Source organism: Triticum aestivum, chromosome 4D, assembly GCF_018294505.1.
Source record: "Triticum aestivum cultivar Chinese Spring chromosome 4D, IWGSC CS RefSeq v2.1, whole genome shotgun sequence".
In the NCBI taxonomy this organism is placed as follows: Eukaryota; Viridiplantae; Streptophyta; class Magnoliopsida; order Poales; family Poaceae; genus Triticum; species Triticum aestivum.
In genome coordinates, this window is record NC_057805.1 from 116,491,584 (window position 1) to 116,552,561 (window position 60,978).

The following is a 60,978-nucleotide window of genomic DNA, read 5'->3' on the forward strand; positions in this document are numbered from 1 at the left end:
GAACTGCCACTAATGTGTTTAGCATGGAAGATATTGATAACCGATGGTCACGAAGTAAACAAGAATGGTGCATTTCTCAAAATATCATTTACCTCTGTTTTAAAATTTTGAGCTCTGGCACCGCTGCAAATCACTGATTCCGTCTGCGAAGGGACTATCTATTTACTTTTATGTTGCGTCATCACCTTCTAAAATAAGCGCTAGAACCTAAGAGCACTATTGTCATGCTTATGCATTGTGTGTAGCTAATGTTGGGTGCATCATGACTGGATCTTTTCTACCATGAATTACAATATTTAGTCGCTCCTTGAACTTTGGGGGTGCTCTGCATTTATGTTTTGCGGTCTCGGAAAGGGCTTGCGAGATACCACTATTGTCATATTATATCATGGTTGTTTTGACAACGTGTTGCTGTTTGAGATATCTTATTATTGCTCGCTAGCTGATTATGTCATTTATATGAGTTAATATAATTTTTAAGAGTTATTTTATTTGTCGACATAGTTAGTTATAATATTGGCTGAAAACCTGGGTGTTGTTTAAGCTTATTTATGCAAACAAGAGCAAAAGAGTTCGTAAAAGTTTTTCTTTTTTCACTTTCAGTTTATCAACTGAATTGCTTGAGGACAAGCAAAGGTTTAAGCTTGGGGGAGTTGATATGCCTCCGTTGTATCTACTTTTCCTAAGGCTATTCCTCTTGTTTTGGGCTCTAATTTGCATGATTTGAATGAAACTAACCCGGACTACGCTGTTTTTAGCAGAACTACCATGGTGTTGTTTTTGTGCAGACATAGAAGTTCTCGGATTGGAACGAAACTTTGCGGGGATTTTTTATACAATAAAAGATAATTTTTGGAGCCAAGAACCACTGGAGGGGGGCACCTGGGTGAGCACAACCCACCAAGGCGCGCCACCCCCTCCAGGCACGCCCAGGTGGGTTGTCCCCACCTGGTGGCCCCGCAGACCCTGAAACCGACGCTATAAAATCCTATTTTTCTAGAAAAAAATCAGGGAGAAAGAATTATCGTGTTCCATGAGACGGAGCCGCCGTCATCTCATGTTCTTCGTCGGGAGGCCAGATATGGAGTCCGTTTGGGGCTCCGGAGAGGGGGATCTTCGATCTTCGTCATCACCAACCCTTCTCCATCGCCAAATCCATGATGCTACCCACCGGGAGTGGGTAATTCCTTCGTAGGCTCGCTAGTCGGTGAGGAGTTGGATGAGATTCATCATGTAATTGAGTTAGTTTTGTTAGGGCTTGATCCCTAGTATCCATTATGTTCTGAGATTGATGTTGCTATGACTTTGCCATGCTTAATGCTTGTCACTTTGGGCCTGGGTGCCATGATCTCAGATCTGAACCATTTATGTTATCACCATTATATCTATGTTCTAGATCCGATCTTGCAAGTTATAGTCACCTACTACGTGTTATGATCCGGCAACCCCGGAGTGACAATAGTCGGGACACTTCCTGGTGATGAATGTAGTGTGAGGAGTTCATGTATTCACCGTGTGTTAATGCTTTGTTCCGGTTCTCTATTAAAAGGAGGCCTTAATATCCCTTAGTTTCCAATAGGACCCCGCTGCCACGGGAGGGTAGGACAAAAGATGTCATGCAAGTTCTTTCCATAAGCACGTATAACTATTTACGGAATACATGCCTACATTATGTTTATGAACTGGAGCTACTATCGTATCGCCCTAGGTTATAACTGCCACATGATGAATATCGTCCAACAACGCTGATCCAATGCCTATGATTTTCCTACATATTGTTTCTGCTAAGTTACTACAGCTATTGTTACTATTGCACTTGCTACAAAATTACTGCTATCACTGTTACCGTTACTATTGCTGTTGCTACAGATAATTAATCTCCAGGTGTGGTTGAATTGACAACTCAACTACTAATACTTGCAAATATTCTTTGGCTCCCCTTGTGTCAAATCAATAAATTTGGGTTGAATACTCTACCCTCGAAAACTGTTGCGGTCCCCTATACTTGTGGGTTATCAGAGTTTTCCACATATTGATCTCTGTTGCGTTACCATTGCTATTGCTACTGCTACAAAATTGTTACTGTTGTAACCGTTATCACTGCTATCGTTACTAATACTACTATCAAACTATCATATTAATGTGCTACTGATCACTTTGCTGCAGATATTTAATCTCTAGGTGTGGTTGAATTGACAACTCAACTGCTAATACTTACAAATATTCTTGGCTCCCTTATGTCAAATCAACAAATTTGGGTTGAACACTCTATCCTCGAAAACTGTTGCGATCCCCTATACTTGTGGGTTACCAGAAGCACTTCCCATACTATCGTATCGAAGCATTTTTCCCTTTTGCGAATGTATTGGAAGCATTTTAATGTCTGGTCGGTTTATAAATGACACAATCCCACAACAAACAATCTTGCAAAACATCATATTTTAAACCTAGTATGTGGGATGGAGTGTACGCTTGGAAGGCATTTCATTAGCGATCCAATGGTCATCTTTGCCTATTGTGATTCATTCAGATTGTTCAGAATTGTTCAGGATGACCACCGAACAGGGAGAGAACAGATCTGCATACATGATGATGGTGCAAGAGATTAAAGCATTGCTTCTTTAGGGTCAGAGGGAATTCATAGTCAAGCAAGTTAGGCGAGAAAAATATTGTTAGTCACTTTTTACCAAACTATGGTAGAATAAAGGAGTGCACTGCGGTGTGACCGGATGAGGCACCTGACCTTTGTAATGCAAACTTGGCCGCTTGATGAATGAATTTCCTTTTCCTCGCAAAAAAAAGACAACGAAGTAGGTCGTTGTTTTTTCATAGGTTGCATTCATATTTTAAAAGCACACTTTATACATATATATCTCGTCCCACAAGTTACATTTATGTTTTTTTCCCAATCTTTTGTGAAAACCATTTGGTATGATTTTATAGTTGCAAAACTATGCCATAGATTAAAATTCCACAAAGGTAATTTGAGATACAAAGTGTGTACAACTAATAGTTTTAGAAAATGAAGCATAGCATTTACCATAAATAATATGGGACTTAAATAGATTTATTTATTTATTATTGTTGAATTCTTTCCAAAACTAATGTCGTCCATCCTCAACAAACCATCTCTGTCGTCACCATCTCTCACACATGGTTTGATCTAGGAGTTTATTTATCTCCTCTCCTCTATAACCAAGGAAGAAGGTGCATCAGAGACCGAAGAACGTATCACCAATACTCTTATGCGTTGAGTATTCTTGATGCAACCATATTGTTCGGCCTATTTAAAACCTGCTAAAATGTGAAATGAATTCACAACACTAATAATGTATGTGTCTTATGTCATGAAGTTTCAGAATCAAGCTCGATATGTAGCTTGATAAACAAAAAAAATCAACATTGTAGTGTTTTTTTTGCAAAAAGGATTGGATCTATTATAAAAGCATCTCAAACAAAAACCACCAACATTGGTAGTGTTAATGGGCCAAATTCACAGTCAATTTGAACTAGCTACTATTCATAAGCACATTTGTCTTTTTATAATAGTGTTTTGGATTTGTATCCAGTTTTTGTGATATGATTTGTATATATTCATGACTTCTATAGTGAAATGTGCGGATTTGGATTACTAAGAGTACCTCACATGTGGGAGTACAAGACACATTTCCACTCGGACTACATGTTTTTTAGGGGACTCGGACTACACGTGTAATGGCATGGGTCAGTCATGGGTCGAGGGTAAAAGAATTCTTCGACTGAGTTTATCTGTGGACAAGTTGTGAAGAGAGGCCGAGTGTAATCTTAGAGCATTTTTAACGCAGACACTAAAACCGCCGCAACCGTTCGGACCGCGCGGTCTAAATGTGCTTTGCCATCCAGCGCGGTGGTCCACACATGTTTTCCCCATAAACCGGAGACAAACTATGGGGCTTTGTGGTCTCTGGACGGCTGTCACGTCCACTTCTATCTGCCCTGGCCCATCATTACCCCCCTCCCACTTTCGTGTGCGCTTCCCGCCTGAAATATTCAACGCCGCCTAGAGCGTCCGCATTCATGCCTGCCTAGAGTGGACGCGACCTCTCGCTGCTGCCGGCATTGAAGCAGTGCGCCGCTTTCCGATGCAGGCGACTGCTTCATGTTCAAACGATACCACGTCGGTCCCTCGCCCTACATTAATGATATGGTTGCCGAGGAACCTACTACGGCGCCATCCGTTCGTCCGCCTGTCGCCCACCATTAACCACATCGCTGTGACCCATTGCCACCCCCTCGCCCGCTACATAAACTCCAGCCCCGGCGATAGCCGCAGTCATCATCCTCCAGTCCCTTTCTCCTCTCTGCACCACGCCTGCCATGGCCTCCTCGCGCTCCAAAGCACTCTGGGACACCCTCTCGTCAGAGCAGAAGGAGATAGATGCCATTGCTGCCTGCAGGCAGACAGGGGCCACCGACGCCCCAATGGAGGACGAACCGGCGCCACCCTTCTCGTCGGTGCATGCCTGCATCACCATCGGCGAGGCCTGTGCCTATTACACAGACATGATGCAGGAGGAGCAGGAGGCCAGGTTCCGGCAGGCGCAGGCCGACCACGCCTACAACTTCAGCCTCCTTGACAAGCATCGACGCGCGAAGGAGCAACTCGCCTCTGGCATGGCCATCGCGCCAGACGTGGACGTGGCGGAGCTTGAGGCACTGCCCGACTCTTACCGCTCCGCCACGACATCCGCGGCGGCCGCTGGTGGTACCGCCTCCATCAAGCGGAACTAGAGAAGGTGAAGGCATGAGCCGGAGCTTCATTTTCCAGGGCTCACAGACGGACATGGCGAACAGGCGTCGACGATCATTTAGATTAGGTTTAGAGTAGGGTTTAGTTAAAAATTGTTCAAAATTTAATGAATTTCGTCCAGTTTATATGAAATCCGCCATGTTTGCATGACTTCGTCTGTGTTCAGACAGTGGTTGAAATGTATACGGGCAGCATTGGATGGTCGCCTCCTACATCCGTGTCTGTAGGTTGGTCTCCTGTCCGCGGACGGATACCGGAGCAAATTTACAGGTCTGCCTTGGAGATGCCCTTACTATAACTATATCACCTTGATGCGGCACTATGAGTCAGATAAAAACTTCACTTATATATATATATATAGAGAGAGAGAGAGCGCTCGATGTGTCACATGAACATGATTGAACTTATTTTGTTATTTCACGTGATTGAGAGGTGGACATATGCTACATCGAGATCCAAACTGTAGTAGATTGAAATAACATGAAAACTGACTGGTCAGTCTATGTGCATATCATCATTTGTAACAAGGAAAAAAATTGTTGCGTGCCCAGATCCGCCTATGTACCCCTTCGTCAAGGGCGATTAGGGTTCCTTGCTCCCTGCTGGCCATGCCATATGACTACCTCGTCTCCTCTGGCCTTAGACAACTTTCAAGGTTTGCGTTCTACTTAGGAACGCGAGGCAGTGGCGGCTCCCTGAAGGTGGAATAAGATTCTTCTCGCATAGCCTCCATTTCGGCGGTGCTTCTAACGTAGTTAGAGGGCGTGTAGAGGTGTATCTTTGGCGGATCTCACGAGATTTGGTCGTTGTTTGCCTTTGGTGGGTCTAATTGGATCTGGTCTTTGCTCGTCTATGATTCATGTGTCTCGACATTGGATACTTTTGATATACGCTTCTCTTCATTGGAGATGGTTCTTATTGTAGTGCTGGTACTATGGGGTCTTAACACGACGATTTTCCGACTGTCTACTAAAACAAGGTTTGCCGGCCCCGAATGGGAGGGGATGACGGCATGCTTTCGACTCGCTCTAGTGTTTGTAGTCGTCTCTAGGTGGCCTGCGGTGAAGGAAATATGCCCTAGAGGCAATAATAAAGTTGTTATTTTATATGTGTGAATACATAAACAAATACTGTGTTCCTAGTATGCCTCTACTAGACTAGCTCGTTGATCGAAGATGGTTAAGGTTTCCTAACCATGGACATGTGTTGTCATTTGATAACGGGATCACATCATTAGGAGAATGATGTGATGGACAAGACCCATCCGTTAGCTTAGCATAATGATCGTTCAGTTTTATTGCTATGCTTTATTACGTCAAATACATATTCCTTCGACTATGAGATTATGCAACCCCCGAATACCGGAGGAATGCCTTGTGTTCTATCAAACATCACAACGTAGCTGGGTGATCATAAAGATGCTCTACAGGTATCTCCGAAGGTGTTTGTTGAGTTGGTATAGATCGAGAGTAGGATTTGTCACTCCGAGTATCGGAGAGGTATCTCTGGGCCCTCTCGGTAATACACATCATAAGCTTGCAAGCAAATGACTATGGATTTAGTTACGAGGTGATGTATTACGTAACAAGTAAAGAGACTTGCCGGTAACGAGATTGAACTAGGTATAGAGATACCGACGATCGAATCCCAGGCAAGTAACATACCGATGGACAAAGGGAATTACGTATGTTGTCATAACGTTTCGACTGATAAAGATCTTCGTAGAATATGTAGGAGCCAATATGGGCATCTAGGTTCCGCTATTGGTTATTGACCGGAGAGATGTCTCGGTCATGTCTACATAGTTCTCGAACCCATAGGGTCCGCACGCTTAACTTCGTTGATGATATAGTGTTATATGAGTTATATGTTTTGGTGACCGAATGTCGTTCGGAGTCCCGGATGAGATTACGGACATGACGGGGAGTCGTGAAATGGTCGAGAGGTAAATATTGATATATAGGACGATGGTATTCAGACACCAGAAGTGTTTCGGAGGGTACTGATACGTCTCCAACGTATCTATAATTTTTGATTGCTCCATGCTATATTATCTTCTGTTTTTGACATTATTCGGATTTATTATTCACTTTTATATTATTTTTTGGGACTAACCTATTAACCAGAGGCCCAGCCCAGAATTGCTGTTTTTTCCTATTTCAGAGTTTCGCAGAAAAAGAATATCAAACAGAGTCCAAACGGAATGAAACCTTCGGGAACGTGATTTTCGAAACGAACATGATCCAGGAGACTTGGACCCTACGTCAAGCAACCAACAGGGAAGCCACATGGTAGGGGGGTGCGCCTACCCCCCAGGGCGCGCCCTCCACCCTCGTGGGCCCACCGTTGCTCCACCGACGTACTTCTTCCTCCTATATATACCTACGAAAAAGGAACCCATAGTTAATGAAAGAATAAATCAAGATTCCACTAGAATCGATAAACTTGAGGGTATCATTACCAACTTGGGGACCGCTTTTTCTTCCGTAAAGAATACTCCAAGTCCTCCAACTAAAATTGCCAAGCTTATGTATGTTCCTAAAAATAAGGGTGAATCCTCTAGTAAGGAAACTGCGGATCTTAAATCTATAAGTATTCATCCCAATCTTTTTGGTATCATTAAAGAACCATTTGCTACAAATGAATTTTTTGATCTTGTTCCTAAAATCTTGATAATTAATAAAAAGAAAGAAACTTTAAAGGATGATAGATGTCTTATTGAAGAATTGCCTACCAAAAATGGCAATACCTAGGTCTATCCTTGCTTTTATGCCTAGCTAGGGGCGTTAAACGATAGCGCTTGTTGGGAGGCAACCCAATTTTATTTTTAGTTTTTTGCTGTTCGCTTATGTTTAGGAATAAATATTTGATCTAGCCTCTGGTTATATGTGTTTTTATGTTTTAATTAGTGTTTGTGCCAAGTTAAACCTATAGGATCTTCTTGGATGATAGTTATTTGATCTTGCTGTAATTTCCAGAAACTTTCTGTTCACGAAAACAATTGTTAAAAATCACCAGAACGTGATAAAATATTGATTCCAATTTCTTCTGATCAATAAACAAATTGTCTAGGTCTTCCTATTTTGGCTGATTTTTTGGAGTTCCAGAAGTTTGCGTTAGTTACAGATTACTACAGACTGTTCTGTTTTTGACAGATTCTGTTTTTCGTGTGTTGTTTGCTTATTTTGATGAATCTATGGCTAGTAAAAGAGTTTATAAACCATAGAGAAGTTGGAATGAAGTAGGTTTAACACCAATATAAATAAAGAATGAGTGCATTACAGTACCTTGAAGTGGTCTTTTGTTTTCTTTCGCTAACGGAGCTCACGAGATTTTCTGCTGAGTTTTGTGTTGTGAAGTTTTCAAGTTTTGGGTGAAAGATTTGATGGATTATGGAACAAGGAGTGGCAATAGCCTAAGCTTGGGGATGCCCATGGCACCCCAAAGATAATCTAAGGACACCAAAAAGCCAAAGCTTGGGGATGCCCCGGAAGGCATCCCCTCTTTCGTCTACTTCCATCGGTAACTTTACTTGGAGCTATATTTTTATTCACCACATGATATGTGTTTTGCTTGGAGCGTCTTGTATGATTTGAGTCTTTGCTTTTTAGTTTACCACAATCATCCTTGCTGTACACACCTTTTGAAAGAGTCACACATGATTCGGAAATTATTAGAATACTCTATGTGCTTCACTTATATCTTTTGAGTTATATAATTTTTGCTCTAGTACTTCACTTATATCTTTTAGAGCACGGTGGTCGATTTGTTTTACAGAAACTATTGATCTCTCATGCTTCACTTAGATTATTTTGAGAGTCTTAAATAGCATGGTAATTTGCTTAAATAATCCTAATATGCTAGGTATTCAATAATAGTAAAAATTCTTATGAGTGTGTTGAATACTATGAGAAGTTTGATGCTTGATAATTGTTTTGAGGATATGAAGATGGTGATATTAGAGTTATGCTAGTTGAGTAGTTGTGAATTTGAGAAATACTTGTGTTAAAGTTTGTGATTCCCGTAGCATGCGCGTATGGTGAACAGTTATGTGATGAAGTCGGAGCATGCTTTATTTATTGATTGTCTTCCTTATGAGTGGCGGTCGGGGACGAGCGATGGTATTTTCCTACCAATCTATCCCCCTAGGAGCATGCGCGTAATACTTTGCTTTGATAACTTGTAGATTTTTGCAATAAGTATATGAGTTCTTTATGACTAATGTTGAGTCCATGGATTATATGCACTTTTCCTCCTTCCACCATTGCTAGCCTCTCTAATACCGCGCACTTTTCGCCGGTATCATACACCCACCATATACCTTCCTCAAAACAGCCACCATACCTACCTATTATGGCATTTCCATAGCCATTTCCGAGATATATTGCCATGCAACTTACCACCGTTCCGTTTACTATGACACGCTTCATCATTGTCATATTGCTTTGCATGATCATGTAGTTGACATTGTATTTGTGGCAAAGCCACCGTTCATAATTCTTTCATACATGTCACTCTTGATTCATTGCATATCCCGGTACACCGCCGGAGGCATTCACCTAGAGTCATATTTTGTTCTAAGTATCGAGTTGTAATTGTTGAGTTGTAAGAAAATAAAAGTGTGATGATCATCATTTTTAGAGCATTGTCCCAAGTGAGGAAAGGATGATGGAGACTATGATTCCCCCACAAGTCGGGATGAGACTCCGGACAAAAAAAAGAGGCCATAAAAAAGGAAGAAATGGCCCAAATAAAAAAAATAAAAAAAATGATGAGAGAAAAAGAGAGAAGGGACAAAGTTACTATCCTTTTACCACACTTGTGCTTCAAAGTAGCACCATGATCTTCATGATAGAGAGTCTCCTATGATATCACTTTCATATACTAGTGGGAATTTTTCATTATATAACTTGGCTTGTATATTCCAATGATGGGCTTCCTCAAAATGCCCTAGGTCTTCGTGAGCAAGCGAGTTGGATGCACACCCACTTAGTTTCTTTTGTTGAGCTTTCATATACTTATAGCTCTAGTGCATCCGTTGCATGGCAATCCCTACTCACTCACATTGATATCTATTGATGGGCATCTCCATAGCCCATTGATAAACAAATTGATTCCAATTTCTTCTGATCAATAAACAAATTGTCTAGGTCTTCCAATTTGTGCTGATTTTTTGGAGTTCCAGAAGTTTGCGTTAGTTACAGATTACTACAGACTGTTCTGTTTTTGATAGATTCTGTTTTTCGTGTGTTGTTTGCTTATTTTGATGAATCTATGGCTAGTAAAAGAGTTTATAAACCATAGAGAAGTTGGAATACAGTAGGTTTAACACCAATATAAATAAAGAATGAGTTCATTACAGTACCTTGATGTGGTCTTTTGTTTCTTTCGCTAACGGAGCTCACGAGATTTTCTGCTGAGTTTTGTGTTGTGAAGTTTTCAAGTTTTGGGTGAAAGATTTGATGGATTATGGAACAAGGAGTGGCAATAGCCTAAGCTTGGGGATGCCCATGGCACCCCAAAGATAATCTAAGGACACCAAAAAGCCAAAGCTTGGGGATGCCCCGGAAGGCATCCCCTCTTTCGTCTACTTCCATCGGTAACTTTACTTGGAGCTATATTTTTATTCACCACATGATATGTGTTTTGCTTGGAGCGTCTTGTATGATTTGAGTCTTTGCTTTTTAGTTTAACACAATCATCCTTGCTGTACACACCTTTTGAGAGAGTCACACATGATTCGGAAATTATTAGAATACTCTATGTGCTTCACTTATATCTTTTGAGTTATATAATTTTTGCTCTAGTACTTCACTTATATCTTTTAGAGCACGGTGGTGGATTTGTTTTATAGCAACTATTGATCTCTCATGCTTCACTTAGATTAGTTTGAGAGTCTTAAATAGCATGGTAATTTTCTTAAATAATCCTAATATGCTAGGTATTCAATAATAGTAAAAATTCTTATGAGTGTGTTGAATACTATGAGAAGTTTGATGCTTGATAATTGTTTTGAGATATGAAGATGGTGATATTAGAGTTATGCTAGTTGAGTAGTTGTGAATTTGAGAAATACTTGTGTTAAAGTTTGTGATTCCCGTAGCATGCGCGTATGGTGAACGGTTATGTGATGAAGTCGGAGCATGATTTATTTATTGATTGTCTTCCTTATGAGTGGCAGTCGGGGACGAGCGATGGTCTTTTCCTACCAATCTATCCCCCCTAGGAGCATGTGTGTAATACTTTGCTTTGATAACTTGTAGATTTTTGCAATAAGTATATGAGTTCTTTATGACTAATGTTGAGTCCATGGATTATATGCACTTTTCCTCCTTCCACCATTGCTAGCCTCTCTAATACCGCGCACTTTTCGCCGGTATCATACACCCACCATATACCTTCCTCAAAACAGCCACCATACCTACCTATCATGGCATTTCCATAGCCATTTCCGAGATATATTGCCATGCAACTTACCACTGTTCCGTTTACTATGACATGCTTCATCATTGTCATATTGCTTTGCATGATCATGTAGTTGACATTGTATTTGTGGCAAAGCCCGTTCATAATTCTTTCATACATGTCACTCTTGATTCATTGCATATCCCGGTACACCGCCGGAGGCATTCACCTAGATTCATATTTTGTTCTAAGTATCGAGTTGTAACTGTTGAGTTGTAAGAAAATAAAAGTGTGATGATCATCATTTTTAGAGCATTGTCCCAAGTGAGGAAAGGATGATGGAGACTATGATTCCCCCACAAGTCGGGATGAGACTCCGGACGAAAAAAAAAGGCCATAAAAAAAGGAAGAAAAGGCCCAAATAAAAAAATAAAAAAAATGATGAGAGAAAAAGAGAGAAGGGACAAAGTTACTATCCTTTTACCACACTTGTGCTTCAAAGTAGCACCATGATCTTCATGATAGAGAGTCTCCTATGATATCACTTTCATATACTAGTGGGAATTTTTCATTATAGAACTTGGCTTGTATATTCCAATGATGGGCTTCCTCAAAATGCCCTAGGTCTTCGTGAGCAAGCGAGTTGGATGCACACCCACTTAGTTTATTTTGTTGAGCTTTCATATACTTATAGCTCTCGTGCATCCGTTGCATGGCAATCCCTACTCACTCACATTGATATCTATTGATGGGCATATCCATAGCCCGTTGATACGCCTAGTTGATGTGAGACTATCTTCTCATTTTTGTCTTCTCCACAACCACCATTCTATTCCACATATAGTGCTATGTCCATGGCTCACGCTCATGTATTGCGTGAAGATTGAAAAAGTTTGAGAACGTCAAAAGGATGAAACAATTGCTTGGTTTTTCATCGGGGTTGTGCATGATTTAAATATTTTGTGTGGTGAAGATAGAGCATAGCCAGACTATATGATTTTGTAGGGATAACTTTCTTTGGCCATGTTATTTTGAGAAGACATAATTGCTTAGTTAGTATGCTTGAAGTATTATTATTTTTATGTCAATATGAACTTTTGTCTTGAATCTTTCGGATCTGAATATTCATACCACAATTAAGAAGAGTTACATTGAAATTATGCCAAGTAGCACTCCGCATCAAAAATTCTGTTTTTATCATTTACCTACTCGAGGACGAGCAGGAATTAAGCTTGGGGATGCTTGATACGTCTCCAACGTATCTATAATTTTTGATTGCTCCATGCTATATTATCTTCTGTTTTGGACATTATTGGGCTTTATTATTCACTTTTATATTATTTTTGGGACTAACCTATTAACCGGAGGCCCAGCCCAGAATTGTTGTTTTTTTGCCTATTTCAGAGTTTCGCAGAAAAAGAATATCAAACGGAGTCCAAACGGAATGAAACCTTCGGGAACGTGATTTTCAGAACGAACATGATCCAGGAGACTTGAACCCTACATCAAGCAACCAACAGGGAAGCCACGAGGTAGGGGGCGCGCCTACCCCTCCCCCCCCCCCGGGGCGCGCCCTCCACCCACGTGGGCCCCCTGTTGCTCCACCGACGTACTTCTTCCTCCTATATATACCTACGTACCCCCAAACGATCAGATACGGAGGCAAAACCTAATTCCACCGCTGCAACCTTCTGTACCCACGAGATCCCATCTTGGGGCCTGTTCCGGAGCTCCGCCGGAGGGGGCATCCATCACGGAGGGCTTCTACATCAACACCATAGCCTCTCCGATGAAGTGTGAGTAGTTTACCTCAGACCTTCGGGTCCATAGTTAGTAGCTAGATGGCTTCTTCTCTCTTTTTGGATCTCAATACAATGTTCTCCCCCTCTCTCATGGAGATCTATTCGATGTAATCTTCTTTTGCGGTGTGTTTGTTGAGATCGATGAATTGTGGGTTTATGATCAAGTTTATCTATGAACAATATTTGAATCTTCTGAATTCTTTTATGTATGATTGGTTATCTTTGCAAGTCTCTTCGAATTATCAGTTTGGTTTGGCCTACTAGATTGATCTTTCTTGCAATGGGAGAAGTGCTTAGCTTTGGGTTCAATCTTGCGGTGTCCTTTCCCAGTGACAGTAGGGGCAGCAAGGCACGTATTGTATTGTTGCCATCGAGGATAACAAGATGGGGTTTTTATCATATTGCATGAATTTATCCCTCTACATCATGCCATCTTGCTTAAGGCGTTACTCTGTTCTTATGAACTTAGTACTCTAGATGCATGCTGGATAGCGGTCGATGTGTGGAGGAATAGTAGTAGATGCAGGCAGGAGTCGGTCTACTTGTCTCGGACGTGATGCCTATATACATGATCATACCTAGATATTCTCATAACTATGCTCAATTCTGTCAATTGCTCAACAGTAATTTGTTCACCCACCGTAAAATACTTATGCTCTTGAGAGAAGCCACTAGTGAAACCTATGGCCCCTGGGTCTATCTTCATCATATTAATCTTCCAACACTTAGTTATTTCCGTTGCTTTTTACTTTGCTTTTATTTTACTTTGCATCCTTATCATAAAAATACCAAAAATATTATCCTATCATATCTATTAGATCTCACTCTCGTAAGTGACCGTGTAGGGATTGACAACCCCTTATCGCGTTGGTTGCGAGGATTTATTTGTTTGTGTAGGTGCGAGGGACTTGCGCGTAGCCTCCTACTGGATTGATACCTTGGTTCTCAAAAACGGAGGGAAATACTTACGCTACTTTGATGCATCACCCTTTCCTCTTCAAGGGAAAACCAACGCAGTGCTCAAGAGGTAGCAGGTACTGGGTACTTATCGTGTCACCGGAAGGAGTTTTGGGCATCCCCAGCAAAGTAATGGGCCTTATGGGCCAAGTGAGAGAACACACCAGCCCACAAGGGGCTCGTGTGCCCTCTATAGGGGCCATCCCTATGGGGAGGGAAAGGAAAGTGTGGAGTTGGACTCCCCCTTCCTTCCCTCTCCCTCCTCTTTCCTTTCCCCCTTGTCCATACAAGGAAAGGGGGGCAGGAGGGCAGGAGCCCTAGGGCCAGCGGCCAGCCCCTAGGAGCGCGCCCTGGCTGCCCTGGCTTCCTTCCTCTCCCCTCCCACCTATATATACATGGGGAGGGGGCGCCACATAAGAACAGACAATTGTCTTAGCTGTGTGCGGTGCTCCCCTCCACAGTTTACACCCCCGGTCATATTTTTGTAGTGCTTAGGCGAAGCCCTGCGGAGATCACTTCACCATCACCGTCACCACGCCGACGTGCTGTCCGAACTCATCCACTACCTCGCCGTCTTGCTGGATCAAGAAGGCGTGAACGTCACTGAGCTGAACGTGTGCTGAACGCGGAGGTGCCGTACATTCGGTACTCAATCGGTTGGATCGCAAAGCAAGTTCGACTACATCAACCGCGTTGTGAAATGCTTTCGCTTACGATCTACGAGGGTATGTAGACATACTCTCCCCCTCGTTGCTATGCATCTCCATGGATAGATCATTGCGTGTGCGTAGATTTTTTTCCCCATGCAACGTTCCCCAACAATGGCATCATGAGCCAGGTCTATGCGTAGATGATATGCACGAGTAGAACACAAAGAGTTGTGGGCAGTGATAGTCATACTGCTTACCACCAACGTCTTATTTTGATTCAACGGTATTGTGGGATGAAGCGACCTGGACCAACCTTACATGTCCACGCACATGAAACCAGTTCCAGTGACTGACATGCAACTAGTTTTGCATAAAGGTGGCTGGCGGGTGTCTGTTTCTCCTACTTTAGTTGAATCGAATTTTACCACGGCCGGTCCTTGAAGAAGGTTAAAACAACAAACTTGATGAATCACCGTTGTGGTTTTTGCGTAGGTAAGAACGGTTCTTGCTAGAAGCCCGTAGCAACCACGTAAAACTTGCAACAACAAAGTAGAGGGCGTCTAACTTGTTTTTGCAGGGCATGTTGTGATGTGATATGGTCAGATATGATGTGATATATGTTGATGTATGAGATGATCATGTTTTGTAATATTGAGAACCGACGGGAGCCTTAGGGTTGTCTCTTTATTGTATGAAATGCAAACGCCATGTAATTGCTTTACTTTATCGCTATGCGTTAGCAATAGTTGTAGAAGCAATAGTTGGCGAGACGACCCCGACGCAACGATGGAGATCAAGATGTCGAGATGATGACGATGGAGATCATGACGATGCTTTGGAGATGGAGATCAAGAGCTCAAGATGATCGCCATATCATGTCACATATTTTGATTGCATGTGATGTTTATCTTTTATGCATCTTATTTTGCTTAGTACGGCGGTAGCATTATAAGATGATCCCTTCACTAAATTTCAAGGTAAAAGTGTTCTCCTCGAGTATGCACCGTTGCCAAAGTTCGTCGTTTCGAAGCACCTCGTGATGATCGGGTGTGATAGACTCTATGTTCAGATACAACGGGTGTAAGACAATTTGCACATGCAGGGTTAAACTTAACGAGCCTAGCATGTATAGAGATGGTCTCGGAACACTGGAGACCGAAAGGTCGAACATGAGTCATATAGAAGATATGATTAACATAGAGATGTTCACCATTGATGACTACCCCATCTCACGTGATGATCGGACATGGGTTAGTTGATTTGGATCATGTATCACTTAGATAACTTGAGGGATGTTTATTTAAGTGGGAGTTCATTAGTAATTTGATTAATTGAACTTAATTTATCATGAACTTAGTACTGATAGTATTTGCATATCTATGTTGTAGATCAATGGCCCGTGCTAACGTTCCCCTGAATTTTAATGCGTTCCTAGAGAAAGCTAAGTTGAAAGATGATGGTAGCAACTACACAGACTGGGTCCGTAACTTGAGGGTTATCCTCATTGCTGCACAGAAGAATTAGGGCCAGTTCTTTTGCTGGCTTTTTTGGGCTTCCAGAATAAGCTGCCACCTACCCAGCTTATTCTAGAAGCCCAACCAAAGTTTTCATTGTAGTCCTATTAGGTCAAGTCTTAACTACTAGGCTTCTAAAAAAATAAATTTGGTTGGGCTTCTAGAATAAGCTGGGTAGGGGGCAGCTTATTCTAGAAGCCAGCAAAAGAACTGGCCCTTATGTCCTTGATGCACCACTAGGTGACAGGCCTGCTGCAGGAGCTAATGCAGATATTATGAACGTTTGGCAAACTCGATCTGATGACTACTCTGTAGTTCAATGTGCCATGCTTTACGGCTTAGAACCGGGACTTCAGAGACGTTTTGAATGTCATGGAGCATATGAGATGTTCCAAGAGTTGAAGTTAATATTTCAAGCAAATGCCCGGGTTGAGAGATATGAAGTCTCCAACAAGTTCTATAGTTGTAAAATACTCCCTCCGTCCCATAATATAAGAACATTTTTGTCATTAGTGTAGTGACAAAAACATTCTTATATTATGGGACGGAGGGAGTAGAAGAGAATAGTTCTGTCAGTGAACACATACTCAAATTGTCTGGGTATTATAATCACTTGACTCAACTGGGAGTTAATCTTCCAGATGATTGTGTTATTGACAGAGTTCTTCAATCACTGCCACCTAGCTACAAAGGCTTCGTGATGAACTATAATATGCAAGGCATGAACAAAACAATTCCCGAGCTCTTCGCAATGCTTAAGGCCGCGGAGGTAGAAATCAAGAAGGAGCATCAAGTGTTGATGGTTAACAAGACCACTAGTTTCAAGAAAAAGGGCAAGGGAAAGAAAGGGAACTTCAAGAAGAATGGCAAGAAAGTTTCCACTCCTGGGAAGAAGCCCAAAGCTGGACCCAAGCCTGAAACTGAGTGCTTCTACTTCAAAGGGAGTGGTCATTGGAAGCGGAACTGCCCCATGTATTTGGCGGATAAGAAGGGTGACAATGTGAACAAAGGTATATTTGATATACATGTTATTGATGTGTACCTTACTAATGCTCGTAGCAGCGCCTGGGTATTTGATACTGGTTCGGTAGCTCATATTTGTAACTCGAAACAGAAGCTATGGAATAAACGAAGATTGGCTAAGGACGAGGTGACGATGTGTCTCGGGAATGGTTCCAAGGTCGATGTGATCGCCGTTGGCACGCTACCTCTACATCTACCTTCAGGGTTAGTTTTAGACCTGAATAATTGTTATTTGGTGCCCGCGTTGAGCATGAACATTATATCTGGATCTTGTTTAGTGTGAGACGGTTATTCATTTAAGTCAGAGAATAATGGTTGTTCTATTTATATGAATATATATTTTATGGTCATGCACCCTTGAAGAGTGGTCTATCTTGTTGAATCTCGATTGTAGTGATACACATATTCATAATATTGATGCCAAAAGATGCAAAGTTGATAATGATAGTGCAACATACTTGTGGCACTGCCGTTTAGGTCATATTGGTGTAAAGCGCATGAAGAAATTCCATGTAGATGGGCTTTTGGAATCACTTGATTATGAATCATTTGATACTTGCGAACCATACCTCATGGGCAAGATGACTAAAACTCTGTTCTCCGGAACAATGGAGCAAGCTAATGACTTATTGGAAATAATACATACCAATGTATGCGATCCGATGAGTATTGAAGCACACTGCGGGTATCGTTATTTTCTGACCTTCACGGATGATTTGAGCAGATATGGGTATATCTACTTAATGAAACACAAGTCTGAAACATTTGAAAAGTTTAAAGAATTTCAGAGTCAAGTGGAGAATCATCGTAACAAGAAAATAAAGTTTCTACGATCTGACCGTGAGGCGAATATTTGAGTTACGAGTTTGGCCTTCATTTAAACAATGTGGAATAGTTTCACAACTCACGCCACCTAGAACACCACAGCGTAATGGTGTGTCCGAATGTCGTAACCGTACTTTATTAGATATGGTGCGTTCTATGATGTCTCTTACCGATTTACCACTATTGTTTTGGGGTTATGCATTAGAGACAGTTGCATTCATGTTAAATAGGGCACCGTCTAAATCCTTTGAGACAACAGCGTATGAACTGTGGTTTGGCAAGAAACCTAAGATGTCGTTTCCTAAAGTTTGGGGATGCGACGCTTATGTCAAAAGGCTTCAGCCTGATAAGCTCGAACCTAAATCGGAGAAGTGCGTCTTCATAGGATACCCTAAGGAAACAATTGGGTATACCTTCTACCACAGATCCGAAGGCAAGATATTTGTTGCTAAGAATGAGTCCTTTCTAGAGAAGGAGTTTCTCTTGAAAGAAGTGAGTGGGAGGAAAGTAGAACTTGATGAGGTAATTGTACCTTCTCCCGAATTGGAAAGTAGCACATCACAGAAAACCATTCTCGTGATGCCTACACCAACTAGAGAGGAAGCTAATGATAATGATCATGAAACTTAAGATCAAGTTACTACTGAACCGCGTAGGTCGACCAGAGCACGATCCGCACCTGAGTGGTACGGTAATCCTATCCTGGAAGTCATGCTACTAGACCAAGGTGAACCTACGAACTATGAAGAAGCTATGATGAGCCCAGATTCCCAGATGGCTTGAGGCCACGAAATCTGAGATAGGATCCATGTATGAGAATAAAGTGTGGACTTTGGTGGACTTGCCCGATGATTGGCAAGCCATAGAGAATAAATGGATCTTCAAGAAGAAGATTGACGCTGATGGTAATCTTACTGTCTACAAAGCTCGACTTGTCGCAAAAGGTTTTCGACAAGTTCAAGGGGTTGACTACAATGAGACTTTCTCGCCCGTAGCGATGCTTAAGTCCATCAGAATCATGTTAGCAATTACCGCATTTTATGATTACGAAATTTGAATTCCTTAATGGATTTCTTAAAGAAGAGTTGTATATGATGCAACCAGAAGGTTTTGTCGACCCTAAAGGTGCTAACAAAGTGTGCAAGCTCCAGCGACCCATCTATGGACTGGTGCAAGCATCTCCGAGTTGGAATATACGCTTTGATGAGGTGATCAAAGCATATGGTTTTGTACAGACTTTCGGTGAAGCCTGTATTTACAAGAAAGTGAGTGGGAGATCTGTAGCATTTCTGATATTATATGTAGATGACACACTATTGATCGGAAATGATGTAGAATTTCTGGATACCATAAAAGGATACTTGAATAAGAGTTTTTCAATGAAAGACCTCGGTGAAGCTGCTTATATATTGGGCATCAAGATCTATAGAGATAGATCGAGACGCTTAATAGGACTTTCACAAAGCACATACCTTGACAAAGTTTTGAAGAAGTTCAAAATGGATCAGTCAAAGAAAGGGTTCTTGCCTGTGTTACAAGGTGTGAAGTTGAGTTAGACTCAAAGCCCGACCACTTCAGAAGATAGAGAGAAAATGAAAGTCATTCCCTATGCCTCAGCCATAGGTTCTATCATGTATGATATGGTGTGTACCAGACCTGATGTGTGCCTTGCCATAAGTTTGGCAGGGAGGTACCAAAGTAATCCAGGAGTAGATCACTGGACAGCAGTCAAGAACATCGTGAAGTACCTGAAAAGGACCAAGGATATTTTTTTTGTTTATGGAGGTGACGAAGAGCTCGTCATAAATGGTTATGTCGATGCTAGCTTCGACACTGATCCGGATGACTCTAAGCCACAAACCGGATATGTATTTATATTGAATGGTGAAACTGTCAGTTGGTGCAGTTCCAAGCAGAGCGTCGTGGCGGCATCTACGTGTGAAGCAGAGTACATAGCTGCTTCAAAAGCAGCAAATGAAGGAGACTAGATGAAGGAGTTCATATCCGATCTGGGTGTAATACCTAGTGCATCGGGTCCAATGAAAATCTTCTGTGACAATACTGGAGCAATTGCCTTAGCAAAGGAATCCGGATTTCATAAGAGAACCAAACACATCAAGAGACGCTTCAACTCCATTCGTGAACAAGTCAAGGATGGAGACATAGAAATTTGCAAGATACATACGGATCTGAATGTAGCAGACCCATTGACTAAGCCTCTTCCACGAGCAAAACATGATCAACACCAAGACTCCATGGGTGTTAGATTCATTACAATGTAATCTAGATTATTGACTCTAGTGCAAGTGGGAGACTAAAGGAAATATGCCCTAGAGGCAATAAGAAAGTTGTTATTTTATATTTCCTTATTCATGATAAAGGTTTATTATTCATGCTAGAATTGTATTGATTGGAAACTTAAATACATGTGTGAATACATAAAGAAATACCATGTCCCTTGTGACGCCCGGATAATTAAGCTACAATAATCCCATGTTAATGGTGCCAAGTCATCGCAATTACTGTTGCTAATCTTACTTTGGTTCAAACACGAATCAAATTCAACTTCCAAAACAAGTCAAATTCTTATTCCTCCAAACGGCAAAACAAAAATGTTTGCTCGGTTACAAAAATTCACTAACTAATTGTCTTGAAGGAACCAATATTATTTGACATATTAAATTACCCCTAACCTATTTACAGTGTCCAAAACAGCATTTTTAATCCATTTGCATTTATGCAAAAATCAAATGAATTCTAATATTCCTCAAACCATTTTATAATGGTGTCAAATATTGCATGGTATTTATTGGGCCAAGTCTCATATTCAATAAAAGTCAATTGCTAGTGGAAATAAAATAATACAGAAAGAAATAAAGCAAAACAGAAAAGTTGTAGAAGGAAAAAAAAGTAAAAGAGAGAAGCCCTTTCCCCAACTGGACCGTGGCCCAGCTGGATCACCAGACCACCTGGCCGGCCCACCTCTCCCTCTCCCCTATCCCCAACGCACCCAAAATATCTGGACAGATCGCCCCACTCCCCCACGACTCTCTCTCTCTCCCGATCCGATCTGGATCGGGCCGTTCCCCCCCCCCCCCGCTGCGTCCCCGACGCCACCGTCGCTCAGGGCCCCCCTTGCCGGAGCCTCCCGACCCCGCCGCCTCTCCCCGGCGCCCGTCGTCGGCGCCGCCCGTCACCGCCGGACCGCCCCGTCCCCGCCCCTCCCCCGCGCTACTCCCTCCCCGAGCTGGACATTGTCGCCGTCGCCCCGCTACTCCGGCCCTCCCCCGAGCGCGCCTTTGAACCTCTACAGGGCTGGTGAGCCCCCTTCGTCCGACTCCCCTCCTGAAACCCCCATTGCGCGTGTGCGCTCCGGCCCACGTCCTCGCGCTCACCGCGGCCGTTCCGACGCCCGGCGCCCGACCACCACGCCCCACAGCTGCGCTCGGCCACCCTCGCCTCGCCCTGGCGCCCTCCCATGCGCGCCCGCGATGCCGCGCGCGCTCACACGCGACCCTGTCCGCCGTGGCCTCGCCCCGCTGATGCTTCTGTTGCCGCTGCCGTGCCGGCGCCTTCCCGCTCGCCGGCCGCGCCCCTGCGTGCATCCGCACGCCCGATCTCGCGTGCGCCCGCCCCTTGTCCCGTCGTTGCCCGTGGCCGCGGCCCCGGCTGGCCGCGCCCGTGTCCGACGCCCGGCGTCTGCCCTGGCGCCCGTGCCCGTTTGCCGCTGCCCAGCGCCCGATTGGCCCCTAGGGCCAATGACGAATGGGCCCCGCCACACTGGGCCAATGACATGTGGGCCTAGCCCCCCCCCCCCCCAAAAGGGAATTAAAATTAATTAAACAGATTAATTACTTAATTAACGAATTAATTAACTTAACTAATTTAGGTTAATTAACTTAACTTAATTAACCTGTCTAATTAACTAGCTCACTAAGTTAATTAGCTATCAGTCTATGATAGTGGGACCCCTCTGTCAGTTTGACTGGTCAACAGGTCAAAGTTGACTGCTGACATCACTCTGACCTCATGCTGACATCATTATTCATTTCTGTCGAATTTAATAATTAATAATAATTTCAAAATATTGTTAAAACTTTAATAATTCATAGAAAAATAACTGTAACTCGGATGAAAAAGTTTTATACATGAAAGTTGCTCCGAACGACGAGACGAATCCGAATACGCCCTCCGTTCGTCCGCCACATACTCCTAGCATAGCGAGCATGCAACTTTCCCCCTCCGTTTCATTTGTCCGAAAATGCATAACTCCGGGAAAACTTTCCGGATGTTATCCCCCTTCGCCGGCAACGTGTAGCACCGCGTTAGAACACGTCTAGCTCTGCGTATTGTCATGTTATACACTTGTTTGCTAAGTATTTACTGTTTCTTCCCCCTCTTCTCTCCGGTAGACCCCGAGACCGTTGCCGATGCCACTATGATCGACTACGTCAACGACGACCCCTTCTTCTCTTTCAGCGGAGCTTCCAGGCAAGCCCCCCCTTTGATCATCCCGATATCGCCCATTCCATTCTCTCATGCTTGCATTAGATTTTGCTACTGTAATTGATTGCTCCTATTCTGATGCATAGCCTGCTTTTGTAACCTGCTCATTGTACCTTACCTGCTTATCCTAAACTGCTTAGTATAGGTTGGTTAGTGATCCATCAGTGACCTCCACCTTGTCCTTGTTGCCCCTGCTTCATCATCGACGACTCGATCAACGTGATCGACGACCGTAGCCTGACACCTCACATCACATCACGCCCCTTTAGTTGCTTGACTCTACAGAGCTACTATCGAGTGTCGAGGGTGATCCCTCATAACGCACTCCTAATGATAATTCTGTAGTGTAGCTATTCGGTGTGGTCATCGAGGGTGGTTCCTCTTTCACCATTCCCGATACGGCTCTGTCGTGCAACACCTCAAGTGTGAACCTCGAGTGTGGTCCCTCTTACGTTCACCTTGATGATTACATTGAGTGGAATCAACCGGGGTTGGTTCCTCGGGTTTGCCCCTTGATGTCTGGACACACGGTTACCTTGACTTTACTTGAGACATTGGTGAAAGCCGGGCGGGCCCGGAGAGCACCCGTGTGATGTAATGGTGGCGGCTGGCTGTTTAGTGGTATCACCCAGGAGGGGGTGATAGCTCCGGACTTGTCCCGACAGCCGTCACTACTTTAATTGTTAATGCACTAACAGGTTTGTATATTTGTTCTGAATTGGCCTTTGGACTTTACGCACTAACCACCACGCGAGAATAGTTATGGGCCTCGACGTCGTGGTATCAGCCGAAGCTTTGTCAGATGTCCAGTTCAGCATTGTGGCACGGTCAGATCGTGCCATCCACTACACGGGTGGTGCTGGTATCCACCTTGCACACAACGACCTGGAGTGCAACGGGCGATGGGCCCAGACCCCGGAGTGCTTAGGATGTTGACCGGCGGGGACCTCTCTACTGAGCCTAGGTAGGGCTACGACGTGTTGATCTTCCGAGGCCGGCCATTGACCCCAGAAAGGTGTGTCCGGCCAGAGTGATCGAGCGTGTTGGAAAACGTGGTGCACCCCTGTAGGGAAGACATATATTCGAATACCGTGTCCACGGTAATGGACGTTCAGACTTGTATCCTGATCTTATACAACTAGAAATGGATACTTGATATGTGATGGATATGTGGCTCCGAGATTGCTTTCTCGCAGGGAGTCGAGGAAGGATCTCTGGGCGTTAATGCTACAACATGTTTGTTAAATATAAACTGCTATTCTTTACTCTTCTACATGCTGCAAGATGCTTGGAGCTGCTTGAAGATGCTAGTCTTCGATAGGCTAGGCCTTCCCCTCTATTCTAGCATTCTGCAGTTCAGTCCACAGATACAGCCCTTCCATTTGATACCAATGCATATTAGTATAGATCTGATGCTTGCGAGTACTTTGGATGAGTACTCACGGTTGCTTTGCTACCCTTTTTCCCCTTCTTCTTTTCGGTTGATGCAACCAGATGGTGGATCCCTGGAGCCAGATGCCACCGTTGACGGATACTACTACATGGAGGTCGCTGAAGACGAGGAGTAGTTCGGAGGTCCCAGGCAGGAGGCCTTGCCTCTTCGATCGTTGTTGCTTTTGTGTTTGCCTTCTTAAGGCAGCTTTGTTTAACTTGATGTCTGTACTCAGATATTCTTGCTTCCGCTGACGCTTGTGAATCGAGCTTGTATTCAAGCCCTCGAGGCCCCTGGCTTGTAATATGAAGCTTGTATTATTTTAATTTGTGTCTAGAGTTGTGTTGTGATATCTTCCCGTGAGTCCCTAATCTTGATCGTACACAATTGCGTGTATGATTAGTGTACGGTCGAATCGGGGGCGTCACAAGGATGTATCAGAGCCGACTGCCTGTAGGAACCCCCTTTCGAACTCCTTGGCCGAAGTTGAGTCTAGTATTTGATAAACTGATTTACTAACATGGCTGTGAGGCTTACGGGCCCACGTCGCCAATTGGGTGGTATTAGGATCTTTTACTCCTCGACCTTTACTCTGGGATTCTGATCTCTCTTCTACTCGGGTTAAATGATTTTACTAAATCTAACATTAGGATCTCGTGATCACATCCACCCGGAGATTTGTATTACTCTTTTCTCGAATTGGGAGCCAAGTTCTGCTTCACAATATTCACTGACCGCAGGATCCTCTTGTCGAGGGCACCCTGCGTCGTCACTTGCTAATCCCTCGCTCCACAGGTTTTCCCTGACGTTGATGTAGCTTCGCTATGTCCCGTTGTTGTATCCCTCCATCGCGTGCACACGTGCCACCTAGTATGTCTGGGATGTGTCTCTTGTCCGAACTCATTCGAACATCGTGTAACTGGCTCTATATATGTATCAGTATGTCTTTAATGACTACTGCCTTGTACATACCGCGCCTTTGCTCGTTGTTCAAATTACATCATGAATAACTCCATACACTTGCTCCACCCCTTAGTAAACTACGCCTTGTTGCATTACAAGCAGGATGGTTAGACCCACTGGTCGTGACCGCCCGAATTCATGGCCGGAATGATACAACCATTTGATGTTGAATCCACGGTTCATGGTAGGAGTCATGTCTCAGTTCCCTCGTCCCAATATGAATCAGCAACCAACCCCAGTATCACTGCAATACTTTGCACGTCTCAACCCTGTCATCTACCGCAACCCATCTAAGCCCTCTTGATGTTGATGATTGGCTCCTTGACATCACTTTCGAGTTGGAGTCTGCTGATGTAGCCCCTGCAAACTATGTCACTTCGCGGCTTATTACCCGAAATGTCCCCTTGCTCAATGGTGGGACAACCATAGGCGTTCCTTACCTATTGGAACCGCCATCACTTGGCCGAAATTCCAAGCTGCATTCCGCGGGCCAATGTCGAACCACCATGGTTAGTCACCACGCCCCCGTTGAAATTGAATGGTGGTAAACACACACCGCTTCTATCATTAGCGCCAGTAAAACCGCCCATCTACTACGTCCTTCTAATGAAGATTGTAAGCTACCATGCTCATCTTGTTCGTAATGTCGAAGCACGGATTTATTTCTTGAAAGTGTTAAATGCTTCTCCTCTTGTAAGAATTGAAAACGCTCCAGTCGTTTATAAATTCCCAGATGTCTTCTAGAAGAACTACCCACTCCATAACCTTGAACTTGCTGTAGTTAAATTTGCACTAAAGTTGTGGCGACATTTCCTTCTTGGTACTCGTTGCGAGATCTTCATCCGATCATTAAAGTCTGAAGTATCTGTTTACTCAGCTAGATCTGGATCTCCGTCGGCAGCGATATATGTAAACAATATTAGACTATCACTACGGTATTTTCTTATACACCTGGCAAGGCTAATCTTGGTCGATGCCCTGAGTCGCAAATCTTATTGCAACCACCACATGGCTTATAAAGCTCAACCCCCTGCAAGATGGTCTCACTTACAGAGAGCATCCGATCCGCGTTCTCGTTTAAGTTGAACGTCTCACCCGTCTGAGGGCTATCAAATTCTTAAGTTCATTGGTCAAATCATTCCGAAGATGAAGCCACTTGGGAACTCGAGGATCATCTTCGCGATGAATACCCTGCCTTTGTTTCCTTATACCTCCTAAATCTCGGGACGAGATTTCTTGTAGTGGAGGAGAATTGTGACACCCGGATAATTAAGCTACAGTAATCCCATGTTAATGGTGCCGGTCATCGCAATTACTGTTGCTAATCTTACTTTGGTTCAAACACGAATCAAATTCAACTTCCAAAACAAGTCAAATTCTTATTCCTCCAAACGGCAAAACAAATATGTTCGCTCGGTTACAAAAATTCACTAACTAATTGTCTTGAAGGAACCAATATTATTTGACATAGTAAATTACCCCTAACCTATTTACAGTGTCCAAAACAGCATTTTTAATCCATTTGCATTTATGCAAAAATCAAATGAATTCTAATATTCCTCAAACCATTTTATAACAGTGTCAAATATTGCATGGTATTTATTGGGCCAAGTCTCATATTCAATAAAAGTCAATTATAGTGGGAAATAATACAGAAAGAAATAAAGCAAAACAGAAAAGTTGTAGAAGGAAAAAAACAGTAAAAGAGAGAAGCCCCTTCCCCCACTGGACCGTGGCCCAGCTGGACCACCAGACCACCTGGCCGGCCCACCTCTCCCTCTCCCTTATCCCCCACGCACCCAAAATATCTGGACAGATCGCCCCACTCCCCCCACGACTCTCTCTCTCCCGATCCGATCTAGATCTAGATCGGGTCGTTCCCCCTCCCCCCCCCCCCCGCTGCGTAACCGACTCCACCGTCGCTCAGGGCCCCCCTTGCCAGAGCCTCCCGACCCCGCCGCCTCTCCCCGGCGCCCGTCGTCGGCGCAGCCCGTCACCGCCGGACCGCCCCGTCCCCGCCTCTCCCTCGCGGTACTCCCTCCCTGAGCTGGACATCGTCGCCGTCGCGCGCCGTCGCCCTGCTACTCCGGCCCTCCCCCGAGCGCGCCTTTGCACCTCTACAGGGCTGGTGAGCCCCCTTCGTCCAACTCCCCTCCTGAAACCCCCTTGCGCGTGTGCGCTCCGGCCCACGTCCTCGCGCTCACCGCGGCCGTTCCGATGCCCGGCGCCCGACCACCGCGCCCCACAGCTGCGCCCGGCCACCCTCGCCTCGCGCCCTCCCGTGCGCTCCCGCGATGCCGCACGCGCTCACACGCGACCCCGTCCGCCGTGGCCTCGCCCCGCTGATGCTTCTGCTGCCGCTGCCGTGCCGGCGCCTTCCCGCTCGCCAGCCGCGCCCCTGCGTGCGTCTGCACGCCCGATCTCGCGTGCGCCCGCCCCTTGTCCCGTCGTTGCCCGTGGCCGCGGCCCCGGCTGGCCGCGCCCGTGTCCGACGCCCGGCGTCTGCCCTGGCGCCCGTTTGCCGCTGCCCAGTGCCCGATTGGCCCCTAGGGCCAATGACGAATGGGCCCCGCCACACTAGCCCAATGACATGTGGGCCTAGCCCCCCCAAAAGGGAATTAAATTAATTAAACAGATTAATTGCTTAATTAACGAATTAATTAACTTAACTAATTTAGGTTAATTAACTTAACTTAATTAACCTGTCTAATTAACTAGCTCACTAAGTTGATTAGCTATCAGTCTATGACAGTGGGACCCCTCTGTCAGTTTGACTGGTCAACAGGTCAAAGTTGACTGCTGACATCACTCTGACCTCATGCTGACATCATTATTCATTTCCCTCGAATTTAATAATTAATAATAATTTCATAATATTGTTAAAACTTTAATAATTCATAGAAAAATAACCGTAACTCGGATGAAAAAGTTTTATATATGAAAGTTGCTCAAAACGACAAGACGAATCCGAATAAGCCCTCCGTTCGTCCGCCACATACTCCTAGCATAGTGAGCATGCAACTTTCCCCCTCCGTTTCATCTGTGCGAAAATGCATAACTCCGGGAAAACTTTCCGGATGTTATCCCCCTTCGCCGGTAACGTGTAGCACCGCGTTAGAACACGTCTAGCTCTGCGTATTGTCATGTTATACACTTGTTTGCTAAGTATTTACTGTTTCTTCCCCCTCTTCTCTCCGGTAGACCCCGAGACCGTTGCTGATGCCACTGTGATCGACTACGTCGACGACGACCCCTTCTTCTCTTTCAGCGGAGCTTCCAGGCAAGCCCCCCCTTTGATCATCCCGATATCGCCCATTCCATTCTCTCATGCTTGCATTAGATTTTGCTACTGTAATTGATTGCTCCTATTCTGATGCATAGCCTGCTTTTGTAACTTGCTCATTGTACCTTATGTGCTTATCCTAAACTGCTTAGTATAGGTTGGTTAGTGATCCATCAATGACCTCCACCTTGTCCTTGTTGCCCCTGCTTCATCATCGACGACTCGATCAACGTGATCGACGACCGTAGCCTGACACCTCACATCACATCACGCCCCTTTAGTTGCTCGACTCTGCAGAGCTACTATCGAGTGTCGAGGGTGATCCCTCATAACGCACTCCTGATGATAATTCTGTAGTGTAGCTATTCGGTGTGGTCATCGAGGGTGGTTCCTCTTTCACCATTCCCGATACGCCTCTGTCGTGCAACATCTCAAGTGTGAACCTCGAGTGTGGTCCCTCTTACGTTCACCTTGATGATTAAATTGAGTGGAATCCACCGGGGGTGATTCCTCGGGTTTTCCTCTTGATGTCTGGACACACGGTTACCTTGACTTTACTTGAGACATTGGTGAAAGCCGGGCGGGCCCGGAGAGCACCCGTGCGATGTGACAGTGGCGGCTGGCTGTTTAGCGGTATCACCCAGGAGGGGGTGATAGCTCCGGACTTGTCCCGACAGCCGTCACTACTTTAATTGTTAATGCACTAACAAGTTTGGGTATTTGTTCTGAATTGGCCTTTGGCCTTTACGCACTAACCACCACGCGAGAATAGTTATGGGCCTCGACGTCGTGGTATCAGCTGAAGCTTTGTCAGATGTCCAGTTCAGCATTGTGGCACGGTCGGATCGTGCCATCCACTACACGGGTGGTGCTGGTATCCACCCTGCACACAATGACCCGGAGTGCAACGGGCGATGGGCCCAGACCCCGGAGTGCTTAGGATGTAGACTGGCGGGGACCTCTCTGCTGAGCCAGGTAGGGCTACGACGTGTTGATCTTCCGAGGCCGGGCATTGACCCCAGAAAGGTGTGTCCGGCCAAAGTGATCGAGCGTGTTGGAAAACATGGTGCACCCCTGCAGGGAAGACATATATTCGAATACCGTGTCCACGGTAATGGACGTTCAGACTTGTATCCTGATCTTATACAACTAGAAATGGATACTTGATATGTGATTGATATGTGGCTCCGAGATTGCTTTCTCGCAGGGAGTCGAGGAAGGATCTCTGGGCGTCAATGCTACAACATGTTTGTTAAATATAAACGGCTATTCTTTACTCTTCTAAATGCTGCAAGATGCTTGGAGCTGCTTGAAGATGCTAGTCTTCGATAGGCTAGGCCTTCCCCTCTATTCTGGCATTCTGCAGTTCAGCCCACAGATACAGCCCTTCCATTTGATACCAATGCATACTTAGTATAGATCTGATGCTTGCGAGTACTTTGGATGAGTACTCACGGTTGCTTTGCTACCCTTTTTCCCCTTCTTCTTTTCGGTTGATGCAACCAGATGGTGGATCCCTGGAGCCAGATGCCACCGTTGACGGATACTACTACATGGAGGTCGCTGAAGACGAGGAGTAGTTCGGAGGTCCCAGGCAGGAGGCCTTGCCTCTTCGATCGTTGTTGCTTTTGTGTTTGCCTTCTTAAGGCAGCTTTGTTTAACTTGATGTCTGTACTCAGATATTGTTGCTTCCGCTGACGCTTGTGAATCGAGCTTGTATTCAAGCCCTCGAGGCCCCTGGCTTGTAATATGAAGCTTGTATTATTTTAATTTGTGTCTAGAGTTGTGTTGTGATATCTTCCTGTGAGTCCCTGATCTTGATCGTACACTATTGCGTGTATGATTAGTGTACGGTCGAATCGGGGGCGTCACATCCCTAGTATGCCTCTACTAGACTAGCTCGTTGATCAAAGATGGTTAAGGTTTCCTAACCATGGACATGTGTTGTCATTTGATAATGGAATCACATCATTAGGAGAATGATGTGATGGACAAGACCCATCCGTTAGCTTAGCATAATGATCGTTCAGTTTTATTGCTATCGCTTTCTTATGTCAAATACATATTCCTTCGACTATGATATTATTCAGCTCCTGAATACCAAAGGAATGCCTTGTGTTCTATCAAACGTCACAACGTAACTGGGTGATCATAAGTATGCTCTACAGGTATCTCCGAAGGTGTTTATTCAGTTGGCATAGATCGAGATTAGGATTTGTCACTCCGAGTATCGGAGAGGTATCTCTGGGCCCTCTCGGTAATGACTAAGGAGTTAGTTATGAGGTGATGTATTGCAGAATGAGTAAAGAGACTTGACGGTAATGAGATTGAACTAGGTATAGAGATACCGACGATCGAATCTCGGGCAAGTAACATACCGATGGACAAAGGGAATTACGTATGTTGTCATAACGATTCGACCGATAAAGATCTTCGTAGAATATGTAGGAGCCAATATGGGCATCCAGGTTCCGCTATTGGTTATTGACCGGAGAGGTGTCTCGGTCATGTCTACATAGTTCTCGAACCCATAGGGTCCGCACGCTGAACGTTCATTGACGATATAGTGTTATATGATTTATATGTTTTGGTGACCGAATGTTGTTCGGAGTCCCGGATGAGATCACGGACATGACAAGGAGTATCGAAATGATCGAGAGGTAAAGATTGATATATATATATGGCGATGGTATTCAGACACCGGAAGTGTTTCGGAGGGTACCGGGTACTTATCGAGTCACCGAAAGGAGTTTTGGGCATCCCCGGCAAAGTTATGGGCCTTATGGGCCAAGTGAGAGAACACACCAGCCCACAAGGGGCTGGTGCGCCCTCTATAGGGGTCGACCCTATGGGGAGGGAAAGTAAAGGGAGGAGGAAAGGAAAGTGTGGAGTTGGACTCCCCCTTCCTTCCCTCCCCCCCTCTTTCCTTTCCCCCTTGTCCATATAAGGAAAGGGGGCGCAAGTGGGAAGGAGCCCTAGGGCCGGTGGCCAGCCCCTAGGGGCGCGCCCTGGCTGCCTCCCTCTCCCCTCCCACCTCTATATACATGGGGAGGGGCGCCACACAAGAATAGACAATTGTCTTAGCCGTGTGCGGTGCTCCCCTCCATAGTTTACACCCCTGGTCATATTTTCGTAGTGCTTAGGCGAAGCCCTGCGGAGATCACTTCACCATTACCGTCACCACGCCGTCGTGCTGTCGGAAGTCATCCACTACCTCGTCGTCTTGCTGGATCAAGAAGGGTGGACGTCACCGAGCTGAACGTGTGCTGAACACGGAGGTGTCGTACATTCGGTACTCGATCGGTTAGATCACGAAGAAAGTTTGATTGCATCAACCGCGTTGTGAAACGCTTCCCCTTACGGTCTACGAGGGTATGTGGACATACTCTCCCCCTCGTTGGTATGCATTTCCATGGATTGATCATTGCGTGTGCGTAGAATATATATTTTTCCATGCAGCATTCCCCAACATGCGGACCTACATATATATTTTTATTATTTTGGGCCTAGATATAAGTTTTGTTTCTTTTGGTGTTTTTACTAGCAAGATACCAGTGGATTGCACGGAACATCAAGATGTATTTTTTTTACAAAACACTTATTGTGATTGACCCATGCGGGAGTAATCACATGTGTAAAAACTAATGATATCTCGAGAAAGAGGAGAGGAGGAGTGGGGCGTGGTGGTGACTGGTGGTCGGACTGAGCGGAGGCATGTGGATGGACGGCGCCGGCAGCAGCCACCATGCCAGATTGTTCCGGAGGCTCTCTTTTTTAATTGCTCAACAATGAGGTTGTGGGTGAGGAGGATGAACAAAGGAAGGCCTTATTTGCAAATGTGGAGAGAGGTGCGGGTATCTTTTTGCAAAATTGCCATAGTTTGCTTTCTGTCCGTCAGATATAGATCGGATGGTCTATATTATAAAATGGCACACACGCCATCATCATCAACTCGGTTTTTTTTATAAAAGTAGGGATACAATCATGAATGGCATGAATAATGATGAATAGATCGTGTTTGCTATTACTCAGGCACCTGAAATTTTCTGTCCCATCCATTGATTCATTTTCTCCCTGTACAGGAACTAATCAGTTAATTGTGTGTGTCCGGAACGCCGCAGCCTCAATCCACGATCATCTCTCATGTGAATTGTGTAGTGCGTTCGTGTTAAGTTGCCATTGTCTGTTCACTGTGTGCGATGTCAGTGTGTGTGCGCGCTTTTTGTATGTGTGTGTACGTGACATCGCGTGTGTGTTTGTCGTGCGCAATGATAAAGTGTTTTTTAGGAAATATCAATGCCCCAAATTCATTCTATCTTAAAATAATTCTGTTTTGTTTTTGTTTTTTTATGTCATTGTTCATGGATGCTTCAATTATTTAGTCGTAGGCTTTTCTCCTATATTTGTGCATGCCGCGATGCATTTGATGTTGCAATGTAACACTGCTTAATTTTCTGTTAGCAACTAAAATGAAATTCATTTTCGTAATTGACCTACCTAAATTAATAAAAAAATGTCTTTTTTCGCCCATGTGTAGTCGAATTTTTTGGCCGTTGGGTTTTTTCTCCATATATGCCCAAGTGATAACATATTAGTGATTGGGGCCATCATTATTGGCCGCTTGAGAGGAAGCTATGCGCCCGTTTCTTCGTCTTAAAAGAAGAAGAAAAGAAGAAGAAAACCTCACCTCAATCTCAAAAAATAATTTAATAAAAATTCTTGCATCGCGTGGTCCCATCCATCTAAAAAAATCATAGGAAAACTTTTCTCAAAAAAAAGGAAAAAAATCCCACTTCATCTTCCAAAATTAGTCTCTAGTAAAAATCAAAAACTTTCTCACTGCAGCCAACAAGCATGCGCCACTTGGCATAGCTGGTTGGCCGGCCTTCTCGTGCGCCTTAATGGGTTTAATTGATATCGTAACTACGTGATACAGTTTCTAAAAAAAATGTGACACTAATTGATTTTTTTTTGCTAGAAAACTAAAATGGTTGTTTTTCTTGTTTTGATCTATTTTGAATCATCATCATTATTATTATTATATTTGCACTAGTTTACCCTTGTTCTTGCATAATAATATTATAATTATGAGTTTTGCTTATTTTTGTGCAAGTTTTTAATACATTTTGAATTCACTTTATAAGAAAAAAGTTTGACAAGAACTCTTTATGATTGTCCATGTTAGGCATATTTGCATAATACTCCTTCCTTTTCTTTTTACTACCCATATTCGTTTTATCTTAAGTCAACTTTTTAAAATATATCAACCTTATAGAAAAGGATATTGACATTCACAATACCAAGTTTTTCTTCCATTTTCTTTCTTCTTTAGAATAATACCAATGCACCTAATTCATTCTTCCTTCGATTTTTTTGTTGTTTTTGCTTTTATGTTCTACTCCCTCCGTCCCAAAGTAAGTGCCCCAACCTTAGTACAACTTTATACTAAAGTTATAATAAGGTTGAGACACTTATTTTGGGACGGAGGGAGTATTTGTTAATTTTTAGTATCTTTTTAATTTTTACTAGCAACATATTTTCTTTAAGCAGGTCATTGTGTTGATCTTAATTCCACACCTCAAAGCCCGTGGTGTAAGAATATTGTATAAGTCTAATGTGACCAATGTATTTTTTGTGATTTTATTTAAAAAATTAACGTAATGGTTGTTGAAATAAAAGAGTATAATAGATGTTTTAGTTCACACTTTTATGTGCAAGTTTACACTTGTTCTTGCACTAGTTTACACTTGTTCTTTCACAATACTGAAATGTGCAAGTTTTGCATATTTTGTGTGCAAGTTTTTAATATATTTTGAATCCTCTCTATATGAAAAGTCTTTATGATTGTCCATCTTAGGCATATTTGCATAATACCACTTTCTTTTTCTTTTTACTACCCATATTATTTTTGTCTTAAGTAAAAAAATCAAGCTTATAAAAAAGAATACTTACATTCACAATGCCAAGTTTCTATTTCATGTTCTTTCTTCTTTAGGGTAATACCAATGCCCACAATTCATTTTACCTTAGAATGTTTTTTATTTTAGTATTTTTTGTGTTTAAGTTTAAGCTTATTTTTTTATTACAACGAATTTTATTTAACCAGGCCGTTTTGTTGATCTTAATTCCACACCTTATAGCCCGTAGTGTAAGAATATTGTGGAAATTCGATATGACCAATGTAATTTATTGTGTGGTTCTAATTTTAAAAATAGCATAATAGTTGCTAAAATAAAAAACCAGAATCAATGTTTTAATTCCCTCTTTTCTCCTCTCATTAATTTGTATAAGTATAGTGTATGCATGCGCAAGCAAATATACTTGTTAAGAAAAGTTTTACATTCACATGCATAGTGTGTGCGCATGCACAAATGACAGATTTTAGCAAGCTGATTGGATAATATATATTTTCAGGCACGTGACACATAGGTGATCCCTGAATAGATTAGAAGTTTTCCCCACAAAAAAAAGAGAGAGAAAAGGAAAAGAAAAGCAGGAATAGCTCGAATTTACAAGTAAGAAACGAACAGCGGGGCGCTTGCCATGAATAGGCAGTATGCATTCAAAACCGCGGTCACCATGGACGGCCAGCCGGCCACCCCTCGAAATTAAAGGCTGTGCATTTCGCATGCTTCCCCCGAGCCAAATCGCCCTGCCTGCATTGCTTCCTGATCACCCATTCCTACTCCCGGCCGGGCTCCCGGCCGGCCGGCCGGCAAGCACTACAAGATGTTGAGCTGGCTCCGTTGTTTCCCGCACGACGGCACCGTCATGGACGAGGAGAGGAAGCCCAGGCCCGGGAGGAGCGCCACTTTCAGGAAGAAGCATAGCCCCGATGCCGCGCCGTCTCGGAAACGGTTCGTCCGGTCGGGCACCTCGCTCACCGCGTCCTCGTCGGCACGAGCCAGCTTCGGCCGCCACTCCGTCGACGTCCCCAACTACAACCACAGCATCGTCTCGGCGCGCTCCTTCACCTTCCCTGAGCTCGCCGCCGCCACGGACAGCTTCAGCCATGCCAACCTCATCGGCGAGGGCGGCTTCGGCCGCGTCTACAGAGGCCTCATCGGCTCGTCGGCGGTGGCCGTCAAGCAGCTCGACCGCACGGGGTTCCAGGGCGACCACGAGTTCCTCGTGGAGGTGCTGGTGCTGAGCAGCCTCCTGACCCACCCCAACCTCGTCGGCCTCCTGGGCTACTGCGCCGACGGCAACCAGCGGCTCCTCGTCTACCAACTCATGCCGCTCGGCTCCCTCGAAAATCACCTCTTCCTCCCCCGAGTCCCAGCGGACGGCGAAGAGAAGCCACCACCGCCGGTTCTGCCGTGGCGGACCAGGATGAGGATCGCGCACGACGCCGCCCAGGGCCTGGAGTTCCTCCACGAGACTGCCAACCCGCCGGTGATCTACCGCGACCTCAAGTCCTCCAACATCCTCCTCGACGAGGGATACAACGCCAAGCTCTCCGACTTCGGCCTCGCCAAGCTGGCCACACCGATCACCCGCAACGGCAAGGGCGGTGACGCGGAGGAGGAGAAGGACGGTTCGTCGAGGGTGATGGGCACGTACGGTTACTGCGCGCCGGAGTACGTGAGGAAGGGGCACCTGACGGTGAAGTCGGACGTGTACAGCTTCGGCGTGGTGCTGCTGGAGCTCATCACCGGCAGGCGGGTCATCGACGAGAGCAGGCCCTCTGGGGAGCAGAACCTCGTGGCCTGGGCGGCGCCCATGTTCAGCGAGCAGAGGAGGATGCACGAGCTGGTGGATCCGCTCCTGGTAGAAGGGCCGAGCGGCAGGGAGCTGAAGCAGGCGGTGGCGGTGGCGGCTATGTGCTTGCAGGAGGAGGACACCGTAAGGCCCATCATGTCGGACGTCGTCATGGCGCTCAGCTTCGCCGCCGACGACTTACCCTCGGCTCCCAGATACACGTCACTTTAGCATATTACTATATCTGGTGGCATTGGCTAACATTGTGTGGTTTTTATCCGGTGGCATTGGCTAACATTGTGGGGTTTGCGTCTTACAAAATGAAATAATAAAACAGGGGATTCGGCTCAGATTTCAAGTCGCAAACCTTGCAAAATACCACCGCTAAATACCATGAATTTCCTACATACTCCCTCCGGTCCGAAATATAAGATCATTTAGAGATTTCAATATATACTACATACAGAGCAAAATAAGTGAATATACGCTCTAAAATATGTGTAGTCCGTATTGAAATCTCTAAAAGGGCTTATATTTAGAAACGGAGGGAGTACATACATACAGAAAATAAAATATCGAAGCATGGCATATTAGTTCTTACCACAGGCTGAACAAAAGGAAACTCTTTAAAGACGGGAGACTACATGTACAGCAACAGACCCTCAGTTCCTGCTAGCTAGCTAGCTATGCTACAGACTTTTGCCTACAGGCAGGCACAATGGAGGAGCTTTGCACCCTTCCCTAAATTCTACTGCCTCCAAAGTGATCACCATGAATCATTAAAGGAAAATGGTAGAAAAAGAAAAAAGAACTGCTTCCTATATAGATAGGTACCACTGCGTTCATTTTCATCCTTCTTGGAAAGACAGACATGGAGGGACAGTCAGTCCTGGATCACAAACAAAACCAGAGGAACCATTCCACCAAGCGGACAGCATACATCTCACACCTCCGCGCCGACCAACCAATAGCACGGGGGCCTATGGACGCTAATCAGAATCTGACTCGACAGCTAGTACGGATTTTGGTCGAACTGACCGTGGCTGCCCAGACAGTGAGGAAGTGCCACCAGATCTATCCCCAGCAAAGTCGTCGTCGTCATTGCCACTCATGAGAACTGAAGCTGCACATGAGGAATCAAATGTTAGACCTTTCGGTGAAAATGCAGAGGCACGATTATATGGGCCACTGCTCACAGTCTTCACAAAGTATAAAGAAGCAAAATGCTTCCAGATTCATTTGTAAAAGACTTCAAATGGATGGAGCAAAATCACAATAAACTGCAGAATTAAGTAGCAGAGGGTGACTTCTATCATACCATCTAAAGATGTTATTTCATTCGCAGGGTTCTTCCTTTTCCGAGAAGTATTTTTGGCATTATTTAAACTTCCATCATTCCCATATTCTGGTTGGTTTGCTGCTGGTGCTAACACGCCCAAATTAACCGTAGAAACTGGCTCATGCAGAGATAGATTGGTGGCAGGGTAGTTTTGCACTTCACCCAGATTATCTGTTCCTTGTATTCCTGGATCATCTTGGGTAGTCGAAGGATACTCCCAAAATGACAACCCCAGATCATCAAAGTTTTCATTAAGGAAAAATGAAGTTTCATCTGGGCCTCCTGAAGTGTCAAGTGGATTGGGCGGTGGAAACTCATATCCGGTGTCATTTGCTGCGCCACAATTCACTGCACTAGGAGACAACACCGTAGTATTTTCATCATCTGAATCGCTCAGAACTATTGGAACATGTTCATCCCCAGGAGAAGAATTCAGATCATATACACTGCTCGTAGGGTGATCAGATTGTCCCGGTTCTGAATTATAACTTCCACCTTTAGCATCCTCATGATTAGTGTTGCTTGTATGGGTGACACATTTCCCATTTTCAAAGTCTCTACTCTGATCATTATAAGAAGTTGGTTTCAAATTAACATCCCCTTTCTTGCTAATTTCCCATTTGCCATTGTTGTTTCTCCTAATTCCCAGTTTGAGACGAGAACCCTTATTTTCGGGCAACGGTTCTTCTTTAATCTCTTGCTTTACAACACCCATGTTGGGTTTCGGTCCTGTACCTGTGGACATACAGAGAGTGCCATCTGGTAAATGCCACTGCATAAGATCCTTCAGTTCAGCTCCACCCTTAGCTCTCCAGGAACCATCCGGCTTGACATCGATTTCTGATATATCATCTCCACAGCTTTTGATCTAAATCACCAAAACGCAACAAAATCAGCATAAGATGCATAATGGAGTAACAGAGATGAAAACATGTACTTCATTAACAATATGGACTCACTAGCGAAGTGATGCGATTGAAATAAGGATCAATAATTAGATTCTCCAGAGAATAGTTCTTCAGGCAAATTGGGCATTGCCACTGCAGACAACGAATACTAGTTTGATTAGAAAAAGAAAAGGTAAAAGCAACAACGATGCGAGGCAAGTAATCAAACCTTCCGTGAACGTTGATTCAGTTCCACAAAAGCTTCTAAATCAAAACAACCCATGTGGACACAGGGTTTGAACCTACCAGCTACCTTAATCCTTGAACCAGTCATCTGTCAACATAAATTAGCTTTTACATGAACGTGCTTTTCACAACATACTATAAACCAAACAATACGATGCTGCTAACATGGGATTGGATAAAAGCATCTAGGTTAGAAATGTCATAAACAAAGTGATTCTAGGAAGATTGCACCGAGCCTTGAGTGTCATGGTACACAGAATAATGTACGATGGCAAATGCTAAATATTCAATATTCCAATGTACATGAGGTCAGGTGCAACAGACATGTCAGGGAAAGAGCAGGATTGGCAATATCATTATGGATCTAAACATTCTCATTGATGGCCAGAGTGCTTACAGGGCATCGGAGATTTACAGAGACTGAATCAGCAACGACCTCAATATCACTATCACTGTCTGCATTATCTGCCTCAGTCCCCCCACCGACACAGCGACGCACACGAGAAAGGGCATCATCAAACTTCTCACCATCCTGTTCCTTTGGTACCAAATTTAGGACCTGCCCATTATCAAAATTTTAAAAGAGGAATTAAAAGAATAAAGCAGGGTTCCAAATCTCAGGCACTTGATGGTTCCTAGGTAGCAGCTTGCTTACGGTAACTGCTGAAAGAACCATTCTGGCATTTTCCTGGAGCTTGTATAGAGATTACTTTTAACAGCACAGTTCACTTATAACCAAGAAATACTGGCCAGGAACCATCTGGGATTTGGAACCCTTCTATAACGTGCATTATTAGTATTATGACATCTTTCATGAACCTAAAATAGCTACCCTCTTCGAGGCCTTATCACTAAGCAATAAGCACTAAAGATTAAAAACAAGAAAAACCAAAACATTTACAGCGTTGATGGAAAAGGGAGTGCAAAACGTGCCTATGAAAAAAAAAGATATCTAAAGTGTTTCCTGATCCAAATACCCTCTTTTGCCAAATATGTATTTCTGAAGAATATCGTGGTCAACAATGGAAATGTGAAATTGCCTTTCATTTGACACAGTATACCATAAGCAATTACCTCTTCCAGAGATCTCCTCTTGGCAATTCTGACACCCAAACAGAAGGCACGAGAGTCACTTCTAGATAGAACAATCTTATTGGGACCTTCTTTCAAAAACTGTGTTAACTGGGAGCAAAAAATTGAGTAGGATCAACAAACATCCATGCAGAAAATGTATCATGTAACTAATCAACAAACTGTGGCAAATCATTGTTAAGGTATAAAGTTAAAGAATAGCATGCTCCATTTCAACAAGATACTTACCATAAGACCATCATCTCTACCATTGGCCCCTAACGGCTGTGTAGCTTGCCTGCTGACAACCCGAACAGGAATACCTGAGAAAACAAATAATTTCCAAAACGAATAGTTCAGATCTAGATGAATGAACCCACAATTCAATGAGGAAAAACAGTTTTTAGCTGCCACAGAATGTTCCATGTAACCATGCTGGAAAAGACTCGGATCACACCTATATCTACAAGGCTGGAATGATGCAGAACTCAAAGTATTAAATTCCTAAATTGACAACATAGTGGCATGCATAAGTGCATTAAGCCATAGATGCATGCAGGCCTGCATGCAAATAAGACTCACAATAAGGCAAGGGGATGCAGCATAAAATGAGCGAATAGCATCAGTGCATGAGGGCGATCAAATTGAATACAAAAATAAGATGAAACTGAAATTTGACTGATCCCAAAAACAACAAATTGACTGACTGAATAAATAATTTCCTAAGACCCTGTCAGATAGTATTTCAGTACAAATGGTAAGCCAATGGAAATACCATTAATTTGCATGTCAGAATGTAAAGGCCAGTGCATCCTGAAAGGAACTTTGTCATCGAGAAGGATACACCAAACCTGCAAGAAATAAATGGTGCAAAGCAAACCAAGGTCAAAAATGGATACACATAGTCCAATATTCTCTACGATGGCGCAAGATATTAGAAATTGAGCACTGTCACCATGTATTAACTCATAAGTCCCAAACATATCCTTGTTATTGATATTTGATCTTGAGGTAATTGTGCTCCTGGTACAAGAACATGGCAGGTACTTCCATACAAAATCTACATCGGAGCTACAATAACTTGGCCTGGACGTGCACTTGAGGTACAAATCGCTCCTGTGCTGACACATGGACACCAGCGGGGCAAAGTGCATGCGCTGAGCTGCTTGGATTCTTTGCAAAATGGCCCCTGCAAGTCTGAAAGTTTGACCGTAGCCCCCTGGGCACCATAGACATCTAATTTAGGACAGTAAAACTGACCTAGTCCCAGTCATCTCACGCGCTTAGCGTTTCTGGCCGTCCATTTTACTGACTTGGGCGTTCCTGGCCATTAGATCTGCCATCTAAGGAGCTGATGCTCCAGGAGAAAAAACGAAGCTCTCTGGTTAACTGGGCCACTTCTGCCAGCCCATTTATCTAACCGAGCATGTTCCAAGAGAAAAAAACTGTTCGCTCAATCGATGGGCAGTCGATACAACCATCAACATATTACGCATCTCGCGCGATGCCGCTACACATGGCTGATCTTGATCGCCTCCACCCGTCGGAGTCCGACAAAAACGGTAGCACTGCTGCTTGACGACCCTGCGACCGAGCTCCCTCCATCGATCGAGCGAACAGTTTCTTCTCCTGGACCATGCTCGGTTAGATAAATGGGCTGGCAGAAGTGGCACAGTTAACCAGAGTGCTTTGTTTTCTCCTGGAGCAGCAACCCCTTAGACAGCACATCTAATGGTCAGAAACGCCCAAATCAGGAAAATGGACCGCCAGAAACGCTAAGCGCATGAGATGGCTGAGATTAGGTCAGTTTTACTGTCCTAAATTAGATGTCTACGCCTCTACGGTGCCCAGGGGACCTCGACCAAAATTTCAGACTCGCAGGGGCCATTTTGCAAAGAATCTGAGCAGCCCAGCGCATGCACTTTGCCCCGCTGGCGTCCATGTGTCAGCACAGGAGCGATTTGTACCTCAAGTGCACGTCCAGGCCAAGTTATTGTACCTCCACTGTAGGTTTTGCAAGTTTTTGTACGAAACTGGGCCCACCAGCCAAGTTCTTGTACCAGGAGCACAATTACCTCTTTGATCTTTTTAGCAATGTACTAACTCCGTCTCAAAATATAAGACATTTTTTTAGGCTAAACCAGCCTACAAAAACGTCTTATATTTTGAGACAGAGGTAGTATCTAATAATATATGATCATACAAATGGCTATTTAAAGAAAATCATGAACAAACCTAATAGTTCAAGGAAATGAAGAGGGAAACGAAATTAACCTGAATGTCATATTCAGCTTTCTGTAGCATTTCCCTATTAGCTCTTGATAACGGAAAGGTTTTCTCGATATACTGTACAGTATATGACCTGAACATAAGCATGAATCACAAACAAAAACTATGCAAATCACAGAAGTATCATGGTTCAGTTAACTTGTACAGTGACATAAAACAATTTGTGGTCATCTAGTTACTCAAATCTCATGGTACCAACATGTTCATCAGATGTACAACCACCGTATAATGTTTACTTCTTATGGACAACGAAGGAATAATCATGATCAGAACCATCTGAGGTTGTAAAGCAAGAAAAAAGACACGGAGCCCACTTCTCATCCATAATTAATGTGATCGAGTACCTGGGTTCTAAGTATTGAGGTAAGATCGCTCAAGCAATAATATCACCACAGCAGACAAAACACAAAGTAATTACTAGCAGATAATGTCTGACACATGGTGAACAAAAATCCCTAACAGGATATACTGAATGGTTTCTAGACCTTGCTTTGGCACCCTGATAAACATATTATGAATGATGAGGCATGGTATAATCACTTCTTTGCACTCAAACTTTACCGGACTCATTTGAGATCGCTCTACAAAAAAGGAGATGCCAGCGGAGTTACAACAGTAATTAAGAACAATATTTTTTTTCTTATTAGACATTTTGCAACATGGTACAGTTGAAGAGATTCTGGAAGATATTCCGCGGCACATAAAACAGAATGATGAAGGAAAATACTTGCTCCCCCGCAAGGCCAATCAACAGGGCAACGTGGCTCCTGGTCATTGACGGGTAAAGGGAGGTAGAGGAGGTGAAAATCAAAAATGTACTTTGGAGACAAATAATGCATGACTTACCCATCTGCCATTATGTTGGAAGGAGCTACTGACACTGGAAGTAATGGGTGGTTAATAGTGACCCAGAAACTGCAAATTGCAGAAGGAAAATATGTCAGAACAATCGGCCATTTAGTATTAAGACTTCTAAGCTACAAAATGCAGAAAAGGCAGTCATTCAGAGCGGGGGGAAAGAGAGGACATAAAAGAGATGCAGGAAAATCAGTTCTAAGTTGCACAGTAATGAGAGTTTCATACATGATTACAATTAATGCTACAGGACGACCCAGATAATCTAATTCAACTAATAGAATGCATGAACACTATCCAATACAAATAAACTGAAACATCACATGATTAATAGCACTGGCACATCAGCAAAAATTAAAACTAATTAAACAAGTAAATAGTGAGCATGCATGGTTCAGCAAGGGTTTGCTATTAAACTGAAGGTTAGAACAACTTACGGGTCTGCCCTGCTGACTCGGCACATCTCACAATAGAAACTGGAAGGTAGTTCTTGAGGAGCAGTATCTGCAGTCTTCTCAGGTATGATGACACAATCAATATGTTGCCATACACTGCATCGTGGATGATCACACTGAAAAGGACCAAACAAAACATGAAGGAAAATAGAAGCAGTAAAACCTGTCAAGAACAAAATTACAGAACGCTACAGATCTCTAAATTATGGAATAATGAAACACAATGTTACAATTCATAAAATGCTGATGCTACGTGTAGATGCAATCTTCTTTTACAAAACAGAGAGTAATCGGTGGCAATTAGCTCCTTTGAAGTTTCACGATACATAAAGGTCACTGCTTTGAAGTTCCAGAATATGCAAAATGCCAAAGCTAACTGCTTTGATAATTCAACAAACAATTCTTAAAATTAACAGGATTAATGAACAAATTTTAAAGATCTTATTGAACTAGTTGGAGGTGATGAATAACAGAACCTAGCAGTCATATAATCATACTTGTCATGGGAACTGTACCTGAATCACGGACCCAGTGGCCTAACAGGATTAATGAACAAATTTTAAAGATCTTATTGAACTAGTTGGAGGTGATGAATAACAGAACCTAGCAGTCATATAATCATACTTGTCATGGGAACTGTACCTGAATCATGGACCCAGTGGCCATGGAATTACCACAGGGGCAACGGACCTTGATATCCAGCTGAGCAGAATCATCTGGGTTTTTCATAGGCATTACACTGTACCCCAGCTCGTTCTGGTTTCCAGAGGCTGAAACAGCATTTGCAGGCTCGCGCATTTTTCTAGAAATAGTAAGCACAAATCAAGAGAGACTTGTAAGGCTCAATCCAGATAATAGAAACACAACATAATGATATGAAGAAATGTAACCTCACCTAAAAGTGTCCTCGACTATTTTCACTACCGTTTCTTTTCCAACCATCAGTCTGTTTGGCAAGCCATCAATTTTGGAGGCTACAAGAACAAAATGGAAGTGATACCTTAGGACCTCCTGGCAGAAACACTAGTCTAACAATATCACTGAGAAAAATTGTGATGTACCTTGATCCTGTTGATCGGATAATATTGCAACGATTTTATCCACTAGTTCCTGTAAAGCAAAACACCAAAACGAAGTTGTTCAGGAGTAAATAAATATTCTACTCCCTCTGTTCACAAATATAAGCTGTTTTGGATAATTCAACATGGACTACATAATGAGTGAGCAAACACACTAAAACGTGTCTATATACATCTGATTCAGAAAAAAGTTAGAACAACATATATTTGTGAACGGAGGAAGTAACATATAAGACTACAAGAAGCATGGAAATTAATCAGTTCCAGAAAAAAATTATTCCATGAAAATCCAATCTATTCCGTGCTTCCGAACAATAAAGAGAACCTAGAAGCATATAACCAATGGATAATACTCCCTCCGTTTCTAAATATAAGTCTTTTTAGAGATTCCAATAAGGGACTAAATACGGAGCAAAATGAGTGGATCTACACTCTAAAATATTCCGTATGTAGTTTGTATTGAAATCTCTAAAAAGACTTATATTTAGAAACGGAGGGAGTATAAAGTAAATCAATACCTAGAATTTCCTTGTGTAAAAAGCGTAGATATACCCAAAAAAAGAAGAAGCTGTGAACAAACCTGCTTCTTTCCATGCTTTGAAAGTCCAATCTTATACAGGACATCCTTTAGCTCTTTTAACCGGAAGTGCTTCAGCTTGTCCTGCAAAAAAAAAAAACATTTATTCGATAAGCCAGATGATAGTCATTCTCATCCCTCTGCTTTGTAAGATAAGCATCTTGCCAACATCAGACCGGATATTCATACTACACTGTCCCCATTAATTCTGCAATAAAGGGTAATGCAAACACGGACAAGTTCTACCAGGTGATCTGTTGCGAGGGGGCAAAAGGGGGGCGCATTTTGGCTATTGATATGACCAATCGAGAGTGCTTTTTGTCTCTAGCCGGATAAACAGGGGATTAAACAGCGGGATTACAAATCTAATCAAATGACCGCAGAAATTATAGGCCATCAGAGGGGATCATCGGAGAGGGCTTTAGAACCCATCGTCAACAGATTGAGCGCGCAGACGCATATACGTAAGAGGAAGGGAAGGGCACGGACGGTCGCCGTGTCATACCTTGCAGGCGGCGAGCACTGGATCGCCGCCGGGCGCCGACGCCATGGCGGCGGTTTTCCCTGGATTTCGATGGGCGGGCGGCCGAGAAAGGAGGAAGGAGGAACGGCAGCGGTTTGGATGGGGCGACGGAAGGGGGTCGGGAGGTGGGAGAAGGTACCGGAATGATCGCCGCCGCACGAGGTCACGGGAGAGGGGAAGTGTTGGTGTGCGGCGGCGGGCCGGCGGGCGTTACTTGCTGCTGCGCTGCACTTTTTTTTGGTGGTGGGCCGAGGTAGGGGTCGGATCTGCAAGCGACACGTGTACCCTGCAAGGGCTAGCTCGAATCTCAAAGCGCTCTCCCCCACCACCGTATGCTCTCTGTTCCTGTCCTTCGGTATGCATTTCCTCCTGAACACAAGGCGGATAGATTTTCTGGCACTGGTATCTTTCTTTGTTCCTGCTCTCTTCAGAAGCGTACTACTCCTACATTTAAGGAGTATAGTGCCTATTTAAATTTAAGACATGCTTAATATCCTGTCGAATTTGTCATGTATGACATTTTTATTTTTTAATTAATGTTTGGTTACGAGCGTAGACTTTCCACTAGACGATTTAGAGCATCTTTGACCCTGTAGGTATATCCGACAAAACTTAGAGCTGTTAGAGCTATTGGAGAGCGAGAGAAGCATATTGCCTTATCTCTGACAGGAACGCCTTCGTGATAATAAATATAGGAGATCACATCAAGTATTACAAGTGTGGGATAGATTAAAAGTCATTCTAGAGGATTCCACAATCTAATTTAGAGTTAACGATGGTCGATGGATCCCTCGTCTGCCTGAATCGGTTACATGATACAGAATATGATACGAGCATCTCTAGTTGAACCAACAAGAAATTCTTATATCTAAAAAGGGTATTTTTCTTCATCTAACTTAAAGTTGTCTAATTCATTCACATAATACATTGAAGTCCTGGAAAATTACCATGACGAAGAGAAAACACCCCCTCATTTTTAAATATTGGGCACAAAACTATCTCAAACTATTCCATTTTTGGCAGGAGGAGACTTCCATTTCCACCGTCGACGGTGACCACGATTCACCGCCTTACGCGCTTACCTTCGGCTCAACCGAACTCCTCACCACCCTCTCTGAGAGGTTGCCTCTTTCGTAACCTCCCCAAGAGCACACGTCATTGTCATCGTTCTCTCCCACTGTCGAGCCACTCCCCAGACCACCTCCGGCACAGATGCATTTCTCGACCGCCGCTACGCCTCACTCTGCTATTGTGAACTCAACGCCAACAATCTAGCTCAACCCAGAATCACTCGTAGTTGTGCCGCCCCTGCCTTCGTTGTAACGCCCCGAGACCGACGCTCCAGATGCGTTCCTTGTTTTGCGTGTCAGCTCGGTTATTTATTTTGTGTGTTGCATTCATCATCGCATCATTTGCATTGCATCGGCACTTCGTTGCCGCCATGTTTTAAAACTTGCATCCCCTCGTAGTGGCCGCGCCCCCCTTGCTTCCGCTGACCCTTCCGAGACCAACCTCGTTCTTCGTTTTCCCTCTTGCTTAAACCAGAGTCCCTCTTTGCACAGTGCTTCGCCCCCTCGCGCGCGTCCGAAATTTGTCCCGAACCCGAACCGGACTTTCGTTACCGTTGGGTCCGGATCATCCCCTAACATCTACAAAACATCACCGTTTTCTTTGTTGGACGCCCATAGCCTATTTTTCTTGATCGTTGATTTCGATCGGAGGGACTAGCCCCTAACCTAATTCCCTGCTATTTATACTCGAGGTCCAACCCTAAAAGTTAGGAGGCTTGTCCCATCCCCATTCGGCCGCCGCCACTCCAAAAATCCCCCTCGGGATCCATCCCCAACCTACCAGCCTCCTCCTTCCCGATCCATCCAACCACCACAGCCCACGCAGACCTCCCCGTTACCCTCGTCGCGAGCCAGGGAGAGGAGCTCCCTGCCGCCTCCCACCTCCTCGTCCCCGTTGCTCCGAGACCAGCCGCCCTTCCCTGGCTGAGCCATCGCGCCGGCCGGCCAGGCCGTGCCCCGCCGTTTCCTTTCTCTCCGCCAGATCCGTCGCCCGTAGACCCATGCCCCATCGTTCCTGCGCGCCGTCAGGAGGACAACATGGATGCCCGAGCTCGTCGTCCCCGACCTCTTTTCTGCCAAGATCTGCCCCGCCGTCGTGGTTCCCCGGCGCCCGGACCTCCCCTGCTTCGCCAAGGCCACCAAGACCTCCTCAACTGTGCAACGCCGCCGGCCACCTCTCCGAGCAGAGCCGCCGGACCAGCAGGTTCCTTGCCTCGCGCCCTTTTTTCCCTTTTCCTGGCTCTCTTGCTCCTCTGACTGTCTCTCTCTCTGCTCATGAACAAGCTTGCCGCTGCCGCCTGGAGCCGGCCCGACCCGACGAACCTCGCCGGGATCCCGTGCCGTTCATGTCCCTGGCCGTTTTCCTGCTCCGCTTCGGTCAAGGAGGACGACCCCAGCGCCAAGTCCCCTGCTCCAGATCGAGCCGCAGCGCTCGCGTTGACCGTGTCGCCAGCCACCATCTCGCCAAGCCCACCGGTCCCGTAGGGCCCAGCCGCTGCCGCTTCTCGGTTGGCCCAGCCCCGCTTCGGCCTGCCCGTGCCTCGTCCGTCACCGTTGACCGCGTCCGCGTGGGCTGCATCCCCGCGGCCCAGATCCGCTGGCCCACCGCTCCGCTTTCCCTTCGGCCTATTCGCCCAATGTGAGCAGCCCTCTCCTGTGCTGTTGGGCCAGCAAGTTTCGGCCCATGTGATGTTTTTTTCAGGATCTGCGAATTTAGACATTATCCAGAGTATTGCAGTTTTACAGAAAAACCCTTGATGTTCTTGCATTAATAATTAAATTAACCGTGCATCTTTTGTAAATAATTTATATATGTAAAATGCTCAGAAATTTGTGTAGTTTAATAATATGCCACTTTCACCCATGTTAAAATTGTTTAAAATGTTGTTTGATTAATTTTGCTCGAATAATATGTTAAAATGTTTTATTTCATAACTAAATAACCGTAGCTTGGATTTAAATAAACTTTATATGTAAATGGGGTAGAAAAATGCCTAGTTTAACATGGTGCACTTCATTTTGTTGTTTAACAACATTAAAATTGCGTTTATGGCAGAACAGTACCATAACCAAAATATGCACATGAGGATTTATCGGAATTGTTGTTTATTATTTACGGCCTCATTTAACTTGCTTTAATAGGTAGTTTCCATATGCTTCACCTCTTGCCATGGTTAACAACATTTAACATTGTTGGGTACATAAACGAGAGAGAACTAAATAATTGATGTGGTGTTTCGTCAATATGCAACTCGTTGCATATTGAGCTCCACTTAATTTGTAGTGTTGTTTGTTGCACTTTGCCATGCCATGCCTCATTAAACCGGACATGCATCATATTTGTTTTTGCATCATGCCATGTGTATGTGGTGGTTGTTTACTATGTTGTTTGTTTCTTTCCGGTTTGCTTCTCTCGTTACCTTCGGTTTCGTTCCGGAGTTGTGAGGATTCGTTCGACTACATCTGTTTGTCTTCTTCATGGACTCGTTCTTCTTCCTTGCGGGATCTCAGGCAAGATGACCATACCCTCGAAATCACTTCTATCTTTGCTTGCTAGTTGTTCGCTCTATTGCTATGCCGCGTTACCTATTCACTTGCTCTTCAAGCCTCCCAAATCGCCATGAACCTCTAACCTTTGTCACCTTCCTAGCAAACCGTTGTTTGGCTATGTTACCGCTTTTGCTCAGCCCCTCTTATAGCGTTGTTAGTTGCAGGTGAAGTTGAAGATTGCTCCATGTTGGATTATGTTTATGTTGGGATATCACAATATCTCTTATATTATTAATGCATCTATATAATTGGTAAAGGGTGGAAGGCTCGGCCTTATGCCTGGTGTTTTGTTCCACTCTTGCCGCCCTAGTTTCCGTCATACCGGTGTTATGTTCCTTGATTTTGCGTTCCTTACGCGGCTGGGTGATTTATGGGACCCCCTTGACAGTTCGCTTTGAATAAAACTCCTCCAGCAAGGCCCAACCTTGGTTTTACCATTTGCTACCACCTATCCCCTTTTCCCTTGGGTTCTGCAGACTCAAGGGTCATCTTATTTTAACCCCCCCGGGCCAGTGCTCCTTCGAGTGTTGGTCCGAAACGAGTAGACTGCGGGGCCACCTCGGGGAAACTTGAGGTCTGGTTTTACTCGTAGGATGTCTCATCCGGTGTTGCCCTGAGAACGAGATATGTGCAGCTCCTATCGGGATTTGTCGGCACATCGGGCGGCTTTGCTGGTCTTGTTTTACCATTGTCGAAATGTCTTGTAACCGGGATTCCGAGACTGATCGGGTCTTCCCGGGAGAAGGTTTATCCTTCGTTGACCGTGAGAGCTTATAATGGGCTAAGTTGGGACACCCCTGCAGGGTATTATCTTTCGGAAGCCGTGCCCGCGGTTATGTGGCAGATGGGAATTTGTTAATGTCCGGTTGTAGAGAACTTGACACTTGACCTTAATTAAAATACATCAACCGCGTGTGTAGCCGTGATGGTCTCTTCTCGGCGGAGTCCGGGAAGTGAACACGGTTTCTGGGTTATGTTTGACGTAAGTAGGAGTTCAGGATCACTTCTTGATCATTGCTAGTTCACGTCCGTTCCTCTGCTTCTCTTCTCGCTCTTGTTTGCTTATGTTAGCCACCATATATGCTTAGTCGCTGCTGCAACCTCACCACCTACCCCATTCTTTCCTATAAGCTTAAATAGTCTTGATCTCGCGGGAGTGAGATTGCAGAGTCCTCGTGACTCACAGATACTTCCAAAACAGTTGCAGGTGCGGATGAGACCAGTGCAGGTGACGCAACTGAGCTCAAGTGGGAGCTCGATGAAGATCTTGTTCGTTGTGTTGTTTCTTTTCATGTTGATCAGTAGTGGAGCCCAGTTGGGACGATCAGGGATCTAGCAGTTGGGTTGTCTTCTTTTCTTTTGGTTCCGTAGTCGGACCTATGTGTGTACTCTGATTGATGTATGACTTATTTATGTATTGTGTGAAGTGGCGACTGTAAGCCAACTCTTTATCCCTTTCTTGTTCATTACATGGGATTGTGTGAAGATGACCCTTCTTGCGACAAAACCACAATGCGGTTATGCCTCTAAGTCGTGCCTCAACACGTGGGAGATATAGCCGCATTGTGGGTGTTACATTCGTCACCTCCTGAACCGAGAAATGGTGAGCTCTTGTGACGTGCCCATGATAACCAGCATGGGTGGTGGTTAGTGATGCATCTCAGACATTTCTACTTTTCCGAACTCTTTTGCTATGTTTTTGTCATTAATTTGCATAATTCGAATAAAAATAACAGATTGACATTGTTTTCAACGGTGTTCTCATGGTGTGATTTTTTGTGCATAAAAGATCCCCGAAAAAATACCGAGAAAATATACCTAAAAGTTTCTGACTACTAGATATGGCCTGCCCAGGAGAGGCCGGGTCATGCCATTGGCGACTTAAAGATGAAGAGGCCCGTTAAGGTCCAAGAAGATATGAAGATGGCGGTTCAAGAGACAAGCTTATTGAAGGCCCAAGACCCGGAGACGACTTGAGGCCCAAAGGGATGAGCCGCAGTATGTTTAACTTGTATTGTAAGGCAAGCTTAGTTAGAAACCTGTATATAAAGGGGTGACCCGGCAGTGGGTTAACTCAAGAAACAACTGATCGAGAACTAGGTCAAGCGTATTCGCTCCCTGGTAATTAGGGTTGGGCATATAAATCGAAAACCGATGTCCCGAACCGAACTAACCGGCACCGAAGCCGAATTCACCGAAACCGGGAACTTCGGTTGTATGTCCGTTTTCCATTTGATGAAAACCGAATTTAGTCCGGTGAATTCGGGTTTATTGCTGGGGTAACCGAATAGACTGAAACCCGAGAAAACACAGGGCGCGTCTGTTGCTGTACTCAAGTGCTCTTTCCACTGCTCGAGTGCACTGAGTCCAACGGCCGCATCGGGAAGAGGCGAACCTGAGTAGTACCACAGTGAGCCACCGTCGCCATATATTCTGTGTAAAAGACAAAGTACTAGTAGTACTTCTCTAGGGTAGTAGACTAAAGGAGCTGGCACCGCTAATTTTATAGAGTAAAGTTTTGCTCGGGAGAATCAATAGCAGTAGTGGCTACTACTCTCTCCGTTCGAAATTACTTGTCGCAGAAATGGATGTATTTAGACATATTTTAGTTCTAGATACATCCATTTTCGAGACAAGTAATTCCGAACAGAGGGAGTAGTAGCTAGTACGCAGACCTACAAGCACTGTACATCAGAGTAAAAGTATAGATGTTCCTGCTGCTAGTACGTGTACTGTACATTCATCAGAATAGCGGCAATGATTTCGTCCGTTATTTACTCAGTGTTGTTCGGTAGAACCGACGACCGAACCAAAATCTCGGTGCAGAGAATCAACAGATAGCTAATATTCTACTGACCGATCGGTCTGTGCTTTGCCAAAACCGAAATTTTGAATTGACCGAGGAATCGACCCGATCGGTTCAGGGGAACCGAATGTCCAGCCCTACTGGTAATCGAAACCCAAGCAATACAACCTAAAGCAGGAATAGGCTTTTACCTCGTTGAGAGGGGCCGAACCTGGGTAAACTCTCTGTGTCCTTTGTCCCGTTTAACCCCTTTCAAGCAAACCTAGTTGCGATGGCTCCACACCTAAGTCTTTTTGCTAGGGCATTTGCCGTGTTAAGTCCATGACAGTTGGCGCCCACCGTGGGGCCCGAGCACGGTGGTTTCAAGTTCTTGAAGGGCAGCTTCTCAGGGGTCAAGGGATACGCCGTGGACCGGATGACCAAGAGTCGTCGCGGCAAAATCTACATCGACGATGCGGGCTGGGGGCCCGAGGTCGATTCAATCGAATACGGGTACCGGGTCCCCTTCGGCGGAATCCACGTCTTCATCGGCAAGATCGGCGAGTCAGAGCCTGAGCCGGACACCTGCATCGACATCATCGAGACGGCTCAGCACGCGCGACCCGCCAAGGTTCAAGCCGTCGTAAAGCATGCTTTTGTGGGTTTTACTCACGGGGTGGATCTTGAGGAAGGATATGTGTCCGGTGGAGAGACAGCCATCTACTCTGATGATGAGTCCTCAGCCGGCGAGACCAATTCCATGTATCAATTGCAAGATGGTGGGCTTGGGGGCTGTTCCGATGGCGACAGTATTCTGGACCCCTATGAGCCGCCGAACATGGTTGCAATCTTCATGGCCGGCACACAACCGGTGCTCAATTCATCAACTGCTACGGCTATGACTTCCGGTTCAATGGCCGAGGCGATGGCCGGAGCGAGCGGCTTTGCGCGGCCGCCGGCTCAGGTTCTGTCCGAGCTCTTGGACGCCTTGGCAACTTTAGTGGGGGCAGAGGTGACCCCAGAGACTCAAACACAGCATAAGGTGGACGTCGTGAAGCTGCGAGATGAGATAGCTCAAGCCAAGGAAGAGCTTAACACTGAGAATGCTAGGATGGCAACGGAGCGAGCCGCCTTGGATGCGCAATCACAGCGGATTCAAGCTGAGGCTTTCCGGTTAAGTTTGGATCAGACTGCATCTATCGCCGTTATGCGAAGGAGGCATCAAAGTCGTTTACCTTTGGAGTACGATGCGAGGAATCTTTTCAATACCCCTGGGGCAGGACCATGTAACCCGCCCGAGGTGACCTGGGTTGTTAAAGCACCCGTGGCTGGGACGACGGTTCAACCACATGTTGCGGATCCACCTCGTTTGAATTTAACCCCGCCTCAGCAAGTGCTAACGCCACCGGGTCATTTTTCTAACCCTCTGGATAACATCATTTGCTGCGGCGTCATGGCTGGCGGCTCTTCAAGTGCAAGGTGAGTCTCCCGCGGCGGTTGAAGCCCGAAAGGCTGTGGAGCTTCTTCAAACGGCGGTGGCTTAGCATGCGGCTTATTCGTACAGCCGCGATCGGATTCATTCGACTCCACGCCATAGTCGGAGTTATAGCCAGCGTATTGAGTCGCCGGCGGTTTCGAGCAGTGAATGGCTCCGTAACCATCCCTGTGGGCATGACCCGCCACGTGTTGATAATGAGGCTCAAGCTTTGGTGGATCAGGCCAGGGCGCATCGGGAGGCGGAGCTGGCGGCTCATCAGCAGCCTCAGCGTAACCCGTCGGTGTCTGTAGAAGCTGGGATGACTTCTAGGACTGTGGGTGTGCCGTGTCTAGTGTCGGCTTTGCGTAATGAGCACCTACCCAAGGATTTTAAGGGTCCCCGTAAGGTGCCCAATTACACAGTGGATCAATCCCCGGCGGCTTGGATTGAGAGTTATGAGCTAGCCATGGAGATGTTGGACGTCAATGACGCTGTGTGCGCTAAGTATTTCACCATGATGTTCGATGGGCCGGCTCGCACCTGGCTAAAAGGACTGCCCCTAAATCCATCCGATCATGGGCTGAGTTGAAGACGCGTTTTATTCATAATTTCAAGGACACATGCAAGCAGCCTCTGTCAATTCTTGATTTAGACACTTGTATCCAGGGTGAGGGCAAGTCAACCGCCCATTGGGTACGCCGGATCTCGGCTATTATCCACTCCTCGGACAGTATAAACGCCGGCTCAGCTGTCCTGATTTTGGAGAAGAATTGTCGGTTCCTTCCCCTCAAGCAGAAGCTGGCGCGGCTTAAGCGCGACTGCAATGATATGGGAGAGCTCATGGCGGCTCTTGTGAAATACGCCGACTCTGATAGCACTAAGGACCCTGAGTCTGATGAGGAGAAGGCTGTCAAGGGGAAGAAGAACGGTAATGCAAAGGGGCAGCGGCACAATACGGCGGGTCAAGGTAATAATGGTAAGCGCAAGCAAGCCGACGGCGATTCGGACTTTGTGGCCAATACCAACACGCAGAATAATAATCAGCGTCGTAAGGGGAAATCGTCAATGCCCCGGTTTGGCGGGCCCAAGTTCAACCTTGAGGCGATAATGAACCAGCCTTGCCCAAAGCACGGTTCTCAAGATAAGCCGGCCACTCATCTATGGGAAGATTGCTTCATCATGAGGGAATACAGAAATTCCGGTTTTTATCAGGACAATCACGGACCGCATGGCGGGTCAGGATCCGCTCTCACGGGCCCGACTTTGGAGGTGGCGGTTCAAACTCTGGATTTCAGGGCCAAGGCAATCAAGGCGGTTTCAATCAGCAACCTAATCAAGGTAATCAACAGCAACAGTCCAGTTATCAGAGTAATCCAAAGCAGCTGAATAGTGGTCAATATCATGTGTTTACCACGAGTTTGTGCAAACGAGATCAGAAGATTCATAAGCGGGCAGTGAACGCGGTTGAGCCGGCGGTCCCTTGATACTTGCGATGGTCTGAACAGCCTATCGTATGGAGTTGTGAGGATCACCCGCCCCGGGTTGACAATCCGGGTCAATTGGCTTTGGTGGTTGCTCCTCAGGTTGGAGGATACAAGTTTACAGAAGTGCTTATGGATGGAGGCAGCAGTATCAATATCCTTTACTATGATACTTTTCGCCGTATGAATTTGACTGACAAAGATCTTAAGCCGTCTTCTACTGTTTTTCATGGGGTGGTGCCTGGTAAGTCGGCGTATCCAGTGGGTAAGATAGATTTGGAAGTGGCTTTTGGCGATGAGCATGATTATAGAGCTGAAACATTGACTTTTGAGGTGGTCAAGATCAAGAGACCTTATCACGCCCTGTTTGGACGGCCGGCTTATGCTAAATTTATGGCACGGCCTTGTTATGTTTATCTACAGCTTAAAATGACGAGTCGTAAGGGTACCATCATGGTGCATGGCAACAGGAAGATAGCTTTGGAGTGTGAAGAGGGCGATGCTGCCTATGCTGAATCTGTTTGTGCAACAGAGGAGTTGAAGTTCTACAAAGATAATGTTGACCCGGCGGATATGACCCTCTTGAAGAAGCCAACCACAGAGCATGACCCTTTGTTGAAGTTTAAGTCGGCAGACGACACCAAGCAGGTTGATTTTTTCCTGGCGATTCATCCAAACAGTTCAGTATCAGTGCCAATATGGATCCGAAATAGGAAAGCGCGCTCATCGAGTTCATCCCGTGAGAACCGGGACATCTTTGCATGGAAGCCTTCAGACATGCCAGGTGTACCGAGGGAACTCGCCGAGCACACTCTCAATGTTGATCCAAAGTTTAAACCAGTCAAGCAATTCCTTCGTCGTTTTAATGAAGAGAGGCGCAAGGCCATTGGTGAAGAAGTGGCCCAGCTCTTGGCGGCCGGGTTTATCATTGAAGTTTTTCATCCTGAATGGTTGGCTAACCCGGTGCTGGTCCTTAAGAAAAACGGCACTTGGCGCATGTGTGTGGATTACACGGACCTTGACAAGGCTTGTCCGGCTGATCCCTTTGCTCTTCCCCATATTGATCAGACCATTGATGCTACGGCGGTTGTGAGCGTTTGAGTTTTTTCGGATGCTTATTCTGGTTATCATCAGATCAAGATGGCAGTTAAGGACCAGGAGAAAACATCTTTCATCACTCCCTTTGGAGCCTTCTCTTATGTGTCTATGCCTTTTGGGCTCAAGAGTGCCCAAGCGACTTAATAGCGTTGTGTTTAGAATTGCCTCCACAACCAAATTGGACGCAATGTTCATGCTTATGTGGATGATATAGTTGTGAAATCCAGGAAGAAAGAGACCTTATTAGATGATTCGAAGGAGACCTTTGACAACCTCCGGGTCTACAAGATGATGCTTAACCCGGCCAAATGTGTCTTTGGTGTGCCAGCAGGCAAGCTCTTGGGTTTTTTGGTCTCTGAGAGAGGTATTGAAGCTAACTCGGAGAAAATCAAGGCTATCACTTCTTTGGCTAAACCGGCATGTATCAACGACATTCAGCGTTTGGCGGGTCGTACTGCGGCTTTGAGCCGGTTTATAAGCCGCCTAGGAGAGAAGGCTATCCCTTTATACCAGATGATGAAGAAAATAGATCACTTTTTCTGGAGTGATGCTACTAATCAGGCATCCGAGGCGCTTAAAAAGCAGTTGGCTGAGCCGCCGGTTCTTGCAACTCCTATTGACAAGGAGCCCTTGCTTTTATATGTGGCTGCTAACAGCAGGGCCGTCAGCGTGGCGGTTGTGGTGGAAAGGAAGGAGTCAGGCAAGGAATATCCGGTTCAGAGGCCGGTTTACTATGTCAGTGAGGTACTAATTGAATCTAAGCAAAGGTACCCACATTGGCAGAAGCTGGTTTATGGAGTGTTCATGGCTAGTCGTAAATCGAAGCAATATTTCCTTGGTCATCCCATTACTGTGGTTTGTTCTGCTCCCCTAGGAGATATTATTCAAAACATAAAAGCTATAGGCCGAGTGGCCAAGTGGGCCATTGAGCTTGGAACCCATGGTTTGAAATATATGCCTCAGACAGCTATCAAGTCTCAAGCACTTGTGGACTTCATCAATGACTGGACAGAGCTGCAGATGCCTAAGGAGAAGCCTGATAACACGTATTGGACTATTCATTTTGATGGATCCAGGCAGTTGGAGGGCTCGGGGCTGGAGTTATTTTGACTTCCCCACGAGGTGATAAGTTTTGCTATGTCTTAAGGTTGATGTTCCCTTGTACTAATAATGCAACTGAATATGAGGCCTTGCTCCATGGTCTTCGGATGGCCAAAGAGATGAATCTAAGCCGGGTCAGGTGTTTTGGTGACTCAGATCTGGTGGCTCAACAAGTCTCAGGAACTTGGGATTCTAAAGACCCGCTCATGGCGACTTACCGCCGGGCGGTTGATGCTATTGCTGGACATTTCAAAGGTTATCAAGTGGAACATGTTGATCTCAGGAAAAATGAGGCGGCTGATGCTTTAAGCCGGCTGGGGTCTCAACGTAAGCCGATACCACCTAATGTTTTTCTTGATATTCTGAACAATCCTTCAGTTAAGCTACCTACGAAAGAGGATCTTGCTATCCCTAACCCGAAGGCACAGCTGGTGGCGGCTCTTCATGCTATTCCTGATTGGACAGTTCCATATTTGGCTTATATGACCCGGGGTGAGTTGCCTAAGGATGAAACTTTGGCCAGGCAAATAACCTGGAGGTCTAAGTCAATGACCATTGTCAATGGCGAGTTACACCGATGCAGTGTCACCAGGGTGTTTCAATGATGTATCTCTCCTAAAGAGGGTTGTAAAATTCTAAGGGAGATTCATGAAGGAGATTGCGGCCATCATGCCGGCTCTAAGTCTCTTGTAGCTAAGGCTTTTCGTCATGGGTTTTATTGGCTGATGGCTCATGCTAATGCAGAAGATCTGGTTAGCAAGTGTGACGGTTGTGAGAAATTTTCCAAACGAGTTCATGTGCCGGCTCAAGAATTGAGGATGATCCCAATCACTAGGCCGTTTGCGGTCTGGGGGCTGGACCTTTCAAGAGATCCAAGGACAAAAGACCCACCTTTTGGTGGCGGTTGACAAATTTACAAAATGGGTTGAGGCAGAGCCAGTCAGCAAGTGTGATGCGGCAACGGTGGTTCAATTCATTAAAAAGGTGATTTTCCGCTTTGGCTACCCTCATAGTATCATAACTGATAATGGTACTAATTTATCTAAGGGTGCTATGAAAGAATTTTGTCAACGAGAGCATATTCGTCTTGACGTCTCATCAGTGGCTCACCCCCAGTCCAATGGTCAAGCTGAAAGAGCCAATCAAGAAATCTTGAGAGGTATAAAACCCCGGCTTATGGTCCTTTGCAGAGGACGCGGGGTTGTTGGGTTGAGGAGTTGCCCTTAGTGCTTTGGAGTATAAATACTACCCCCAACAGATCCACGGGTTATACGCTTTCTTCATGGTTTACGGAGCAGAGGCGGTTCCCCCAGTGACATCCATCACGACTCGCCCCGTGTGGCGGCTTATGTTGAAGCTGATAATGAAAAAGCACGTCGGGATGATCTTGACCTCCTGGATGAGGAGCGTGACCTTGCGGCGGCTCGTTCGGTGATTTACCAGCAAGATCTGCGTCGTTATCATAGCCGTCGGGTTAAAACCCAGGCCTTTCAAGAAGGTGACTTGGTGCTCCGGCTCATCCAGGATCAAACAGAAATGCACAAATTATCCCCACGTTGGGAAGGGCCTTTTGTGGTCAGCAAAAACTTGAACAACGGGTCATACTACCTCATTGATATTCGAGACCACAAGGACTCACGCACATCTGAGGAGGAGACCCGCCGGCCTTGGAACATTGCTCATCTTCGGCCTTATTACACTAGCCACTGGCTCTTGTGTTGTACATACTTTCATCCATGTATATATTATGATCAAGTATAATAAAGCCGGCATCTGAGTCTTTATTGTCAGTTCATAAGATCATTTGGGGGCTTCCTACTCACTGAGTATAGCTGTGACTACCCTCTTGATCCGGCTTGCACGCCTTGTTACAAATTACTTGGGGGCTTCCTGCTCATTGAGCATAGCTATGACTATCTATTGATCCGGCTTATACGCCTTGTTACAAATCACTTGGGGGATTCTTGCCCGAGTTAAAGGTTACCAAAGAGAACTTGCTGCAGTGCGCAGTTCAAACATAGGTATATCCTGCCTTGAGGGCTCATTATACGTCACTTGGGGGCTCCCTGTTCAATGAACATAGCTTTATTTACCCTTTTGATCGGCTTGTACGCAAGGTGTAAACACCAAATTCTGGTTTATCCTGCCTTGTATGTCTGCCACTCTGCCCAGGTAATCCTGGAATGACCCGCTGTACTCTTGACAGTTAATCCTATAAAGACCCTCAACTTGTCAAAGTTAAAACGGCGGTTGGTCATGTGAGGCCCAGCTTACAGGTTTGAATGAAGGACTAACTCAGTGGTTGTGCGGCCCATGAACAACACTTGAGATTGAGGCTTGGCAGCCTATGAAAGCCTTATTTTTTCTGATTTGTTATTTTCTATGAACATTGTTTTGGTTCATATCCTTGTACCATATTGACATATGGTTTAAAATGATTCAGGCCATGTAACCTTAATCCTTATGGCTCATATTTGAGCATATCTGGGGTTTTGATAACCCGGTCTGTCTTTGGATGATAAGTCGCCAGTATACTTTGATTATGCACTTGGAGTTATGCGCTCTAAGTTTTTGGGTTGTTACCCTTATTACATATGGCACTGCAAGCCGACAGTATGAACCAATCTCATAGGTATGTTTTTACTTGTTATATGAATATGCGAGTTTTGATAACACGCCCTGGTTATGGACTATACAGTCACCAGAAAATTTTATATGGGACATCATGACCCGCCCTGGGGCAACCGCCAGGGCACATGTTATCTGCTTGTGTGCAGGGAATATGATAATATGACCTACATGATTGATAATATTATGAGCATAAACAACAGATCTTCCAACATCAAGATCGGCGGTTTAAAGTGTTATGAAGATAAACATGCATGATGGCATGGCAGATCATTGTTTTCAGCTAGCCTATTACAAGGCGTCGTACGGCCCAAAAGGATAAGTGTTTTTCTGCGCACAAATTCTATGTGGCAGTCTGAGAGCCACCTCGTGGTTCAGTTGCCTTGGTCTTGATGAGTTGAAGCTTCCAGGTTATCCAGCTCCGGTTCTTCTTCTTCCTCCACTGGCTGGAAATCAGGTGATGTCCAATTGACGCCAGTTACGGCTTTGAATACAGCATCATCATCTATGAGCATGGATGGATCAATATCAGGAGCAAAAATGTGCTTACGTGTTGGTGGAATAAGATCCATAACTGGATAAACCGACGCTTTCACTTTTGCGTTTTCAACAATATAAGCCGCCTGATACTTGGAGAGATCAGTTTCCTCAGCTAGCTTGCTTGCCAAAGGACGCATTTCCCTTACAATTTTGGTGAAGTCGTCTGCACTGAAGGGAGACCCATCTTCTTTGAAGCTTGGACAGCCAGTGGCCAATTCTTGCGGGTCAAGCTTTGCCGCCATGCCTTGGCCCGGCTCAGGGCGGTGATGGCACCAGCTTTGGCGGCTGACCGCTTTATCTCCTCCACCCTTTGGGGTACGACGGACAGTTTGTCCAGTGTTTCTTTGATGAGTGAAGGTGGCTGTTTAGTATGAGAGACGACGGCTATAGCTCATTGAGCGCCGATGTATAACTGCTCCACAAGGGTGTGTGCATCTTTAAGCTTCACGCGCATGTGTGGGCCAAGGTTGGAAATTCTGGAGCCTGCATTAGTAAAGATATTGATAAACCGACTAATGATTGTTATATATTGCTGGTGAAAGATTGAAGTACTATATTACTTACCAAAGATGCACTACAAAAAAAAGACACATCCGTGACATTTCGGGCCGAACGAATTTTTTTTCTGTCATACATATGACACTTCTATGACGATAATTGTGACAAAACCCGGTATCATCATAGATGTGGTGGGCTCCTACTTCTATGACAAAAAATCATGACAGAAAATGGGCTTTTCGTCCTGGGCGGGCCGAAGACGCAGCTGCATGACATTCTTTGGGCCGTCCATGACGGAAAAACCCGTGGTAGAAGCGAGGGGAGGAAAATTTCGGGGAGTTCCCAGTTATGGTGGGAGGTCGGGGGCCGAGCGATGCACGTTTCTCTCGTACACGTATGCGCGTATGTGCGAGGCGTTGGCTCTAACTGAACCCGAGCGAGGCGTTGGGCTCTAACTGAACCCGAGCGATTGCACTGCAGGCTACGCGTTACTGAACCCGAGCGATCGAACGATGGCTGTTAACTGAACCCGATCGAGCGATTCCTTCGCTACTGCTGCTAACTGAAGCCGATCGATTG

General features: G+C 45.0%; 2 protein-coding genes across 3 annotated transcripts; one reads left to right on the forward strand and one right to left on the reverse strand.

Moving 5' to 3' along the window:
- The first annotated feature begins 34,744 nt into the window (after positions 1-34,744).
- Positions 34,745-36,318, forward strand: LOC123096660 (probable serine/threonine-protein kinase PBL25). The gene has a single exon (XM_044518420.1). The coding sequence runs from the start codon at positions 34,879-34,881 to the stop codon at positions 36,079-36,081; it is 1,203 nt and encodes a 400-aa protein (XP_044374355.1). The 5' UTR covers positions 34,745-34,878; the 3' UTR covers positions 36,082-36,318.
- A 140-nt stretch (positions 36,319-36,458) lies between these two features.
- LOC123096659 (E3 SUMO-protein ligase SIZ2) lies at positions 36,459-45,408 on the reverse strand. 2 transcript variants are annotated; one of them, XM_044518419.1, is made up of 16 exons: positions 45,154-45,408; positions 44,652-44,732; positions 44,054-44,102; positions 43,888-43,966; positions 43,635-43,794; positions 42,975-43,108; positions 42,529-42,597; positions 41,668-41,755; positions 40,169-40,244; positions 39,643-39,716; positions 39,397-39,504; positions 38,720-38,881; positions 38,306-38,410; positions 38,149-38,229; positions 37,925-38,057; positions 36,459-36,973 (listed from the first exon to the last, which is right to left on the reverse strand). In XM_044518419.1, the coding sequence occupies exons 1-16, from the start codon at positions 45,196-45,198 to the stop codon at positions 36,840-36,842; spliced, it is 1,578 nt and encodes a 525-aa protein (XP_044374354.1). In that variant the 5' UTR covers positions 45,199-45,408; the 3' UTR covers positions 36,459-36,839. The 2 variants fall into 2 exon arrangements, with proteins under 2 accessions (XP_044374354.1, XP_044374353.1); XM_044518418.1 differs by having other exon boundaries at positions 37,169-38,057.
- Between the last annotated feature and the right edge of the window lie 15,570 nt (positions 45,409-60,978).

Excerpts from the sequence above, each read along its gene's own strand:
- LOC123096660 (XM_044518420.1), top strand. The coding sequence starts at position 34,879 with ATGTTGAGCTGGCTCCGTTGTTTCCCGCACGACGGCACCGTCATGGAC.
- LOC123096659 (XM_044518418.1), bottom strand. The coding sequence starts at position 45,198 with ATGGCGTCGGCGCCCGGCGGCGATCCAGTGCTCGCCGCCTGCAAG. Across the intron at positions 43,109-43,634 it reads CCACTGGGTCCATGATTCAG|TGTGATCATCCACGATGCAG; the intron begins GTACAGTTCCCA and ends GGTCCTTTTCAG. Across the intron at positions 40,245-41,667 it reads AAGCTGAATATGACATTCAG|GTTTGGTGTATCCTTCTCGA; the intron begins GTTAATTTCGTT and ends TATTTCTTGCAG.